Source organism: Oncorhynchus kisutch, linkage group LG7 (assembly GCF_002021735.2).
Source record: "Oncorhynchus kisutch isolate 150728-3 linkage group LG7, Okis_V2, whole genome shotgun sequence".
NCBI classification, from domain to species: Eukaryota; Metazoa; Chordata; class Actinopteri; order Salmoniformes; family Salmonidae; genus Oncorhynchus; species Oncorhynchus kisutch.
This window is the reverse complement of record NC_034180.2, coordinates 5,637,347-5,699,064: the sequence shown is the minus strand read 5'-3', so window position 1 is coordinate 5,699,064 and position 61,718 is coordinate 5,637,347. Positions and strand designations below refer to the sequence as shown.

The window sequence follows — 61,718 nt, the reverse complement described above, 5'->3', positions numbered from 1 at the left end:
TTACCCTTGTTGTCGAAAATATCAAGAACAAAGTCAATATTCCTCTCATGCCAGCTGGGGTAGAACAATGACTTATTCCTTACAGTTATGTCTGAATTATTCCACAAAATAGCTTTATGAGGGGAAAAATTGTGCAGGAAACATATTTTCCAGGCCATTAAAGCATGATGGTGAAACCTAGCCAATTTTGCAAGTAATCTTTCAGGAATATCATTACATTTCAGTAAAAATTGAAGACCTCCCAATGTATTACAGTTACAATAACACCTCTGACTCTCTGTGACGACACACAAAGCCACACAGCTAACTCCTTGTTTTGTCTGTGGTTTTAATAAGACACATGACTGCCACGTAGTGGCCGGGGAGGATATATTATGTCCCTCGCTTTACTGTTTTTTTGGTCGTATGCAGCAATTTCTTCAGTTTACAGTGGCAGAGAGCACACATTTCGCAGGTTATACATATGGTTCACGGAAGTCCACATTGGAAGACTATCTGTAGTTTGGTGCGCTCTACAGATGTTTGTTCAACAAGACAACCACGTGCACTTACACATTCACTAATATAGGCTGGGGGTTGGACCTCATTACAATTTCCAGCGTGGGAGATGTTCATGCTTGTGCTGTGTCCTACGTCCGCGTCTTTCTTTCCCCCCAACGCAGTTATTAAGCCAAAACCAACACTCCCGGTGTTCTACTACGCTCCCATTGACTAGCTGGCGTTGTCTCACTCATAGGCGATCAGCGCAGAGACAGTGACCTTCCAATGTATGGATGGAAAGTGTCATGTAACAATAAACTGCCTACCGTTATCATGTTTGGTAACATTTGCCCATGTATTAATTTTCAGAGTTTCAATGAGTTGTACAATTGTCTCCGAGAACTCTGCTGAACTCCCTCAATTGAAGGTCCGCCAACCTAGGCTACTTAACGTTACAAGCTTGGTATTTGAAGTTGCTATATTATCAGTAGTAGCCTATTATCAGGTAAAATAATATGCGTATTATTCTCAATTTCTCAAATATCTATTAGCTAATCATTCCGTTGAATGCACTCTGCTACAGCCATTGAATCTGTCTTTGAGCGTTTAAGGGACGTTAAAGGCTCACTTGGTCCACGACATTATGTTATTATATTGTCAATGTTGAAACACGGGGAAACGTTACTAATCAGTGGCTGATATTTCGCGCCAGGTGATATTGATTTCCAGACTTGGAAAGCGCTCAACGCCTTGTGGAACGCCCCTCGGAATAACAAGGCGTGGTTTTGGCTTGACTGTGTTGGGGGGAAAAGAAAGGCGCCCTACGCCTCATCTGTACAGTGTCAGCTTGGCAGCACAGAAGCAAAGATGAGCCAAGAAATGAAGAACGAGGCAACCCAACTGAATGGATAACTTTTATGTGTTCCCGTTGAAGTTCGCAGCGAATTGTCAGTTGTTTGGTCGCATGCGTTTTACAGTAGTACCAGCTAGCTAGGCTAAGTAGTAGTAGCCAGCTAGCTCCTTCAGATCTCTGATAGCAACACACACTTCAAGAAATACACATAGATCGCGTTTGTTGTTAGCAGCATATTCAGAAAGTCATTAGCAATGTAGCTAGCTAGTAAGATGGATGGATAATAGATAGATAGATATATAGCTAAGTTACAGTACAGTATATTGGAATAAGGTCACATACAAGCTAGGCACTTAGTTTATCGGTAGGTATACATTAAAGCTAACTTCATTGGGATCAAGGCATTTAGTGAGAGTTGTGGGAATACCTAAGAGGGAAAAGTGTGTGTGCGAGACTGGGGAGAGTTGGCAGCTTCAACTGTGTGTGTGTGTGTGGACACAAAGTCAGAAAAATGATTTTCTCACCTTAGAAACTGCTGTAGCTGTCCTCATTCTCAAGATAAAATATAATCTATCCTCTTCAGACATGACTTTCACTTAGTTTCCGTGCACTGTGTCTCAGTTTTATATTTAGCATCAGGTAATATCTTTCCTATTCCCCTTTAGTTCCCGATCCCATCTTGGTGAAAGACATGGGGGCGGGATGTGTAAGATGTAGAATTATGGATCCTGCATAAGCCATCACACACACACACACAGAGAGAGAGTTTCTCTTCAGCCGAAAATAGTACAATATGAATCCGTGGCCCTCAAAAAGGGATGATGTGTGTCCCACCTTTCATCCTTATTTGAGGGTGTGCCCATGGAATGGCAGCAGTGTTGGCACAGGGCATAAGCTAACGAGCAGGAGGGCAATGAGGACAAACACACACATCCCACACACACTGCTCCCAGTCCCAACCACACTGTCACTCTGTGTCAAATGTCAAACACGAGGAGCACTCTAGCTCAACCAGTAACATGCCCTCAACTGTCTCGCACACACCTGGAGGGGTTCCCGTCGCCCAGCAGAGTGCCAGGGGCCCAGAAAGGTTAAGGGGACCTGGGCCAACCCCTGTGGCCCCTGGCCCTCTTCACCACCCCTCTTAGCTGGCTGAGGGCCCACTTTGGCTGTTTTGATCCCCCAAAATGAGCCGGTGCCTCCCAGGGCCTTTCCACAAGCTCGATAAAAGTCTCTTTGCACCGGGATTTCACGCTGTTATGAAGGCTTGAGTTCCGGATGTGGTTGATTTGAAATCTGGATGGCATTTTGAGACTGGTTGCATCAGGTTTAGCCTTCATCACATATGTTTTTCAGTGTACGGCACACCGCTGTTCTGTCTATTTTTACTAGTTCAGCCTTCGAATGTATTCAACTCTCCACCCTGCTTACGCTTGTATCACCTTCATTGATGTGAAGAATGCTTTGGCTGAAGGCCTATACCGTTTCCATGTCAACTCTCAGCCTGTACTCTTGAGGCTGCCTTCAGAGTAACTGTTGCTTGCCATCGCGTTGACAGTTTGCTCATGTTCTTCAGTCCACCTCTGCTTTTGCATCCTCATCATTGCCGTGAAGAATGCTGAGGCTGACGGCTAGGCATATAAGCCGGGCCTATTCCATATCTACTCTGGACTGGTTGCAGCCATACATGTCCTATTAAATTCCTAATTCTATGGTAGCAACCATAGGGTGCATGTATGGAGTTGACAGTTTGGTCACGTACTTCTGACCTTTCCATCCCCACGCAACGTGCACGTTGGCAAACTTGGCATTCCCGAGGTGCCTTCCTGCCTTCCCTAATACCACTCACTATGTCGACCTTCCCTTTCTGACCGGCTTTCTGCACTTTCACTAAGCCAGGTAGCCTAATGCCTTCATTTAGATGTAGGCTCCTAGGTCCTATTTCGACGTGCTACTTTGAAGCGCGATGATAGCCTAATCCGTCCGCTCATTAAGCCAATAAGGAATGGGCATTTTTGGGAATTATAAATCCCAGAAGGGAGAACGCCCAGGAAGCATTATCCCATGGCATGTTATCTCTTCTCCCAGCAGCTGTACGGTTGAAAGTCCTGTTTAGGAAGGCCGGCCACCGTTCTGCAGAGAGGAGGACCTCTGATATGACAATCTGGTGCCTGGGAAAGCCAGTAGAGCCCAGGGGAGCGAGCAGACTCATCTGCATCTCATTTAAAGGACTAATGTCCTGGAGGGAAGTGTGGACTGTGAGACCAGAGCAACAGCTGGCATTGGAGTAGCATAGGAGAACCATAGAATTACAATGAATTGAACTTGAGCGGCATGGGATTGGGCACTGGAATGTCTGACTGTTCTAGTCATTGTAATTCTATGTCAGCATTTGAACATATGGCAGCAGGACGATTCCAGGGTTCTGAAAAACCGCGTGAACTCCACCAGGTGTCAGGTCTCAGGTGGGGCGGATTATTAAGGTTCTCGGCCGGTGCGGTGATGCTTTAATGAACGATGAGAAGGAAGACCCATCTGCACAAATTGACAACAGAAGACGTTTACGCTACCACAGCTTCCCCGGAGACCAATGCTTAATTAGATGTATCAAGGAAGAGTCAGATGCTCTCCTTAAAAAAGCTGGACCAGATTGAAAGTCTGCATTGGAAGGTGGAGGCCGACTCAACTGAAAATGTGTTTCGACAAATGTTTTATGATTCATTTCATGTATTATTCCTCTCATCTTGCTTATTAAACATTTTAACAAATCAAATCGCTACATCAACTGTAAATGATTTTACAACAGCCTCTCTAACGAGATTCTCTCGGGCCCAATTAAATACAAATGCCACATCATTTGATCAAGCCGCAATGAAAAGGCACACACAAGTAGTTTCTTTTGTCTTTTGAGAGACGACGGACCTTCTGCCCTATGATGTGGGCCCCTTAATGCGGCCGAACGCCTGGAAATGTCACTTTAAAGTTTTCCCCGTTTGACAGTCTTGCGCCGCATGCTGGCAACCATTAGCCAATTTGAAATGTAGGGACGAGATCTCCGTCTGAGCTGTGGAGGAGTTCAAAGTGTCAGACTCCGAACGTATCCCTCTTTCTCCCTCCATCTCTTTCTCTGATCCCTTCTTCATTTCTTTCGAGTCCAGTCGTGTCTGGGGGGGGTATAGGCGAAAGACGTCACCGATCTTGTCTTTGTAAAAAGGCAGATGTGGTGCGTTGCCGGACAGCAATGGGTCTCGATTGGCCCTATTGCCCTAGGTCGGCACTCTTTTCATTTCTTTGTCGTGTGCCAGCTAGGTAGGTAGGGTTTAATTGCCAGGTCGGAAACGCACGGCCAAGAGATCACACCCCAAACTATGGAGGAGCTCAAAGTATCCCTTCCTCTTCTGCTGTGTCTTTGGATCCACTTTAGAGAGTGCTTTGTAGACCGGCAGACATGGTATCTAGGCCTAGATCTATGGCACGATCCGCCCTAGGTTGGCAATGGGTAGTATTTAATTGCTGGGTACTGCTGCTTCAGTTTCCAAGGTGCTCCAGTCTGACCCAGTGGGACTTTATGCGACTGTACCCATAATAGCTCCCGGTTCCTGTGTCTGGATCCGTAATGGCGGGTGAGTGGCCTGGAGCACAGCAGTGAAGAGAGGATATAATGGTTTTCAAAACGCGAAGAAGGTACGCTGGGATAGTGAGGGCTCTAGACAGGGGTGGTGTAATTATAAGGAGTGGGCGTCTGTTCTCCGTGGGGTTAAGACCCAGGTTTGAAGCCCTTTGAATCGATGCGTGTGAAGTGTCGGTCTGAACTTGTCTGTGTGCGGTTAGCGTTCACGCCGGCACGCGTGTTCCTTTGTAAAGGACGGAGACCGAGACGACATGCTGCCCTCAAGTGAAGCACGCGACCGATGCCCGACTGCTCCTTTTTGACCAACGAGCATTTTGAAGATTTAATTTTTGTTTTACTCCATCCCTCCCCTACCATGTCACTTTCCTTCTATTGTCTTCTCTTATCCCGAAGACTCACCTGCTCTCCTTCCCTCATCCTCCCTCTTTTTGTCTTCTCCTTCTCCTCTTCTCTTCCTCACCTTTCTTTTGCCCATTTTCTGACCCCCATTTTATTTTGTCTCCTTGTTTTTGTCTCCCCTTCTCCCCCCCCCCCCGTTCTGACCTTTTCTCCATTTTCTTCCTTTCTCTCTATCCATCTCTTTCTCCTTTCTTCCCCTCCATTAGGACCCCGGCCTCTGATTCCGCTCAGACGAAAAAGCGCTCAGACTACCTGGAGTGGCCTGAATATTTCATGGCTGTAGCTTTCCTGTCAGCTCAGAGAAGCAAGGATCCCAGCTCACAGGTAAACTCACACACACAGCTCAGAGAAGCATTCAAGATCCTAGGTAACATCATCACCCCCTACACCACCTCTTCATTGATCCTGACCCCCCCCCCCCCCCAGCCCTCCAACCCGCTTTCTCTCCCTTTCCCCCCTCACCATGGCTATGTAAGGTTTCCATAGCCCCGCCTGTTATTAAATATTAATCCAGATGTCAGGCCCTTTGCCCATAATAAAGCCCCCCTGCCTTTCAGATCAGGCCCTGGCACGGACGCCACTCTTTGACACTGCCGGTCAAGATGGCGGCGGGTATTTGATTGAGTTCCCAGAGTTCCCCCAGCTGTGGGGCGAGCACCCGGTTTGGGCGGTGGTGCGTGTTTCAAGCGGTCGGGGGCCTTAGCCCTTGTCTGCCTTAGTCAGGGATTGGTTGTCTGGTGTAGGCCTGTAAGCGCCAAGTTGGATGTCTGTTTGGATTTGTTTCGACACCTATACCCCCTGTCTGCACTGTGCTGTCTAGTTTGATGATCGACCTAGAGCTTGTTTTGAAATGGATTTCTGACCCACAGAAGTGGATGGAGAGTGAGGGATATTGGAGAAATGGAGGGGGGGGGGGGGGGGGGGGGGGAATGGCTACAGGGCAGAGATGTTCAATACTTTATTAATGGTTCCTAAAGTATTTGGTCAAAAAGAGATGTCTTGTGGGAAATCTGGACTATGCAGGGTTTATTAGGGAATATTTGATACAGCTGTATGAAAGTGTATGTGCATTGTGCACGTTAGTGTGTGTGTGAGTACAAAAGTATCTCGCCCTAGCCACGCCCCCTGTCACTCGAGCGCATTTGTTGTTGCTCGATCACGAAACACTTGCGCTCAGTAATATAAATCCACAAGCATTCTCTGATTACACTATTAGTTTGATTCTTATATCTGCAAACAGCTAGTCTGTCTTTTCTTAGCAAGTTGCCACTAAATCGTGTTAACATCTAATGCTAATTGCTAGTTATAGCTAGCTAATAAATGTATTAAGTCAGTGCAAACATAGCTAGCTATACATCCTGATACCAGTGACGGTTTAGGCCTAAATCAGCATGTTGTTTGTGCAACATGCTTCTAAACCAAAGAGTATTAGGCAAAGCATGAGTATGTTAGCTACATGAAGTAGCGAAGAGAAAACAACATTTCATGTAGCCAAAGATATTAGTGTCCCGAAGGGAACACTGACCAACACTTTGGTTCCTACCCTATCACAATAACTCCTCCCTGGCATTTTCATTTGTTGTCATGTCAAACACTGTATGCCCACTATTATATTCTAACTCTAGAATTTAAAAAGTAATAATAATATTTCCATGATTCCAATAGTTCACCCAAGAGTTTTGATCAGCAATTGCAACATTTGGTTAAAAATCGCAATTGCAAATATTTGCCAATGTTGTGCAGCCATATGTGGCAGTGTGGATATGATCTCAAATTTCTCAAAATGCTGAACATTTCTGAGTTGAAGTTGAATTGAACAGTATAAAACAATAAGAATGTTGAGAGAGACCCATTGAAATCACTTAGAATGTATGTGTTGCCATCCTAGGGTCACGCACTACTCATAAATCAAATTTTGTATTTGTATAATTCAAAAACATAAAACACCGTCCAATAACGTCAAAATATGAATCACAGTTGAAGTCACTTGAAACCCTCAAAGAGTTGCAGTCTGTTTTGGAATGGGTGGCCAGTAATAAACCAGTCCTGAACATCTCTAAAACTAACAGCATTGTATTTGGTACAAATCATCCACTAAGTTCTAGACCTGAATCTGGTAATGAATGGTGTGGCTGTTTCATGTTCAAAACATATCGATTCAATGGTTGTAAAGATGAGGAGTGGTCTGTCTGTGATAAAGAGATGCTCTGCTTTTTTGACACCACACTCCACAAAGCAAGTCCTGACAAAACTAGAGCCTGCAATCTTAATTATTGTCCAGTCACGTGGTCGAGTGCTGCAAGGAAAGACCTAGTTAAGCTGCAGCTGGCCCAGAACAGGTCGGGAAGCCTTGCTCTTCATTGTAATCAGAGGGCTGATATAAATACTATGCATGCCCAGTCTTTTTTGGCTAAGAATTGAGGAGAGACTGACCGAATCACTTCTTCCTTTTTATAAGAAACATTGTTGAAAATCCCAAATAGTTTGCATAGTCAACTTACTCACAGCTCTGACACACACACACACACACACACACACACACACACACACACACACACACACACACACACACACACACACACACACACACACACACACACACACACACACACACACACACACACACACACACACACACACACACACACACCCCACCAGACATGCCACCAGGGGTCTTTTCACAGTCCAAATCCAGAACAAATTCAAGAAAGTGTACAGTATTATATAGAGGCATTATTGCATGGAACTCTGTTCCATCTCATATTGCTCAAATTAAGAGCAAACCTGGATTCAAAAACAGATAAAGCAACACCTCCCTGCACAACACCTCTCCCGTATTTGACCTAGATAGTTTGTGTCTGTATTGAGCTGCTGCTTTTGCAACCGCTAATGGGGATCCTAATGAACTACCGTCAAACATTAGAAAAATACCATGATATGCTGCCTCTGCTCCTCTGTGATAAGCTCAACCCCAGGGGAAGGAATGGGAACGGAGGGGGGAGAGACCAGTGGGGCACAGCAGGGGGTCTATGGATCCAATAATCCTCACTCCATCTCTCTCTATCCAGGTGCCCACTGACTCCACCCCTGCTGCTGGGAGTAAGTGCCTTCAGAAAGTATTCACACCCCTTGACTTGCTCCACATGTTCTGGTGTTAAAGCGTGAATTCAAACGGGATTTAATTAATGTTTCTCTCTCACCTATCTACACACTATCCCATAATAACAAAGTGAAAAATTCAATTTCTTTATATCACAAAATCCCTAGTCCTTGCCGATGACAAGCATACCCATAACATGATGCAGCCACCACCATGCTTGAAAATATGAAGTGGTACTCAGATATTGAATTTCCCCCAAAACATAACGCTTTGTATTCGGGACATAAATTATATTTATTTGCCACAATGTTGTGGATCCATCTTCAGTTTTCTCCGATCACAGCCATTAAACTCTGTTTTAAAATCCCCTTGGCTTTGTTGTGTGCGTGTGTGTGCGCGAGTGAGTGAACATGAGGTGCGTGTCTGCGACTGTCTAGAAAACCTCCCTGGTCTTTGTGGTTGAGTCTGTGTTTGAAATTCACTGATTTGACTGAGGAACCATACAGATAATTGTATGTGTGGGGTACAGCGATGAGGTAGTCATAACAAAAAATCACTTTAAACACTATTTCTGCACACAGTGAGTCCATGCAACTTATTGTGACTTGTTAAGCAAATGTTTACTCCTGAACTTATTTAGCCTTGCCATAGCAAAGGGGTTGAATACTAATTGACTCGAGACATTTCAGTTTTTCATTTATTAATTTGTAGACATGTCTAAGAACAATTCTACGTTGACGTTATGGAGTATTTTGTGTGTGTGTTTGTAGGCCAGTGACTGAGAATCAATTTTAAATTCTGCCTGTAACACAACTAAATCTGGAAAAAGTCAAGCGACCGAGAAAGGGAGGAAATTTCAACCACCAGCCTTCTCTAATGACCTCTCATTTCTAAACTAGTTCAGGATGTTGTCTTGTCTCCACCTCCAGGAGAGAGAGAGGTGGAGGCGATGGGGATTAGAGGAACGACAGAAAGAGACGTTTTTAAGCCAGCCAAGCCTTCCCTGATCAAAACCGTGCGAGGATGAAACAGAGGGTTTGGAGCTTTAGTTGTCTATCCTTCCTTTATTTTCTCCTCTTTTTTCCCTCTCGGAAGAAAGGGATATCTGGCTCCGTTTCATGTCTCTCAGCGACGGGTCCTCGCGAGGCCTCTGTGTTTACAGACCGCCACGGGGGGGCCGAAGGACAAAGCTTCCGCCTTTCGCTTTTGCCACAACCCCCCCCCCACCCCCCCCCGTTGATATCTGACCACCTTAGTTGACGCAGTCCACCCACAAGAAAGGATGGTAGCTTATCCCTCAGTGAGCTCTCTCTCTCTCTTGCTCTCTCTCTCAAAGCCACTTTCTTAGTCCCCTCCCCTTCTGTCGATGTGGTCGTGTGTACGCTACAGCCTCTGTTTTAAGGCTCGGCTCTCTCGCTAGTCTCTACCCTCGTCAGATGTACCCTTCAAATAGCCCCCCCGACATTAATTCAGCAATGCTCTCTAGACAGTCGCATGTGTGCACAAAGCCAAGTCGAGACTGAACTTAATTTGATCTCTGATCTGAACAGCAACACTACGTATCATCTTCGAGCTTCGTCTGACTTTGTCTTAGTCAGTCCTGTGACACAGAGAAGGACCCTCAATCATTTCGCTCTCTCTGACTCGCTCTCTAGTCTTTTTGTCTCTCTCTCTGTCTCTCTGGCTGACTTTGTCTTTCACACATTTCTCTGACACACTTCTATCATTCTAACATATGAGTGATGGGGCTGGCTGGAGGGTATGGGGGGGGTTGATGTATCGATGGATGGGGTGAGGCTAGGAGAGGGGGGCGAGCGGAGGAAGGTGGTGCGTGGGTCTTTTTAAAGTGATAAGGGGCCTGGCGGAGCGTTTCTAGCCCTGATCAAAGCACAGCGTCCTGGGGAGAGCCATGGCGGGGGGTGGGCTCTCTGGGTCGTTTGATGTGTTGGAGCTATGCCAGTTCATCTGGAGAAAACCAACTAACAGTACAGTGAAGGGCAACCCTCATTGGTTGGATGACCGATCGTTATTAGAGAAGAAGTGGTTGGAGAACTTCGATGTTTTTGTGAGTTAGATTAGAATCCCTCCTGATTGCCTGTTCCACTGTGTTAGTTACGGTGGACTAGAGGTTTTGTGCTTGCATGCGATTCCGGATAAAGTTGATGTCTTTCTCATCTCTCTCGCTCGCTCCGTCTCTAATTGGCCTAGCTCTCAGCTGGACATCCCTCTCTTCTCCCCTCTCTTCCCCAACTCTCTAAACCACTGAACATTGACCTCCTCACTTTTCATTCCAAAGTTGCTCTGCCTCTACTTGCATAAATGTTAAACTCTTAGGCCTACATGCTTGGCTAGATTGGGTAGGAAAATATTTTCTCACCCAAATACCTCATGTTTTGCTGTTTGGGAGTACCATTGGTCCCCCTCAAAAACAGTCACATCTTCTAGCCTAGATGCACACAGAGAAATAATATTGCCTGCCTGCCTGCCTGCCTGCCTGCCTGCCTGCCTGCCTGCCTGCCTGCCTGCCTGCCTGCCTGCCTGCCTGCCTGCCTGCCTGCCTGCCTGCCTGCCTGCCTGCCTGCCTGCCTGCCTGCCTGCCTGCCTGCCTGCCTGCCTGCCTGCCTGCCTGCCTGCCTGCCTGCCTGCCTGCCTGCCTGCCTGCCTGCCTGCCTGCCTGCCTGCCTGCCTGCCTGCCTGCCTGCCTGCCTGCCTGCCTGCCTGCCTGCCTGCCTGCCTGCCTGCCTGCCTGCCTGCCTGCCTGCCTGCCTGCCTGCCTGCCTGCCTGCCTGCCTGCCTGCCTGCCTGCCTGCCTGCCTGCCTGCCTGCCTGCCTGCCTGCCTGCCTGCCTGCGCCTGCCTGCCTGCCTGCCTGCCTGCCTGCCTGCCTGCCTGCCTGCCTGCCTGCCTGCCTGCCTGCCTGCCTGCCTGCCTGCCTGCCTGCCTGCCTGCCTGCCTGCCTGCCTGCCTGCCTGCCTGCCTGCCTGCCTGCCTGCCTGCCTGCCTGCCTGCCTGCCTGCCTGCCTGCCTGCCTGCCTGCCTGCCTGCCTGCCTGCCTGCCTGCCTGCCTGCCTGCCTGCCTGCCTGCCTGCCTGCCTGCCTGCCTGCCTGCCTGCCTGCCTGCCTGCCTGCCTGCCTGCCTGCCTGCCTGCCTGCCTGCCTGCCTGCCTGCCTGCCTGCCTGCCTGCCTGCCTGCCCTGCGCTGGCCTGCCTGCCTGCCTGCCTGCCTGGAGCCTGCCTGCCCTGCCTGCCTGCCTGCCTGCCTGCCTGCCTGCCTGCCTGCCTGGCCTCCTGCCTGTGCCTGCTGCCTGCCTGCCTGCCTGCTGCCTGCCTGCCGCTGCGCTGCTGCCTCTCTCTCCTCTCTCTCCTTCTCTCTCTCTCTCTCTCCCTCTCTCTCTCTCTCTCTCATCTCTCTCTCTCTCTCTCTCTCTCTCTTTCCCTCTCTCTCTCTCTCTCTCTCTAGACCCAGCCTCTGCTCTCTCTCCTCTCTGCTCTCTCTCTCTCTCCTCTTCTCTCTCTCTCTCTCTCTCTCTCTCTCTCTGTGCGCTAGGTTGGAGCATGTATTGTTAACCTTAACCAGGAGAATAAGATAGTGGGCATCGGTATCCTTATGGTAGGATCTCCCTAGCAACATCCCTATAGTACCACAGTCCACTATCAAGTATTCTTATGGTAGGATCTCCCTAGCAACATCGCCATGGTACCACAGTCCACTACCAAGTATCCTTATGGTAGGATCTCCCTAGCAACATCCCTATAGTACCACAGTCCACCATCAAGTATCCTTATGGTAGGATCTCCCTAGCAACATCGCCATGGTACCACAGTCCACTACCAAGTATCCTTATGGTAGGATCTCCCTAGCAACATCCCTATAGTACCACAGTCCACCATCAAGTATCCTTATGGTAGGATCTACCTAGGGACATCACTATAGTACCACAGTCCAACATCGCTATGGTACCACTACCTCCTATCCCTGCGGTAAGATTTACTTTAGTAATATCACCACAATGAGGAACCCTAGGTTAATGTGAAAACTCAACTACGTACACAGAGTGTACAAAACATTAGGAACACCTTCTTAATATTGAGTTGCACCCCCCTTTGCCGTCAGAACAGCCTCAATTTGTGGAGGCATGGACTCTACAAGGTGTTGAAAGCGTTCCACAGGGATGCTGGCCCATGTTGACTCCAATGCTTCCCGCAATTGTATCAAGTTGTGTGTGGAAAAATCCAACAGCGTTGCAGTTCTTGACACAAACCGGTGCGCCTGGTACCTACTACCATACCCCATTCAAAGGCACTTCAATCTTTTGTCTTGCCCATTCACCCTCTGAACGGCTCACATACACAATGTGTCAATTGTCTCGAGGCTTAAAAATCCTTCTTTAATCTGTCTCCTCCCCGTCATCTACACTGATTTGAAGTGGATTTAACAAGTGACATCAATAAGGGATCATAGCTTTCACCTGATCAGTCTGTCATGGAAAGAGCAGGTGTTCTTAATGTTTAGTATACTCAGTGTATGCTGGTTCCAGAACTTGATGTAAGCCAGAACTAGGTTGAAACAGCACGAGCTTTCCTTGAAATACTTGGAGCATTTGAAGGGAATACTAAAGCATTTGAAGGGAATACTAAAGCATTTGAAGGGAATACTAAAGCATTTGAAGGGAATACTAAAGCATTTGAAGGGAATACTAAAGCATTTGAAGGGAATACTAAAGCATTTGAAGGGAATACTAAAGCATTTGAAGGGAATACTAAAGCATTTGAAGGGAATACTAAAGCATTTGAAGGGAAATGAAGGGTTGAACCCAGGCCTGGGCAACATGCCGGCCACTTCAGCAGCTCGTGAACTGTGAACCCCAACTGACATGCTGCTAGGCCATAATCACACTAGCCACTTGAACAGCACTAGCCAGTCCAACATGTGACTTGTGTGCGGTGATCGACTCCTGCCTTCTCACCCCCCGATACCCCTCTCTCTCGCACTCGAGACAGACGCTAGGATCCATCTGTCTGGGCCTGCCGAGGCCGTCTTTTTTTTCTTCCTCACAGGACCACATGGTGTTCTTTTTCCCACTCATCTTCACTCTCGTTCTCTCTCTCTCTCACCTCACCTTGTAGTTGCCTCATTACAGTGCACAGCCTCTTTCAAACCAGACAAGCCCTTAACAATAAACAGTAGCAGGTCATCTGTTGTTACTTAAGGCAGTTTTTCTTTTACGGGCAAAACAAGCATCGCGCTCAGACAACAGCTGAGGCCAACAAGGAAGAGAGCGACTACTCGGTAGCACAGATGGGGTTTTAATGTAACACCGGAGATGGAGGCCGGTGCTCTTAACCCCAACGAGCAGGAAGGGAAAGGAGAGAGATGTTTTTTTGTGCAGTTGTCATGGAAACCAGGTAGTTTGAGGGTGAAATGAGAGCGGATGGCACACGCTGGAAAATAAATGTATTTCTTCAAAACGATAGACTAGCTGGATGCTCTCCTATCTGTTTCTTCTTCTGAGAGCGAGAGAGAGCGTTTACAGTGAAATGATTCAGTAGCTGTACCTCTGTTCTACAAGGACATCTTGATTGTTGTCTCAGCCCTTGGAAGTCTGAACTAGAAGAAGTGACACAGTTTCACCTGAAGAGGGCGCTGGAGACTACAACTTCCAGTTAGTCTCCTTGCCCTCTCAAAGCTCACAGAGTGAATATACACACACACACAAGCTAGAGGGAACTTGCTACTAGCGTTTTCTCTCCCAACTTCTGATTTTAATGACGATATTAGCTCTGACTCTGGCAACCATGACTGGCATATTTTCAACGTTTCTAGTTGTTGCTGTGAACCAAATGATCAGTGAATATTTTTTGTTGTTGTGTGTGTGTGTGTGTGTGTAAACCACATTCGTAGTGCAGCTGTGCCTCTCGTACCAGACGCTATTCTAATCAGGTCCTGATCTATTAAGTGCTCTGGTTGGTTTGAAATGTAGAAAAGTTTGAGTTGTAAGCCTTGAGAGCTCATAATAGGCAACAGGACCAGTGGGGCAGTTAGTTTGTGAAGTGAAACGATTACATCCCTTGTACATAAGGACTTACTAATCATATGCAATTATAACCTGTTAGAGATACCTAGGGTGGCCGGACGTCCCCGGTTTCCTGCTGACAGTCCCCGGTTTTGGTGGCCTGTCCCCTTAAAGTGTCCTCGTTGGACCTTTTGTCTAAGAACGTTTGATCGGCGATGCGTTGTAGCCATCTCATGAATAACCATGGCCAGAAAGTGTCTCCAACAGCATAGGCTACCAGACTTGGGTAGTTTTTGAAATACTAGATGGGTTAAGATGAAGAACTGGAGGGGTAATCCATTTTGTGTTTTACAATTCAATTATTTGAAAGAACTATAGCGAAAATGTATAGTTAATTATAGTTATTATTTTCGCGCGGTTAAACATAAATACAATTCCCACTTTTTAATTCCCTAAATCCGGTCACCTTACCTAGGGCTTTTCTTTCATAGTCATACTTTTTAATTTCCTTAATCCGGTCACCTTACCTAAGGCTTTTCTTTCAGAGTCATACTTTTTACTGCAATCGCATACAGTATTGAATTGAATTGTTTATATACAGTGTAGGCCACTTTGGGGAACTCTGGGGGGGGGGCTAGACTATTCTGAATGCTATGGGGACAAGGCCCACTGGGAGAGTTATGGAGGGGGAGCCAGGGTTGAGGGCACAGTTGGCAGACTGTGGGCAGCAGATGCCAGCGTGGGAGACTATCAATGGTTGCCATGGCGAGGGTGTGAAGAGGCAAAGCACTAAGAGCGTTTTGTCAATTTTTTTTGGGGGGGGCTGATCTTTTAAACTCTTCCTGACCCTACAAAGTGTGTGTCTCAGATAAATGACTTGCTACCTCTATAATATCACAATATGTTGCATTGTCCCACTTTGTTCAACTAGAGGGAATGTATGATCATACTATAATATACAGAGAAGGACAGTATATTCAACACGATCAATACTGCGTCCACCCTTTTCTAACAGCTCATTCAGAAAACCCTCATCCCTTTAAGCCCAGTAACTATTGTCTCTCTCTGTTCTGTAGATGAAGCATTCTTTAAGTACTGTTATTAAAGAGAATGAGAGGAAACCCAACCGCTCCCTTGGCAGTGACTCTCTCTCACAGACACACACACAGCAAAACTATCCAGGAATGATAGAAACTCGGTCGTCTGCCCGTAACTCTGTTCTGCTCCCGACCCGGTTTGTTCCTAATGCCTAATTCGTACCCATTCTTTTCCCTACCAACACACAGGAATAGCCATGTAATTGCTTGAGCCGATGTAGCAAAGTTAACAGCCCTCTATTTGTCTGCTGTGTCGGTCGGCTCTACAGCCTCTCTCCCACTGGCACACTCTAGCTTTCCTTTTTGCTCCCCCTCCCTCTCTCTAGTCTCCTAAGGGTTGTGGCATCTCTGGCTAGGGGCCAGGCACTCTCTCTCTGGTGTCCCCTGGCAGCGGAGACAGAATCTATGTTCCAAGTGACACCCTATTCCCTGCATATTGCACTACTTTTGACCAGGGCCGATGGGGAATTGGGTGCAATTTGAGAGGCAGACAGAATCTAGTGGAGCTTTAGAAGTCACATGACTCGACAAGCCTGTGGGAATCAGGAAAGAGGTGCGTCTTAAATCAGGGTGACTGGCTCATAGGCTGCAGTGCCACAATACTTTGTGCTGCAGTGGTTATATTAGCGCATTTTGTTGTTGTGTGAGTGTGTTGACTCTGGGAGAGAGTCCGAATACCCATAGTTGCTTCCTAAATAGTATGCAGGAAAAAAATGGACATTTTTGAAAATCGAGTATCATTTTATTGTCCGGATGTCATACTCATGTTGGCTTTGACAAAAGCTGATTAATTAGGTAAGGGGACGAGCTACCGAGAATCAGCGCGAAACAACACAATGGCGCGTTTTCAGTAGGCGAAAATGTGTTTTATATTATGTGAATTTTTGAAAATCGTGATGGTTTAAATGCCAGGATGTTCTACCCATCTCAGTTCTTTATCTAGTGGGATTAGATGCACACTTTCCCACAATGCATTGGAAGTGGTGGGCTGCGAGTGACAGGCCCTAGTTCTCTCCAAGTAGCCAAACAACACAACTAGGCTACTTCATTGGGAAGATGCCGAATAGCGAAGTTTCTGCGGCGGTGTTCAAATGTAGTCTAAGTAGATGTTGTTCTCCTTAAAATGATTGAGCATTGCATCGTAGGCTACATCTTTTGAAAACCTTTTTTTTAATAATTTTTTTTAAGTCGATTTCGGTTTTCTCATTTGAAAAGTGTTTCTTTTTCTCTTGGCCTTCTAAACCATCTTTGGATTTCTGACAATGTCGGCACCAGGGACAAGCCTTAGCAGTCATTCTGATCTCATTCCCAATGACCAGTGCTTTAGTTTACTATGTTGCTACCCAGCGGTTCTGAATTTGCCATACACCTGATTTGAACAGTTAAAGTGTTTGTGTGTCCTAGGCTATTTGATTTATGTTACACTATGTTAAACTTTGGTTTCACTAATAAATATGTTCAAGTGGAAAATATTTACCTACGGTATAGGTTGAATGTGATGCTCTGCTTATAACCAGCCTGAGTAGGCCTATAACTCCATACCTATTCCATTCAGAGTTTAGAGAAATTAATCGAATTGGAAGTGAGCTATTATCAGGCTGCTTAATGTGATGCATGTCTGTTGAATTTAGAAAAATCCACCCGCACTCGGCCCCGCCCCCGGCCCCGGCCCCTCCCCACCTACTCAACCAGTCAGGTTGCGACGGCCGCAGCATACTGCATACTTTTTTACTAAACAGTCCGTGCTAAATAGTATTCGACGATGAGTACATGCATTTTGCAGTTTAAGCATGTAGTATGCTAGTGTGGGTATTCAGACACTGTGTGTGTTTTTTTTACATGTCTTTATTTTTTTTAAGGTGCATGCAAATACAAGGCTCCATGTTGGTTGGCAGGTGGCCAATCTTGACCTCTGACCTCTCAAAGCTTCTCTAATTGGCTACAGTGGTCAGAGAGCACCGAACTGACCATCTGCCAGAACACACACACACACACACACACACACTGACTTTGCATGTGTACAGTTTCTCTTACCTAATAGCCCAAGGCCTACTACTACTGATATTACAATCGTAGCCTTATAGAAACTTCTACAGTCCTAACCCTTCAGTGCACTCCAGTCTATCCGCACTCCAGTCTATCCTCTCAATTCCAGACCCCTCCCTCTCTGGCTTCTCTTCCTACAGAAACTGTATACACTATGCCATTGGGTCACTGGCAGCCCAATATCCACATGTAATTGGCTACAGTTGTTCCAGAATATTCCATTCCAACATTCCCAGACAGACTGTAGGTTAGACACATCACTGTTTCATCACAGCATTTTTCTAATGGCCACGGGAACCAGGGAATGAATCTCCTGAGTTCAGGAGAGAGGGTTCTACAAAAAAAATATGGAAAGTCAAACTAACTGCCCAGTTATACATTTTTGAAGTAGTTCTTTTTGAAATCTTTGAATTTCACCGGTAATTGAAAGCAGTTTGAGTTGAGACCTGAAGCTTTGTGTGTGTGTGTGTGTGTGTGTGTGTGTGTGTGTGTGTGTGGAGATACCTGAAGCTTTAAGGATGTCTCCAGTTAATATGCAGAGGTTAGGGGGGGGTTGCTTAGTTTGGAGGACAGAGAGAGAGAGCGAACCGCTGAAAGTAAATGAGTTGGCGAACCTCCAGACAGACCTTTTTTACATTCAAAGGATGTAGGCCTATTTCTTCCTCCAGTCCACTTCAGAATAATTGAAAAGGTTTTTAGAGAAACACCCTAGTCTCTCCTGTCTAGTTTCTCCCTACCTCTCTCCAAGCTCTTTCATAAAGATACGTTTATGTTTTTTGCAGATGGGAGTATACTGGGCAACACATTGTGCATAGCTGTGACGCAGATATGCCGAAGTCTTCTCGTGCTGTTAGCAAAGCTAGGTGACGAATCACTTATTTCCCCTAATCTCTTTCTCTCCCACTCTTTCTGGCCAATGGGTCTCTCTCTCCTCTCCCCTCTTCCTCGCTCTTACGCTTTCTGCTCTGCATCCTCTTCTCGTTACAAAAATATAACGAGGTTCTTTCTATCTTCAAACACAATATTTCTTCTTCTCCTCATCCCATCCAGGGGTATCTTAAAAGCCCTCTTAGGGTTGCCACTATCCAGGTCCTTGTCTACATTTGCTGTCCAGGTCGTAGCATGATGCTAGACACAATGTGAAGGGTTTTTCACACAGCAATTTCTTTGTGAAACTGGGTAAAGGAAGAGAAAAAAAACCTCCAATCATCTTCAAAGGGAAATAATTGGCCATAATAAAGGCTGTAATATGCAATTACAAGGAACAGCAGTCTTCTTAGCCAAGACCTCTCCACACACATACACACACACACACACACACACACACACACACACACACACACACACACACACACACACACACACACACACACACACACACACACACACACACACACACACACACACACACACACACACACACACACACACACACACACACACACACACACAACATCGCTCTTGTTCAGAAAGTCTCGCTCATGGTTACTGGGGATAATTGCCCTCTACCTGGGAAGGCCATTCTGGTTTCAAGTAACTCTGCAGCTAATTGGGACCACAAAAGGCTTTTGTGAGGTCCACATTTTTAGTCAATTTTAGGAGCAGTTTTAAAGGGGAGGGGGGGGGGGGCTGTTGGATCACACTGCGGATCAGTGTTCATTTACGCTATTCACCAGTGACTGTAATGGTAACTACCACTGTTCTAATAGTAACTGAGACCAGTGACTGTAATGCTAACTACCACTGTTCTAATAGTAACTGAGACCAGTGACTGTAATGGTAACTACTACTGTTCTAATAGTAACTGAGACCAGTGACTGTAATGGTAACTACCACTGTTCTAATAGTAACTGAGACCAGTGACTGTAATGCTAACTACCACTGTTCTAATAGTAACTGAGACCAGTGACTGTAATGCTAACTACTACTGTTCTAATAGTAACTGAGACCAGTGACTGTAATGGTAACTACCACTGTTCTAATAGTAACTGAGACCAGTGACTGTAATGGTAACTACTACTGTTCTAATAGTAACTGAGACCAGTGACTGTAATGGTAACTACCACTGTTCTAATAGTAACTGAGACCAGTGACTGTAATGGTAACTACCACTGTTCTAATAGTAACTGAGACCAGTGACTGTAATGGTAACTACTACTGTTCTAATAGTAACTGAGACCAGTGACTGTAATGGTAACTACCACTGTTCTAATAGTAACTGAGACCAGTGACTGTACTGGTAACTACCACTGTTCTAATAGTAACTGAGACCAGTGACTGTAATGGTAACTACTACTGTTCTAATAGTAACTGAGACCAGTGACTGTAATGGTAACTACCACTGTTCTAATAGTAACTGAGACCAGTGACTGTAATGCTAACTACCACTGTTCTAATAGTAACTGAGACCAGTGACTGTAATGCTAACTACTACTGTTCTAATAGTAACTGAGACCAGTGACTGTAATGGTAACTACCACTGTTCTAATAGTAACTGAGACCAGTGACTGTAATGGTAACTACTACTGTTCTAATAGTAACTGAGACCAGTGACTGTAATGGTAACTACCACTGTTCTAATAGTAACTGAGACCAGTGACTGTAATGGTAACTACCACTGTTCTAATAGTAACTGAGACCAGTGACTGTAATGGTAACTACTACTGTTCTAATAGTAACTGAGACCAGTGACTGTAATGGTAACTACCACTGTTCTAATAGTAACTGAGACCAGTGACTGTAATGGTAACTACCACTGTTCTAATAGTAACTGAGACCAGTGACTGTAATGGTAACTACCACTGTTCTAATAGTAACTGAGACCAGTGACTGTAATGGTAACTACTACTGTTCTAATAGTAACTGAGACCAGTGACTGTACTGGTAACTACCACTGTTCTAATAGTAACTGAGACCAGTGACTGTAATGGTAACTACTACTGTTCTAATAGTAACTGAGACCAGTGACTGTAATGGTAACTACCACTGTTCTAATAGTAACTGAGACCAGTGACTGTAATGGTAACTACCACTGTTCTAATAGTAACTGAGACCAGTGACTGTAATGGTAACTACCACTGTTCTAATAGTAACTGAGACCAGTGACTGTAATGGTAACTACCACTGTTCTAATAGTAACTGAGACCAGTGACTGTAATGGTAACTACCACTGTTCTAATAGTAACTGAGACCAGTGACTAACATGAAACAGTGCTCAGGATAATATCTTATCTTGTTCCCCACCGAAGACATGCTGCCATGACAACTGTTTGTCACAAATTCTCCAAGTTAACCATCCCTCGGCTCTCTCTCTCTCTCATGAGTTCTGCCTGCTTGCTGTGAGCGCAGTGGACCAACGTGCATGTCGTGCCGTGCCGTGCTCTGATGTTGTGCCAAAGCAAATCTGCCGCAGTAGCGGGTGGCGGCATGGTTGGCTGGCTGGCATGGGGCTAGTGGGGGGGGTATGGTAATCACACTACAGTTTGGGGGTTGGCGGGTGTGCTCTGTAATCGGCCACCGTCGCTGATAGGGGGCAATTCATTTCCCGTAATTAACGTTAGGAAGGAGTCATTTTATGGCTGCCAGGGTGGAGGGGAGAGGAGGCATCTGTTCACTCTCAGTGCATCACTTTCCACTGGACAATGGGAATTAAGGTCTGCATTGAGTCTCAGTGGAATTGCTGAACTAGAATCAGTTTAGCCTTTTTCAGATCAATGAATGAGCTTATATGGACCGGGGGGACCTGATCCTAGACCAGTTAATTTTTTTATGTGGCTGTTGGAACTAGGAAACCTGTATCGTCTGCATATAAATGTCTCTTTTGATTCACTGCCACCCCTGGTGTGTTGACCAGATTTTCACTCTCTTCCTCCCCTTCTCTCTTCCTCCCCTTCTCTCTACCTCCCCCTCTCTCTTCCCCCCCCCTCTCTTCCTCCCCTTCTCTCCCTCTCTCTTCCTCTCCCTCTCTCTTCCTCCCCTTCTCTCTTCCTCCCCTTCTCTCTACCTCCCCCTCTCTCTACCTCCCCCTCTCTCTTCCTCCCCTTCTCTCCCTCTCTCTTCCTCCCCCTCTCTCTTCCTCCCCCTCTCTCTTCCTCCCCCTCTCTCTTCCTCCCCCTCTCTCCAGTGTGCCATGCGGAGCTGAATGCGATCATGAATAAGAACTCAGCGGACGTGAAGGGCTGTTCCATGTACGTGGCTCTGTTCCCCTGCAACGAGTGTGCCAAGCTCATCATCCAAGCAGGTGGGACCCCCCCCCCTCCCACATACACACACACATGCAGATGAGACCCCTCCCTCTCTCCTTCACCCATCCCTCTGTTCTGTCATTTTTGTTCTTCATTTCCAAACAGGTGAGGCTCCTCCCAACTGTTGCCCTCCCCTCACAACCCGCCTTTGCTTTTCTCCACCCTTCACTTCCTTTTTCCATCTCTCTCTTTGTGGTACCTTTTCTCTGCTCCTTTTCATCCTTTCAGGGTCACACACTCCTTCTCCCGCTCCGCACCTTTGGTGTTGTCGTGTTTCTTCTCTCCGCATTCCTTTTTTATTTTCTTCCTTTGTTCATGCTCTTCCCGTGTTGCACTTCTCCTCCTCTCTTTCTACACCTCTTCTCTCAGGAACACACACACACACACACTCCCCCCTCTCTCGTCCTTGACTCAGCTAGTCACAGCGAGACGCCTCTCCTCCTCTTCCACTAAACACATCACCTCTTTCCTATCTTTTCTCCCTCTCTACATCCCGGTTGACAACCACAAAGCATGTCAGTTTAGCTCACATTGTGTTTAGCCTAAGTGCCATACAGTGTTCCCTCTGTGCAGTATGAGTTATGCAGGTATTAGACTGGCGCTGATGGATGGGCAGACCACACAGCGACCCACTCCAACCACGCAGGTAGGGAGATATCTGCTTGCCTTCCCTTTTGACTTCGCTTCCTTCTGTACTGGCGTTTGTTTACCAAATGGCAGCAACATATATTTTTCTGTTCATACTAATTCAACTGTGGCGATTGCGCAACAGATTCTCAGCAGTGTTTTTTTTGGGTGCGTTTTGATCACCGTCGCACGTGCGTGTGCCGGTCTGTGTGCCGTGGTACGGTCTGTGTGCCGTGGTACGGTCTGTGTGCCGTGGTACGGGCTGTGTGCCGTGGTACGGTCTGTGTGTCAAGGTGATTCTGTTAGACAGAGTGCTCGGCGAGGGAGCAACGTCACACTGGGGATTGGGGACGACCCCCCCCCCCCCCCCTCCAACATGGAACAAGGTTTCAAGGGGGGTGGTGCAACCCGTACCCTTACCCCTCTTGTTGCTCCCCCCCACTTACGATAGGAAACATTATTATCCTCCGCCTTTTTCAAACATAGCAACACGAACGGCAAGCACAGCTTTTTTTCCCTCTTTCGATCCTTCTCCTTCACTCCCTCTCTACTGCTTTCTGCCCTCCCTCAAAAAACGTTCCTTCCCCCGTTATCTTCCCACAACCCCCTGCTGTTGCTCCTTAGGCAAGAGGCCCTCCTGGAGCTGCATACCGAAGTGAGACACACACAGGCACACACACACACACTCTCAACTCCTACACACACACACACACAGTGCTATATATACTGACATGTATGCAGGCATGCATACACACACTCATAGTTCCGACACACTCCTACACACACTATTTCACTCTGATCACAAATGGGTCTTGCCAGGCCCTCTTCTCTCCCCGGCACAGTGGGGTGTAAGCTCCATCTCCAGGCTCCTACTTCATTAAGGAGGGAGTTTATACACACACAGACACACACACACACACACTTTTTGTTCACCTGCACCTTCAAGAGGAGAGAAGGAAACTGAACAGCAACAAGCCAACCTAATTTGTGATGCAGTTTCAACCTGGCTTGTCAAACGCTTAGCAACAAGTGCCTTGTTTCACAAGTGATGATGATTTCACGTGTGATGACTGTTCACTCCGCCCCGCCACTAGAAAAATCTCTTTTTTTCCCCTCTGCTTCTGTCTTACTAATTCTCTTTCTCTCCCTTTCTCACTCTCTCATATCTATCCTTCTCACTGTCATAACAGCATGATGAGAATCAGAGGGTTTAACAATAGATGTGTTTGCTATTTACCGTGAAACGTGTCAGTGAATCCGATAGGCCTACGGAAGGCCGTTGGGCTCAATTCCACAGCGCTCCTTAGCGCTGCACCTGTTCGTCTGGTTTTAATCTCTCACTCTAGAAATGGGCTTATTTCCATTCAGCCTTGATTAAAACTTCTCCATGTGTGGGGTCAAAGAGTGCGTTTGAACCTCAACCTAGGGAATAGGTTAAAGTATGGTCTGAGCGAGTGGGCCGCGCTCTCGCTCTCTCTGTGTGTGTGTGTGTGTGTGTGTGTGTGTGTGTGTGTGTGTGTGCGCCGCTCTGTCCGGTCGTTTGTGTGTTTAATAAATGCGCCTCATGTACCGACGAACAGAACGGCTCAGCTCTCTAAGAACGGGAAGGGATCCTCTGAGTCCTTTAAAAAAAAAAGTTTAATTAAGTAATGCTTGCAAGGCCTTGAACGGTAGCCTCTCGGCCCCTCAACGTGTGTGTGGGCACGCCTTGAACGAAACCCTCTTGGCCTCTCAATACACAGGCTCTTCAGGTGAGAGATGGAGGGGGAAAAGAGGTCTACTCTTCTGGCTTTAGGGGGCACTGTGGTCTTCTCATTCTCACCGCTCCCCCTTCGTTTCCTCTCGGTCTCCAGCAGGCCACCCGTTCAATCAACGTTTGAACAAATCTCTCAGTTGGCTTTTATTTTTGGACTGGAGTTCAAATGAGCTGCGCTGCTTCTCAGTAACCGTGTGGAGCCACCCAGAACTCTCTCTCCCTCCAATCTCTTTTCACCTTTTTATCGTTCGCTTTTCTATTTCAATCATTCTGTTTTTCTCCCATTTTCACTGGCACACTTTTATTCACCCAATTACTTACTTTGACTCTCTCCTCCTTTCCTCCCCTTCCCCCTCTCTCTCCACCCCCCCGTTACCAGACGGTTAATAGTACGTAACTGTCTTGTTATTTACACTATAAATCCTCAAATCAGCCTCCTGTTATATTCTCAGCCGGTCTCAGTTCTAATGTGAAAAAGCTGCTGCTGTGGTCCGGCCTGACTCCCACGCTGGCAGTGCTGTGGTCCGGCCTGACTCCCACGCTGGCAGTGCTGTGGTCCGGCCTGACTCCCACGCTGGCAGTGTTCCGGCCTGACTCCCACGCTGGCAGTGCTGTGGTCTTGGCTGACTCCCACGCTGGCAGAGCTGTGGTCCGGCCTGACTCCCACGCTGGCAGCGCTGTGGTCCGGCCTGACTCCCACGCTGGCAGAGGTCCGGCCTGAGTCCCACGCTGGCAGTGCTGTGGTCCGGCCTGACTCCCACGCTAGCAGCGCTGTGGTCCGGCAAGACTCCCACGCTGGCAGAGCTGTGGTCCGGCCTGACTCCCACGCTGGCAGAGCTGTGGTCCGGCCTGACTCCCACGCTGGCAGAGCTGTGGTCCGGCCTGACTCCCACGCTGGCAGAGCTGTGGTCCGGCCTGACTCCCACGCTGGCAGAGCTGTGGTCCGGCCTGACTCCCACGCTGGCAGAGCTGTGGTCCGGCCTGACTCCCACGCTGGCAGAGCTGTGGTCCGGCCTGACTCCCACGCTGGCAGCGCTGTGGTCCGGCCAAACTATTTCTCCTCGGCTCAGTCATGCGTTGGTGCATTTAGCTTTAACGCCTCAGTATGTATTTTGAATTGAGGAGTCATTATCCATCTTAAGATCGTTGTACAGAAAATTAAGAATGTGTGTGTTGACGAGCGGGCTGCACTGTCCTAACACCTAGCAGGTTATCCGTCCTCTGAGTCTACGTAGCTAATTCACTGGTTGCCCCTCTTCACCCCTCTCCTCCCAGTGGCCTCGCTCCCATTGTATTCCCATGAGCTAATCTGGAGGCCTTTTGTTGCTTTCCTAATCCCATTGGAATGCTCCTCCATAGTGTGTCCCTCTCCTGTTTATCACTGACTCATTACAAGACCTGCAATTGTAAGTCACTTGGAAAAAAAATAAAAATAATCTAATAACATTTTATTTGCCAAATACAACTGTTCTGGACATAACTGTGAAATGCTTGCTTACAACTCCTCACAACAATGCAGAGTTTAAAAATTAAATGGTAACGAGGAATAAAATACACAAGAATGGAGCTATATACAGTTATATACAGTCAGAAGTTTACATGCACCTTAGCCAAATGCATTTAAACTCAGTTTTTCACAATTCCTGACATTCAATCCTAGTAAAAATTCCCTGTTTTAGGTCAGTTAGGATCACCACTTTATTTTAAGAATGTGAAATGTCAGAATAATAGTAGAGAAAATGATTTATTTCTTTCATCACATTCCCAGTGGGTCAGAAGTTTACATACACTCAATTAGTATTTGGTAGCATTGTCTTTAAATTGTTTAACTTGGGTCAAATGTTTCAGGTAGTCTTCCATAAGCTTCCCACAATAAGTTGGGTGAATTTTGGCCCATTCCTCCTGACAGAGCTGGTGTAACTGGGTCAGGTTTGTAGGCCTCCTTGCTCACACACGCTTTTTCAGTTCTGCCCAAAAGTGTTCTATAGGATTGAGGTCAGGGCTTTGTGATGGCCACTCCAATACCTTGACTGTGTTGTCCTTAAGCCATTTTGCCACAACTTTGGAAGTATGCTTGGGGTCATTGTCCATTTGGAGACTCATTTGCAACCAAGCTTTAACTTCCTTACTGATGTTGCTTCAATATATCCACATAATTTTCCTGACTCATGATGTCATCATTTTGTGAAGTGCACCAGTCTCTCCTGCAGCAAAGCACCCCCACAACATGATGCTGCCACCCCTGTGCTTCACGTTTGGGATGGTGTTCTTCAGCTTGCAAGCATTACCCTTTTTTCCTCCAAACATGAAGATGGTCTTTATGGACAAACAGTTCTATTTTTGTTTCATCAGACCAGATGACATTTCTCCAAAAAGTACAATCTTTGTCCCCATGTGCAGTTGCAAACCGTAGTCTGGCTTTTTTATTGCGGTTATGGAGCAGTGGCTTCTTCCTTGCTGACTCGTTTTACTGTGGATATAGATACTTTTCTACCTGTTTCCTCCAGCATCTTCATAGGGTCCTTTGCTGTTGTTCTGGGATTGATTTGCACTTTTCGCACCAAAGTAAGTTAATCTCTAGAAGACAGAACTCGTCTCCTTCCTGAGCAGTATGATGGCTGCGTGGTCCCATGGTGTTTATACTTGTGTACTATTGTTTGTACAGATGAATGTGGTACCTTCAGGTGTTTGGAAATTGCTCCCAAGGATGAACCAGACTTGTGGAGGTCAAATTTTTTGTCTGATTTCTTTGGGGGGGATTTTCCTATTATGTCAAGCAAAGAGGCACTGAGTTTGAAGGTAGGCCTTGAAATACATCCACAGGTACACCTCCAATTGGCTAATTGATATCATTTGAGTCAATCAGAAGCTTCTAAAGTAATTACATTTTCTGGAATTTTCCAAGCTGTTTAAAGGCACAGTCAACTTAATGTATGTGAACTTCTGACCCACTGGCATTGTGATAGATTATTTCACTATCTGTAAACAATTGTTGAAAAAATGACTTGTGTCATGCACAAAGTAGATGTCCTAACCGACTTGTCACAACTAGTTTGTTAACAAGAAATCTGTGGAGTGGTTGAAAAACGAGTTTTAATGACTCCAACCTAAGTGTATGTAAACTTCCGACTTCAACTGATTTGGCTGTTGATGACAGGTGTATAAAATCAAGAACACAGCCATGCAATCTCCACAGGCCATTGGCAGTAGAATGGCCTTACTGAAGAGCTCAGTGACTTTCAACGTGGCAAGTCAGTTTGTCAAATTTCTGCCCTGGTAGAGCTGCCCCGGTCAACTGTATGTGCTGTTATTGTGAAGTGGAAATGTCTAGGAGCAACAACAGCTCAGCCACAAAGTGGTAGGCCGCACAAGCTCACAGAACGGGACTGCTGAAGCTCGTAGCGCGTAAATATCGTCTATCCTCAGTTGCAACACTCACTACAGAGTTCCAAACTGCCTTTGGAAGCAACCTCAGCACAATAACTGTTTTGTCGAGAGCTTAATGAAATGGGTTTCCATGGCCGAGCAGCCGCACACAAGCCTAAGATCACCATGCGTTGGCTGGAGTGGTGTAAAGCTCGACGCTGTTGGAGCAATGGAAACTCGTTCTCTGGAGTGATGAATCTCGCTTCACCATCTGTCAGTCTGACGGACAAATCTGGGTTTGGGGGATGAAAGGAGAACGCTACCTGCCCAAATGCAGTGCCAACTGTAAAGTTTGGTGGAGGAGGAATAATGTTCTGGGGCTGTTTCATGGTTCAGGCTAGGCCCCTTAGTTCTAGTGAAGGCATATCTTATCGCTACAGCATGCATTCTGTGCTTCCAACTTTGGGGCAACATTTTGAGGAAGGCCCTCTCCTGTTTCAGGTCCATACAGAAATGGTTTGTCGAGATCGGTGTGGAAGATTTTGACTGGCCTGCACAGAGCCCTGACCTAAACCCCATCAACCACCTTTTGGGATGAATTGGAACGCTGACTGTGAGCCACACTTAATCGCCCAACATCAGTACCCGAACTCACTAATTCTCGTTCCTGAATGGAAACAAGTCCCTGCCTCAATGTTCCAACATCTAGTGGAAAGCCTTCCCAGAAGAGTGGAGGCTGTTATAGCAGCAAACTGGGACCAACACCATATTTATGGACACGATTTTGGAATTAAATGTTTGACGAGCAGGTGTCCACACATTTTTGGTCATGTAGTGTATACACATTAAGGCAGGGTGAAGTGGCTAGGCATCAGGATAATACAATAAAGAACAGTTTAAAGTCTCCGCCCACCAGAAATGCTTCTTCTGGGTGAGCAGTTTCTGTTTATGGCCCCATACAGTTTGACAGCTGTGATAATTACAAATTAGAACTCTCTTGGTAGGTTAAAGGGTCTGCAGCTTATAATGACCATATACCAGGTGAGCAAAAGCTAGAGATTTCCTCACACTTGAAGCAGCAGAACCAGTTACTTTTGAAAAGTTACGTTTCAGTAAGACGCATAATGTTGCAGCTTTTCAAGTCTCTCTGATAGGAGACTCTCGAACGGAGCTCATCCCCATGTTATTCTCAAGTGATTTGCCAGTCGAATGGAAGGGAGCGCCATTCGGTTTTCACTTCGCCTCAATTTCACCAGGACTCCACCTCGTCTCCCACGTCTATGCCTGCAGCGTTTTGGTAGCCCACGGAAACAAAGGAACAGGGTATGAACAGTGGAACAGCTGAGTCGGGAATCTAGGTTAGTAGCTGTCGATCTGATGTCCAGAAGTGCTTTGGCGGTCATGTGTGGCAATAATATGAACTTTCTGTACAAAAAAAGGTAAAGATAATCACGGTAGAAGTCACTATATAGTAAAGTTGGGTTGGAACTCGTAAGATGATGCCCGTCCTTCCACTTAGCCATAACGAGAGGCCGCTTTCTTCCTCACTTCGGATTTCCCTTGCCTTTTCTCTCTCTCCTCTTTCTCATTTGGTCTCTCTACTGCCACATATTAGCCCCCCCCCCCCTCTCCTCTTTCTCATTTGGTCTCTCTACTGCCACGTATTAGCCCCCCCCTCCCCTCTCCTCTTTCTCATTTGGTCTCTCTACTGCCACGTATTAGCCCCCCCCCCCCCCCCTCTCCTCTTTCTCATTTGGTCTCTCTACTGCCACGTATTAGCCCCCCCCCTCTCTCCTCTTTCTCATTTGGTCTCTCTACTGCCACGTATTAGCCCCCCCCCCCTCTCTCCTCTTTCTCATTTGGTCTCTCTACTGCCACGTATTAGCCCCCCCCCCTCTCTTCTCTTTCTCATTTGGTCTCTCTACTGCCACGTATTTGGTCTCTCTACTGCCACGTATTAGCCCCCCCCCCTCTCTCCTCTTTCTCATTTGGTCTCTCTTACTGCCACGTATTAGCCCCCCCCTCTCTCCTCTTTCTCATTTGGTCTCTCTACTGCCACGTATTAGCCCCCCCCCTCTCTCCTCTTTCTCATTTGGTCTCTCGACTGCCACGTATTAGCCCCCCTCTATCCTCTTTCTCATTTGGTCTCTCTACTGCCACGTATTAGCCCCCCCCCCCTCTCTTCTTTCTCATTTGGTCTCTCTACTGCCACGTATTAGCCCCCCCCCCCCCCTCTCTCCTCTTTCTCATTTGGTCTCTCGACTGCCACGTATTAGCCCCCCCCCCTCCTCCTCTTTTCTGTTACTTTCCCTGCCTGATATTCCTCTCTTTTCCTCGCTCTCTCCTTCACTCTTTTTTCTTTCCGTAGCTGGTCAAAAGGATGCGTAAAACATGGATTTATGGGAGCCTCCTCAGTCTATCGGGCTTGGACTGACTCCCCAGCGCCTGCCTGCCATCCTTCTCTGCCATGTTGTCACTTTGGGCTCACGCTGGCGAGGGGCCGAGCATGTCTGTCACAGGCACACGCTCTCAGGCATTCACCCGCACACACACACAAACTCTCTGTGTCTGTCACCAACTTCCACTGGAGTGGGCTAATTTGAAATGTTCCAAAGTTTTAGTCTGGTCCCAAATGGCTAGCTACCCTACCCTCCTCCCTCTCTTCTGAGTTACTTAAGCTGCCCTCTCGTCCACTTAAGTCACTGTTGTGGAACGTTCCAGAATGTTGCGTTTTTTCACAACTCAAACTGCCTCTGAGTTTTCCATCCCATTCATGACTGGTCACTACTATTCCGATGTTACTGGTTAGTTACATAACAACAATATCAAATAACATTTGATTTGTCACATGTGCCGAATAAGACGGGTCTAGACTTTACAAGCCCTTCCCAACAATGGGAGTTAAAAATAAGAGTGTTGAAAGCTGTCATCAAGGCAAAGGGTGGCTACTTTGAAGAATCTATAATATGAAATATATAGTATGATTTGTTTAACACTTTTTGGTTACTACATGATTCCATATGTGTTATTTCATAGTTTTGATGTCTTCACTATTCTACATGGTAGAAAATAGTAAAAAAGAAAAACCCTAGAATTAATATGTGTCCAAACTTTTGACTGGCACTGTGTGTGTATACCGTTCAAAAGTTTGGGGAACTTAGAAATGTCCTTGTCCATTAAAATAACATCAAATTAATCAGGAATACAGTGTAGACATTGTTGATGTTGCTGTCCTTCTAGGCAGAGTTCCTCCAGTGACTGTGTTCTTTTGCCCATCTTAATCTTTTCTTTTTATTGGCAAGTCTGAGCTATGGCTTTTTCTTTGCAACTTTGCCTCGAAGGCCAGCATCCCGGAGTCGCCTCTTCACTGTTGACGTTTAGACTGGTGTTTTGTAGGTACGATTTAATGAAGCTGCCAGTTGAGGACTTGTGAGAGGCGTCTGTTTCTCAAACTAGACACTCTGTCCTCTTGCTCAGTTGTGCACCGGGGCCTCCCACTCCTCTTTCTAGTCTGGTTAGAGCCCATTTGCGCTGTTCTGTGAAGGGAGTAGTACAGAGCGTTGTATGAGATCTTCAGTTTCTTGGCAATTTCTCGCATAGAATAGCGTTCATTTCTCAGAACAAGAATAGACTGATGCGTTTCAGAAGAAAGTACTTTGTTTCCAGCCATTTTGAGCCTGTAATCAAACCCACAAATGCTGATGCTCCAGATACTCAGCTAGTCTAAAGAAGGCCAGTTGTATTGCTTCTTTAATCAGGACAACAATTTTCAGCTGTGCTAACATGCTAAAGGGTTTTCTAATGATCAATTAGCCCTTTAAAATGCTACACTTGGATTAGCTAACACAACGTGCCATTGGAACACAGGAGTGATGTTTGCTGATAATGGGCCTCTGTACGCCGATGTAGATATTCCATAAAAAATCTGCCATTTCCAGCTACACTAGTCATTAACAATGTCTGAACTGTATTTCTGATCAATTTGATGTTATTTTAATGGACAAAAAATTTGCTTTTCTTTCAAAAACGTGTGTGTGTGTGTGAGAGAGATATATGTATATACACATACATGGACTGCACCAGATATCCCAGTTCTTGCTGTGAGATCTTACCCCACTCTTCCACCAAGGCACCTGCAAGTTCCCAGACATTTCTGGGGCGGGAATGGCCCTAGCCCTCACCCTCCGATCCAACAGGTCCCTGGCGAATTCAGTGGGATTGAAATCCGGGCTCTTCGCTGGCCATGGCAGAACACTGACATTCCTGTCTTGCATGAAATCACGCACAGAACGAGCAGTATGGCTAGTGGCATCATCATGCTGGAGGGTCATGTCAGGATGAGCCTGCAGGAAGGGTATTACATGAGGGAGGAGGATGTCTTCCATGTAATGCACAGTGTTGAGATAGCCTGCAATGAGAAACTCAGTCCAATGATGCTGTGACACACCGCCCCAATGATGCTGTGACACACCGCCCCAGACCATGACGGACCCTCCACCTCCAAATTGATCCCGCACCAGAGCACAGGCCTCGTTGTAATGCTCATTCCTTCGAAGATAAACGCGAATCCGACCATCACCCCTGGTGAGACAAAACCGTGACTCGTCAGTGAAGAGCACTTTTTGCCAGTCCTATCTGGTCCAGTGACAGTGAGTCCAGGCAACGTTGTTGCTGGTGATGTCTGGTGAGGACCTGCCTTGCAACAGGCCTACAAGCCTCTCAGCCTATTGCGGACAGTCTGAGCACTGATGGAGAGATTGTACATTCCTGGTGTAACTCGGACAGTTGTTGTTGCCATCCTGTACCTGTCCCGCAGGTGTGATGTTCGGATGTACCGATCCTGTCCAGGTGTTGTTACACGTGGTCTGCCACTGCGAGGACGATCAGTTGTTCGTCCTGTCTCCCTGTAGCTCTGTCTTAGGCGTCTCACAGTACGGACATTGCAATTTATTGCCCTGGCCACATTTGCAGTCCTCATGCCTCTTTGCAGCATGCCTAAGGCACGTTCACGCAGATGAGCGGGGACCCTGGGCATCTTTCTTTTTGTGTTTTTCAGAGTCAGTAGAAAGGCCTCTTTAGTGTCCTATGTTTTCAGAACTGTGACCTTAATTGCCTACCGTCTGTAAGCTGTCAGTGTCTTAACGACCGTTCTACAGGTGCATGTTTATTAAATGTTTATGGTTCATTGAACAAGCATGGGAAACAGTGTTTAAACCCTTTGCAATGAAGATCTGTGAAGTTTCGATTTTTACGAATTATCTTTGAAAGCCAGAGTCCTGAAAAAGCGACGTTTCTTTTTTTGCAGAGTTTACATACATACGTTTTTGAGCTGCAATTTATTTGTCTTTGTTAGTCTGCATAGAGTCGGTGCATAATGGGGTTCGATGCAGATACTCAGGGTAACCATTCAATTAACTATTTAGCATTCTTATGGCTTGGGGGTAGAAGCTGCCTCGGAGCCTGTTGGTCCGAGATTTGATGATCCGGTGACATTTGCCGGATGGTAGCAGAGTGAACAGTTTATTGTTTTAGTCTTTGGCAATTTCGGGCCTTCCTTTGACACCGCCTGGTCTAGAGATCCTGGATGGCTGGGAGCAAGGCCTCAGTGATGTACTGGGTAGTCCGCACCATGCTTTTGCGGTCGATTATCAGTTCAAATGTATTGTTTCTCAGTCTTCAATCTATAAAATGTATTTTCTTTATTGCTAGTCTGTCGTCTTGGCAACGGGTAGAGATGGATAAAGGGCTATTTCTGTTTTTACAGACATGATAAATGATACATTGTGCCGTGCAGGCCTTCTACAGTAGCATCGGTTTTCTAAAGGTCGTGGATGTGCATATCACCTTCAGTATACTTCACAAAAATATCTCCCAGACATAGAGAAAACAAATGTGCTTTATTTGAAAGATATTTTCCTTTTGCGTTTTATATTTAAACTATGGATCTGTTTTCCTCTGTTGCTTCACTATAGATCAGTGGAAAGAAGTTGTGGTGGGTGATTTTTCAATAGTACATTTGTTAAATTCCGCACCTCCTTTTCTAACATGACTACTACTGGCGCCTCAAGCTGTCAGACTCAGAACCCCGTCTAGGAACATCTGATCTCTGTTGTATTTCTTTTGTCCGTATTTGGACAGCGCACGGTGACAGGGAGACCGATAGTAGAAGCATAGGCAGAAGATGGCTGAGACTGGGCTGGCCACTGCTGCTTGACCAGATTCTGACGCTCACAACCTCATCTCTATGGTCGTAAAGCAAATCTCCCATTACACCCCCCCCCCCCCCCCCCCCCCCCCCCATCTTGGCTCTGAAGGATGTGTTTTAGAAGGACTAGATTAATTTCATCCCATTTGCTTTTTAAATGATGTGTATCGGCTACCGTACGCTAGACTAAAGCTCCTGTCCTTGGTGAGTTGTAAAGCTCCCCGTTTGGTGCAAAAGGTTATGTGAAACGGTGTCTGTCTCAAGCAGTGCGGATGTTGTCTTTTCTCTCTTGGGAGCAGCGTTTCCAAACAGAAACACACACCACTTCTCCATGCTGCAGCCTGTTAACTCCAGGCTGTTGGTTGGGCTGATCTTGGATCCTCTAGAGGCTTTTCCTTCTTATTAGAGCTGTGAGGCAGTGAAGCCCCACTTCATAAGCACTGCACCCCCAAACGACCATATCTCGGCCCACAGAACACACACACAGCCCGCGCCTTCCTTACACACATCAAAACAAAATTCCCAGTTGCCCAATTACATAGTAAGGACATCACACACACACACACACATTTCTCTGCCAAAATAAACCAGTGTAATTTCAAGCCATCTCCCTGATTTGCCCCTCTGTGCTACTTAAGAGTCATGGTGGTCTGACAGCATGAGCAACACCTACTGCTGGAGCACACAGACACCCTGTGGCCCTCACCATCACCACCACCAATCATTATTCCCCTTCCATCACACCCCAGCGGAGTCAGCCAAGCGCGAATGCCAAATCCTGCAGAGCCCTCACTAGGCAATATTGACAGTCCATTGTGTGTGCATTTTTATTCATGGTTTGTTTATTGGCTATACATTTGGAACACTGGCATTATCCCCGTTCAGACTGCTTTCATATGCAAACTCACACCCGGACATTACTTCAATAAGTAAGTTTGATTCAATGTTTTATTTATTGCGGTTATACATTTTTTGCGGGGGAAAGTTTTTTTCTTACATTGTTTAAAAAAAATGTGACCCCTTTTTCTCCCCAATTTTGTGGTATCCAATTGTTTTCAGTAGCTACTATCTTGTCTCATCGCTACAACTCCCGTACGGGCTCGGGAGAGACGACGGTCGAAAGCCATGCGTCCTCCGATACACAACCCAACCAAGCCGCACTGCTTCTTAACACAGCGCGCATCCAACCCGGAAGCCAGCCGCACCAATGTGTCGGAGGAAACACCGTGCACCTGGCAACCTTGCACCTGGCAACCTGCGCCCGGCCCGCCACAGGGGTCGCTGGTGCGCGATGAGACAAGGATATCCCTTACCGGCCAAGCCCTCCCTAACCCGGACAATCCTAGGCCAATTGTGCATCGCCTCACGGACCTCCCGGTCGCGGAGTTGCGAACCCAGGGTCTCTGGTGACACAGCTGGCGCTGCAGTACAGCGCCCTTAACCACTGCGCCACCCGGGAGGCCCTTCTTCCATTGTTTTCTTTGCGGTGTTCAAGTTCTTCCCAAGAATGTCATAGGTGGGTTTTTTGTTTTTAAGGACGTAGATTCACACTCATTGCATCTGTGCTTTTCAAAGCCAATACACCTAGGAATAATGATAATACCTTATATGCAAATCCAAATATCAGAGATATTATTTTCAGCGGGTGATTTACGAATAAAGGAACTCGCCCACGTACTGCCTCTGCACTCTGTGGCCTTCTACGGCTGCAAACAGTCCGACCACAAAGCTCTTTGTTACTTCCACTTGGGAGAAGCGACGCTTTGTGCGTTTGATCTATTTATCTGATCCATTGTTAGGCCAGGCAGCGCCGCTGCACACATTCAGATATGCTTTTGTTGTTTTTCGTACATATTTATCCGCTGCTAATGTTTCTTTTGAACAGTCGTCTGTGTCGTTGTGGTGAAGTAAGCTTTGCTCTTGTAGTCGTTCAGACCAGTGTTTCTTAATCTGCACTACACACCTGATTCCACTAGTAAAAGGTTTGTAGTGTTAGGGCATAACGACCTCTGCTCTACTGTGATTAGTTAGATTTCAGTAGCGCCACATGCTGGCCTTTCTCTCCTGTTAACATCAGCGATCAGAGTAGTAACTGTACAGCTACCGGTGTGATACGAAGTGAAGAGAATATGATGAGCATAACAGTCCAGTCCATACCAGGTGAGTGGATATTATCACCACTGTCTGTCTAGCCTTTCACTCCCTGTATAGATAGTGCCGCTAACAGTAACACCACCAGCCAGCCCTATAGTCCGTCGCTCTTTATCTACTGTGGTGAATAGAATTCACTCTGCGTGGTCTCCCCTCAGCGGATCACAGGATAAATACCGGTTCTCTCACAGTTTCCCGCAGATGAAACTGTCCGATAATACAGGGCAGGTGAGACTGGGAAGCCATGCTGGGTAACGCTGAGCCGGATTGAGCCAGCGGCTCCTAAAGCTCTGATGATGCGGGGAAGATATCAGGCGGGCCCAGCACAGAGCCATGGGGGACAACCAATCCTATCTCTGCAGTTTAGGGGGGTTTCAGTGGGGTGTTGGCAGATAAGGCGGGCACCCGCTGTATGTGACCTTTTTGCCAGAGTGATATTGTGTGTGTGTATATTGTGTTTGTGTAGGGAGCCGAGGACCTCCCAAGCATGATGGTATGGTAGATATACTAATCGAGCCAGGCCCTGTTGTATACCGCTTAGGCTCACATACACACACACACACACACACACACACACACACACACACACACACACACACCTCCATTAAGCGGGAAGGGGGTGCTTTTAAAGATGACAGCTGGGGTTGGTAGATTTCCTGCTTCGTCTTTAGTTCTCGGTATTGGACTCTGCCTGCTGTTGAGGGTTTATCGACCTCCCCCATACAGTACACACACTCAATTGCACCCCTCCTCCCTCTCCACTCCGCAGGGTTTACTGAGACCTCCCTCCCTCCCTTAGTCACCACTCACCATCATCCCGAGCCTGTCCGATAGATAATTGACTCTCTCTCTCTCCCTCTATTTTCCCCTCCATCCATCCCTCCCTCTTTCCCCTCGCTGTCTCTTACCTACAGGTATAAAGGACGTGATTTATTTGTCAGACAAGTACCACGACATCCCTGAAATGACTGCCTCCAGACGGCTGCTTAACTTGGCAGGGATCCAATACAAGTGAGTCTCCTGAGCCGCCGTGTGTGTGTGTGTGTGTGTGTGTGTGTGTGTGTGTGTGTGTATTGCTCCTGGATGGAGGGAAGAGGAGTGTGGATGACTTAATTGACATCTGCCAGCCAGAGAGGGCTGACAGTTCTGTGAGAAGAGGTTCCAAACAAACAGGGTTGGAGCTTAGATGGCGCTCCCCTCGGGGTTACACACGTGTGTTTTTGAACCTGTATACATGCGTGTCAGAGGGTTGGGGCATGGTGGTGGGTGGTGGTGGGGGGGGGGGTTAGTGCCTGGATATGAGGGTTGTTTCAGGGGTGTAAACCCTACCCACTAACGACCTGTCCTGGGACTACTGGGGGGGTCAGCAGTGCCAGACTGCACCAGACCCCATACAGCCTACAACTAACTACCTGCTGCCAATCTGCTCTCACAAACAACACCGGATTGGGGGGGGGGGGGGATGTGAGTGTGTGGAAGGAGGTGTGATGAAAGGAGCAGATAGATATTTTGATAAATGTCATGTCTCTACATATTCTATACTGAACAAAAATATAAACGCAACATGTATGGTGTTGGTCTCATGTTTCATGAGCTGAAATAAAAGATCCCAGAAATGTTCCACACTCACAAAAGCTTATTTCTCTCAAATGTTATGCACAGATGTGTTTACATCCCTGTTAGTGAGCATTTCTCTTTTGCCAAGATTATCCATCCACCTGACAGGTGTGGCATATCAAGACGCTTATTAACCAGCGTGATCATTACACAGATGCACCTTGTGCTGGGGACAATAAAAGGCCACTCTAAAATGTGCAGTTTTGTCACAGAACACAATGCCACAGATGTCTCAAGTTTTGAGGGAGTGTTCAATTGGCAATGCTGACTGCAAGAAAGTCCTCCAGAGCTGTTGCCAGAGAATAACATTTCTCCACCATAAGCCGTCTCTGTTTTTAGAGAATTTGGCAGTAAGTCCAACCGGCCTCACAACCGCAGACCACTTGTAACCACGCCAGCCCAGGACCTCCACATCCGACCAACCACCCAGACTGAGGGTTTGAAAAGCTGAAGAATTTCAGCTCAAACTGTCAGAAACTGTCTCAGGGAAGCTAATCTGGCGTGCTCATCATCCTCACCAGGGTCTTGACCTGTCCGCAGTGCTCACCTTCGATGGCCACTGGCACGCTGGAGAAGTGTGCTCTTCACCGATGAGTCCCGGTTTCAACTGTACCTGGCAGACAGCGTGTATGACGTTGTGTGAGCAAGTGGTTTTCTGAGGTCGACGTTGTGAACAGAGTGGCCCATGGTGGGGTTATGGTATGGGCAGGCATAAACTACAGAGAACAAACACAATTGCGTTTTATCAATGTCAATTTGAATGCACAGAGATACCGTGACGAGATCCTGAGGCCCATTGTCATGCCAGTCATCCATCACCATCACCTCATGTTTCACCATGATAATGCACGGCCCCATGTCGCAAGGATCTGTACACAATTCCTGGAAGCTGAAAATATCCCAGTTCTTCCATGGCCTGCCTACTCACACATCACCCATTGAGCCTGTTTGAGATGCTCTGGATCGATGTGTTGCAGTTACCGCCAATATCCAGGAACTTCGCACAGCATTGAAGAGGACTGGGACAACATTCCACAGGCCACAATCAACAGCCTGATCAACTCTATGGGAAGGAGATGTCACGCTGCATGAGGCAAATGGTGGTCACACCAGATACTGACTGGTTTTCTGATCCACGCCCCTACCTTTTTTTTAAGGTATCTGTGGCCAACAGATGCATATCTGTATTCCCAGTCATGTGAAATCCATAAATGGGGCCTAATGAACTAATTTATTGACGGTCCCCACAAGACAACTATCGTTTATCTTCAGTCATGGCTGCAGCATTTCTTAATGACCAAGCCGAAAAACTAGACCAAATCATGAAGTTCAGCTCCTCTTTAAGAATTATATCTTCATATTTTCACAATGCGATACGGCACATTGACAACTCACATTTGAAAAAGAGAATTCTATAGGCTTTCTTATTACCAAATGTAAGCCTGTAGCCGACAAAACAATACCTTTTACATTCAATGTTATTTAGATAATTAAATAGTTTAATTGAAATGTAAACAATTCACAGAATCAAATAGCATTCATTTATTTTGTAGGCTATTGGCTACTCAAACTTTTACCAGCTGCACAGGTTTAAACTTGATATGGCTGTGCGTGTGTGAACAAAAGCCCCTGAATTAATATAATCTACTGAATTATCATTAACAAATACCTGCTTGCACTTTTGCAGGCTGTGTATCCATCTACTGGGTTGCTGTCGTCCTTGTCCACAACTACTCCAAAACCTTTTCAAATCGGCGATTTCAATCGAGCAGCACCAGTTTCCACAATGGTGTATTTCACCATCGTGACCTTTTTGGTTTTATTTCTCCTGTTACGTTACCAATCTTCACGTGAGCTAGTAGTCAGGGGAAATAAACTTTGCAACATATTGTCACGTGGCAGAAGGAAACATAAGATCTGCACGTCGACAAATGTAGGAATGTTTCAGCACCACACATTCTACTATTGGACAGTTTCCTGCTCCACTCTCTGGTTATGTGGCTGGGAGCCTAGGCCCAGGCAATGTCTGCCTCACCGCTCACATAGCCTGATTGATTTTGCAACACAACAAGTTCCTGGGTTTGTATTTTTTTTATTAATCTTGATTGAAAAAAATTACAACCCGCAATATAATTGTTCTGATCCGCGTATTGAATGTTTTCATTCCACTCGCAAACCGATTTGTTTTTTTAATACTATTTCATTATTTTTATGCGGCTCAACCGCAGGGAATTGTGGGTATCCGACCCGTTGCAGGACTTTTAACAAACTGTATAGACCCCGAACAACACATGCATACTCTATAGATACACATATACACACTGGGAAAGATAAAGCATATTTTTCACCAACATGTCCTTATTTGCAGGTACATGAACAAGCAGAACGTTCTTTAATTGATTCCCATTGAAATGTCTCGCTACCACACATGTTTGGAAATCTCCCCCTGAGCCACATTACACACACAGGGTTACAGCTCAGGTATTTAAAAACTGGCTTAATACTTCATCCTCATCAGATCAAATAAGACTTTTACTGTTGGAGACAGGAAGCCAGAAAATACTATATATATAACATGTGTGTTTGCGTTCCAAATAGCACCCTGTTCCTTATATAGTGCCCTACTTTATGGCACTACCCATAGGGCTCTGGTCAAACGTAGTGCACTCTACAGGGAATTCGGTGCCATTTGGGATCTACCCTAACACTTCCACTGATTTAAAAAAATTATATATATATATATATGGAAAGCTTTGAAGATGTGTTCATATGGGGGTAGAGTTTACTTCCACTAGCTGGTTTTATTGAGGATGCGCACACACACACCTATTCAGGTTGTCCTCTAGCTCATAGTTTCCAAAACTCGATCCTGGTGCCCCCATCAAGCTTAGATTATTTTAAATCAGCTGTGTAGTGCTAGGGCAAAAAACAAAATGTGCACCCAGGGGGATCCCCAGAACCGAGTTTGGGAAACGAGGCCAAATCCCTGAGCTAGCTGATCATGTACTTCCTCCTACACATTTGCAATGAATATTTTATTCCTCTCCTTTCCTCCATCCCTCTTTCTTTATTTTCCGTCTGTATCCGTTGGCATTTTGGACCGAAAGCGTGTATTAAATTTGACTCTTAACTGGATCGCATACTCAATAGAAGATTCAAGGAACATTTTTGACCTTGAGGAAAATACACGAATGAATGAATCAGTGTTGACACAGTATAACCAGTTGAATTTACCTTTATTTGTAGATAAGAATTATTGCCTTTATTGAAGGCTGAAGCATTAATATTTTAACCCTGCTTAAAAAAAAACAACATTTCTAATGGTGAGCAAGTGCTTTTCCTTTTCAAGTAGGAGTACTTTTTTTTTCTTTGGTAGAACCTCGGCTCACATTGGTTGAGCACAATTTGTGTTTTGTAAAATTTACTGTAGTTTGTCAAATGTTATGTGGACTGAAATGTAGCCTTTGAAAATTCCTTTACCATCTCTCCTACGGGCTAACGCGCAATCTCTGGAAAATAAACTGGATGAGCTCCGTTCGAGACTATCCTACCAATGGGACATTAACCTCTTGGAACCACCCATCCCGGAACCCGGGATAATTGTCATCAACTACGCTAAATAGCATAGCGCAACGGTCAAATAATCTTACTAGAAAATATTCATATTCATGAAATCACAAGTGAAATATAGAGAAACACAGCTTAGCCTTTTGTTAATCACCCTGTCGTCTCAGATTTTGAAATTATACTTTACAGCGAAAACAATACAAGCGTTTGTGCAAGTTTATCGATATACTAACAAAACATTATGTACACCTAACTTGGTAAAGAAAATCAGAAAAGCAATCAAATTAATCGTATACCTTTGATGAGCTTCGGATGTTTTCACTCACGAGACTCCCAGTTAGACAGCAAATGTTCCTTTTGTTCCATAAAGATATTTTTATATTCAAATAGCTCCGTTAGTTTGATGCGTTATGCCTAGGAATCCACCGGAAATAGCGCAGACAAAAATTCAAAATTATATCCATAATATCGATAGAAACATGGCAAACGTTTTTTATAATCAATCCTCAAGGTGTTTTTCAACCGGGACAGTTGGCTTTTAAAAAAAAAATCACACTGAGAGCCAACAACTAACCACTTACACAATGTGGACGTTTACGCTCATTCTTCAAAATAAAGGGCTGAAACTATGTCTAAAGGCTGTAGACACCTTAGGGAAGCCACAGAAAAAGGAATCTGGTTGATATCCCTTTCAATGGGCAATAGGGATGCATAGAAAGACAGGGGTTTCAAAATAAGAGTCACTTCCTGATTGGATTTTTCTCAGGATTTCGCCTGCAATATCAGTTCTGTTATACTCACAGACACTATTTTTACAGTTTCGGAAACTTGAGTGTTTTCTATCCTAAGATGTCAATTATATGCATATTCTAGCATCTGGTCCTGAGAAATAGGCAGTTTACTCTGGGAATGTTATTTTTCCAAAAATAAAAATTGTGCCCCCTAGCTTCAAGAGGTTAACTGTAATATCTTATGTTTCACTGAGTCATGGCTGAACAAGGACATGTATAATATATAGTTGGCTGGGTTTTCCATGCATCAGCAAGACAGCAACCTCCGGTAACACCGTCTTCACTGACATTTCAAACCTCTCCCTGAACGAGTCTGTAATACCTACATGTTTCAAGCAGACCACCATAGTCCCTGTGCCCAAGAACGCCAAGGTAGCCTGCCTAAATGACTACCGCCCTGTAGCACTCACGTCTGTAGCCATGAAGTGCTTTGAAAGGCTAGTCATGGCTCACATGAACACCATCATCCCAGAAACCCTAGACCCACTACAATTTGCATACCGCCCCAACAGATCCACAGATGATGCAATCTCCATTGCACTCCAAACTGCCCTTTCCCACCTGGACAAAAGGAACACCTACGTGAGAATGCTGTTCGTTGACTACAGCTCAGCGTTCAACACCATAGTGCCTTCAAAGCTCATCACTAAACACCTCCCTCTGCAACTGGATCCTGGACTTCCTGACGGGCCGCCCCATGGTGGTAAGGGTAGGCAACAACACATCTGCCATGCTGACCCTCAACACGGGGGCCTCTCAGGGGTGCATGCTTAGTCTCCTCCTGTACTCCCTGTTCACCTTACGACTGCATGGCCACGCACGACTCCAACACTATCATTACGTTTGCCAACGACACAACAGTGGTATGCCTGATCACCGACAACGATGAGACAGCCTACAGGGAGGAGGTCAGAGACTTGGCAGTGTCGTGCCAGGACAACAACCTCTCCCTCAACGTGAGTAAGATGAGCTGATTGTGGACTACAGCAGAGCTAACTCTGGGTCTTCCTTACCTTTGGCGGTCCTCATGAGAGCCAGTTCCATAGTTCTTGAAATTTTCCTCATTGACTGACCTTCATGTCTTAAATTAATGATGCTCTTGTTTCTCTTTGCTTCTTTGAGCTGTTCTTGTCATAATATGGACTTGGTCTTCTAACAAAAAGGTTTATCTTCTGTATACCCCCCTACCTTGTCACAACACAACTGATTGGCTCAAACGTATTAAGGAAAGAAATTCCACAAATTCACTTATCAAGGTGCACCTGTTCATTGAAATGTATTCCAGGTGACTACCTCATGAAGCTGGTTGAGAGAATGCCAAGAGTGTGAAAAGCTGTCAAGGCCAAGGGTGAAAATTCTCAAATGAAATATATTTTGATTTAACACTTTTTTTGGGTGACATGATTCCATATGCGTTTCATAGTTTATGGCTTCACTACAGTGTAGAAAATAGTCAAAATGAAGAAACCCTTGAATGAGTAGGCGTGTCTGAACTTTTGACTGGTACTTTACATATTACCTTGACTAATCTGTACCCCAACACGTTGACACGGTACCGGTACCCCCTTTATATAGCCTCGTTATTTTGTAACTTTTTTCCCCCCGCAAGTATTTTCTTACTTAAAAACAAATGTGCGTTGGGCTTGTAAGTATGCATTTCACGGTAAGGTCTACACCTGTTGTATTCAGCATTTCACGGTAAGGTCTACACCTGTTGTATTCAGCATTTCACGGTAAGGTCTACACCTGTTGTATTCAGCATTTCACGGTAAGGTCTACACCTGTTGTATTCAGCATTTCACGGTAAGGTCTACACTTGTTGTATTCAGCATTTCACGGTAAGGTCTACACCTGTTGTATTCAGCATTTCACGGTAAGGTCTACACCTGTTGTATTCAGCATTTCACGGTAAGGTCTACACCTGTTGTATTCAGCATTTCACGGTAAGGTCTACACCTGTTGTATTCAGCATTTCACGGTAAGGTCTACACCTGTTGTATTCAGCATTTCACGGTAAGGTCTACACCTGTTGTATTCAGCATTTCACGGTAAGGTCTACACCTGTTGTATTCAGCATTTCACGGTAAGGTCTACACCTGTTGTATTCAGCATTTCACGGTAAGGTCTACACCTGTTGTATTCAGCATTTCACAGTAAGGTCTACACCTGTTGTATTCAGCATTTCACGGTAAGGTCTACACCTGTTGTATTCAGCATTTCACGGTAAGGTCTACACCTGTTGTATTTGGCGCATGCGACATAACATTTTGATTTGATTGAGTGAGAACATCATTGGCCTTGGGATTTAAAAGCAGTTGGTAAAGCAGCATTCATTCCGTGTGTCTGTGCAGGACGGTGGGTCTGTCTTCAGAATGAAAGGTATCCTGGAACGCTATTAGTGGTGGCATTTTACAAGGCAGCAAGGCTTTTAGTGTGTCGTGCAGTGGTGAACTGTGACACGCTACAGTGCCTCTTCTCTTCTGCTTGGGCACGTACGCCACGACAAGGTGTTAAGAAACTGCTTAATAAAAAGCCTCCAGAAAGGCTAGTGGCCTGCCATTTCACCGCGGTAATGGTAGCTGTTGTGCTACAAAACCTTTTACGTCCCAAGTGGTGCCCTAGGCACTGGTCAAAAGTAATGCACTATATAGGGTGCCATTTGGGATGTAGCCTGTGATGCGCTTGCTTACAGGCCTCTCTTTCCAGGGCCCCGGGACAGATCCAGGGGTCCTGCTAATAGACTTGATCTAACTATACAGCCTCAGGTCTGTACGGGGAGTCCAGGCATGGGGACTGAGAAAGAGGGACAGTGAGAGATAAGTAAAGAGACATAAAGAGAGCGATGAGGACAGGAGGAGTCTACTCTCTGCTGGTATTGGGGACCTCGGCAGGGGGTTGTGGCGATAAGGGGGCAAAATGCGTCACAGGTCCCTGTCATTACCTCCTCGGGGGGGGGGGCGCTCCACCCTACACCCCCTCTCCCCAGGCGAGCTTATGGGTAATTGGATCCCCCAGAGCTCCTTCCTGGGCGCAGGGGAAAAAGTACATCTGGAAGCTGAGTTTTTCTTTCTTTCATCAATTTTTGTTTTACCCGTCTCCCATCCCTTCATCTTTGTCTCTGCCGCCTCCCCCTGTCTCTGACTCAAAACAGTCCCTGTGCTGAACAAGTTCCGGAAAAGTTCATGGCTTCACAAAGAGTGACTTGCTTTTTCCTCCTCTTCTCAACACTCTCTCCCTCTGTGTGTGTCTGTTTGTTTCGCAGGCAGTTCAAGCCCAAGCGAAACAAGATTGTCATCGATTTTCATTCTATTAACTCTGGGATGTTCAGCGGAACAGGCTGAAACACACTCACCTTGAGAAAGAAAGAAGAGGGAAAGAAAGAGTGGATACTTTGAACTACTCCTCCCCTAACCTGCCACGACATCTCTACTGTAAATGTTCAATCTTATAGAAACATTTCATGGTAAAGATTTTGTTTTTAGTCTTTTTAGTCTTTTTTTAATTGACTTGTGAATTTACACGGGGTTACTTTCACTGTGTTGTCTTTTAGATTTAAAAAAATTCCACAGTCAGGATACTCTTCCAATCGTTACTGTTTTAGTCATAATAAAATGTTAGACAATGTCACAAATGGTGGGAGTACTGAAACACTACACACATTGTGTGCTGCACATGCAATGTCAACCTAATAAACTATGAGCAATGTTTTAAAATCATTCAAGTGTTTCTGTTTATGCAGAAAATATGGAAACTGCTATGGCTTTGTCTCTCATTGTTTTTAGTTCTTACTTTGAATAGAGGTGCAATCAGGTGGTAGAAGTACTCTACATTGACAAAAGCTCTAATTCCTCAAAAGACACACAATATTTTGGGTAATATCCAAGCATAGATCTGCTGGACATGAAGTGGTGCGTGTGTAATACTGTGAATATGCAGGTCAATTCAATATCCCACACTAAACTGTTGCGTTGCCAAAAAACAGGTTTGCCAATCGAGCTGGTGGTTGGACCCGGAGAGGAAAAAGTGAGAGAAATAGAATAGATATTTGGAGAAGGATAACTCCATATCAGATGCCTTTTTAGGTGTGCTACTCAAACAACCTCCATGTAGACATGTTTACAGAATACGAAATCATCCCCACTCACTCCTGACAAAAAGGCAGTGCGAGAGCGTTGTGAAGTGGCAATAAAAAAAGAACCGGACTTTTCCGTCTTTCCCCGGCCTTGAAACGAGTGTCTGTGATGGAGAGGAAGGTAGGATGAAAAGGTAATTGATTAGCCTGTGTCTGATCTAGAGGGTGTTGATATGGTGAGTCTCAGGAGAGGCCTGTGGGACACCACACTCAGACACCCCCCCCCCCCCCCCCCCGTTCTCTTCTGCCCTGACTTCTTTTCCTCTCCGCCCTTTCAGGCGACCCCCTCCATGCTCTTTAATAGGGGCCTCTGACGGAGGTACACCGAGAGAGACTGCTGTGAGTTCAAGAGCTTTGGAAAGGAGCAAGGCAGTGCATGCACATCTTACCCAGGTTCCCCTCTCTGCATCTCTACCTCCAGCTTGCCAGGGCCTCTGTTGGCCAATAAACCCTGAACGCAGCCACAACCTGTTTTGCTGGATGCCTCCACTTACAATCCTCTGTCTCAAGTCGACACCTCGGCTTCCCTGAATCCTCTGTCTCAAGTCTACACCTCGGCTTCCCTGAATCCTCTGTCTCAAGTCGACACCTCGGCTTCCCTGAGTCCTCTGTCTCAAGTCTACACCTCGGCTTCCCTGAGTCCTCTGCCTCTGTCTCAAGTCTACACCTCAGGCTTCCCTGAATCGCCTTGCTAGCATTACCTGAACTGCTTTCGTCCTGCATGCTCACATCTGATGTTGGCATGAGCATCTCAGATTTTCCAACCAGAGTGATTGCTGCAGTTATCGTATAAAAATGACACGCCGGCCAGCCAGGGTTGAGGAGCAGTCGTGGACTCACATTTATAGCTAGCTACATGTGGAGGTACAGGTGGACATGCCAACGAGCGATCACTGCCTGGTTCTATTTTTGTCTCGTACAGATTTTTTAAAATATATTTTGGGGGATGCATTTTAGGATACAAAAATATGCATTTTGAAATGTTTCAATGTGTGACATACATTTAAAATCTATTTGTAATACATTTGTATGGAAATATATTATTTATATTTCACATATACAAATGGAAATACAGTTGAAGTCGGAAGTTTACATACACCTTAGCCAAATACATTTAAACTCAGTTTTTCACAATTCCTGACATTTAATCCTAGTAAAAATTCCCTGTCTTAGGTCAATTAGGATCACCACTTTATTTTAAGAAAGTGAAATGTCAGAATAATAGGAGAGAGAATTATTATTTTTTTTCATCACATTCCCACTGGGTCAGAAGTTTACATACACTCAATTAGTATTTGGTAGCATTGCCTTAAACAATTTAAACTTGGGTCAAACGTTTTGGGTAACCTTCCACAAGCTTCCCACAATAAGTTGGGCGAATTTTGGCCCATTCCTCCTGACAGAGCTGGTGTAACTGAGTCAGGTTTGTAGGCCTCCTTGCTCACACACACTTTTTCTGTTCTGCCCATACATTTTCTATAGGATTGAGGTCAGGGCTTTGTGATGGCCACTCCAATACCTTGACTGTGTTGTCCTTAAGCCATTTTGCCACAACTTTGGAAGTATGCTTGGGGTCATTGTCCATTTGGAAGACCCATTTGCGACCAAGCTTTAACTTCCTGACTGATGTCTTGAGATGTTACTTCAATATATCCACATAATGTTCTTGCCTCATGATGCCATCTATTTTGTGAAGTGCACCAGTCCCTTCTGCAGCAAAGCACCCCCACAACATGATGCTGCCACCCCCGTGCTTCACGGTTGGGATGGTGTTCTTCGGCTTGCAAGCCTCCCCCTTTTTCCTCCAGACATAATGATGGTCATTATAGCCAAACAGTTCTATTTGTTTCATCCGACCAAAAAGTACGATCTTCGTCCCCATGTGTAGTTGCAAACTGTAGTCTGGCTTTTTTATGGCAGTTTTGGAGCAGTGGCTTCTTCCTTGCGGCCTTTCAGGTTATGTCGATATAGAACTTGTTTTACTGTGGATATAGATAATTTTGTACCTGTTTCCTTCAGCATCTTCACACGGTCCTTTGCTGTTGTTCTGGGATTGATTTGTACTTTTCGCACCAAAGTACGTTCATCTCTAGAAGACAGAAAGCGTCTCCTTCCTGAGCGGTATGACGGCTGCGTGGTCCCATGATGTTTATTCTTGCGTACTGTAATGAAACAGCAGGGAGCAAGTCTTGAACCCTCAACCTTCTAGCCCGGTGTCCAGCGCTCTATCGACTGTGCCGCAAAAGCATGCTCAAGCGGCAAAGTCGATATCCGTGCGTATAAACCCAGGGTCGTTACAGTACTGTTTGTACACTGAGTGTACAAAATATTAGGTACATTTGCTCTTTCCATGACTGACTGACCAGTTGAATCTAGGTGAAAGCTATGATGCGTTATTGATGTCACCTGTTAACCCCACTTCAAAAATAAGTGTAGATGCAGGAGAGGAGACATGTTAAAGAAGGATTTGGATTATGTACAGTGGGGCAAAAAAGTATTTAGTCAGCCACCAATTGTGCAAGTTCTCCCACTTAAAAAGATGAGAGGCCTGTAATTTTCATCATAGGTACACTTCAACTATGACAGAGAAAATGAGAGAGAAAAAATCCAGAATATCACATTGTAGGATTTTTTATGAATTTATTTGCAAATTATGGTGAAAAATAAGTATTTGGTCACCTACAAACAAGCAAGATTTCTGGCTCTCACAGACCTGTAACGTCTTCTTTAAGAGGCTCCTCTGTCCTCGTTACCTGTATTAATGGCACCTGTTTGAACTTGTTATCAGTATAAAAGACACCTGTCCACAACCTCAAACAGTCACACACCAAACTCCACTATGGCCAAGACCAAAGAGCTGTCAAAGGACACCAGAAACAAAATTGTAGACGTGCACCAGGCTGGGAAGACTGAATCTGCAATAGGTAAGCAGCTTGGTTTGAAGAAATCAACTGGGAGAAAATATTAGGAAATGGAAGACATACAAGACCACTGATAATCTCCCTCGATCTGGGCTCCACGCAAGATCTCACCCCATGGGGTCAAAATGATCACAAGAACGGTGAGCAAAAATCCCAGAACCACACATAGTACATGTCCAGGCCCGTCTGAAGTTTGCTAGAGAGCATTTGGATGATCCAGAAGAAGATTGGGAGAATGTCGTATGGTCAGATGAAACCAAAATATAACTTTTTGGTAAAAACTTGTCGTGTTTGGAGGACAAAGAATGCTGAGTTGCATCCAAAGAACACCATACCTACTGTGAAGCATGGGGGTGGAAACATCATGCTTTGGGGCTGTTTTTCTGCAAAGGGACCAGGACGACTGATCCGTGTAAAGGAAAGAATGAATGGGGCCATGTATCGTGAGATTTTGAGTGAAAACCTCCTTCCATCAGCATTGAAGATGAAACGTGGCTGGGTCTTTCAGCATGACAATGATCCCAAACACACTGCCCAGGCAACGAAGGAGTGGCTTCGTAAGAAGCATTTCAAGGTCCTGGAGTGGTCTAGCCAGTCTCCAGATCTCAACCCCATAGAAAATCTTTGGAGGGAGTTGAAAGTCCGTGTTGCCCAGCAACAGCCCCAAAACATCACTGCTCTAGAGGAGATCTGCATGGAGGAATGGGCCAAAATACCAGCAACGGTGTGTGAAAACCTTGTGAAGACCGTGTGTTTGACCTCTGTCATCTCCAACAAAGGGTATATAACAAAGTATTTAGAAACTTTTGTTATTGACCAAATACTTATTTTCCACCATAATTTGCGAATAAATTCATTAAAAAATCGAATATTCTTTGAGTGTTTTGTGGGTGATTGTTCCTGTCTCAGTGTTTTGTATTTCACCAGATAGGCTGTATAGGTTTTCACGTTCCGTTTGTTGTTTTGTATTGATCGTGTTTTGTCTACATTAAACATGTATCGAATTAACCACGCTGCATTTTGGTCCGACTCTCCTTCAACGGAAGAAAACCGTAGCAATCGGAAGTGTTCCAATTGGCCCAGCCACTGTGACAAGAAGGGTAGAGTTGTTATAGGAGGACGTGAATCAACAAGGATATCACTTTGAGTGCTTTTCACTGCAATTTGACGAATCCCAGGATATGACAGACACTGCACAGCTGATGGTGTTTGTTCGCATGGCTTTTAAGGTTTCAACTACTTACCATTAAAAGGGAGGATGAGAGGTGAGGACATTTCCAACGAGTTTAAACGTTAAACATGTGCATGATAACAGCATTCACATGATCACATGATCAACGCTGTCAATTAAGGCCAAGGTGGGGGTATGGGCCTCTCAGCTGAGGAATGGAAGGCCGGTGCACTTCCCGAAAATGTCGCAAAACATCGGAAACAAAGGTGTTTTTCTCCCGCAAGAATTCTGTGCCCACCTGGAGAAACTGGCATCTGAATTGAAGCAGGTGTTTTCAGGAGTTAAATGACAGGGGATGTTGTTGCATTTATCTCAAAGCCTTTCATCCCCATTGGGATTCAGGAGGTGGCTGCCAAATTCCAGCAAGTATTTGCTTTACCAATCGGAGTTGACATGGAGATAATTGAATTGCAAAATGACATCGAGTTGAAAGCAAGCTCAAGAGACAGTGATTTTGGGGTCTTGTAAACACTGAAAAGTTCCCCCTCATTTCATCCAGCGCACTTCTGGCGAAGTCCTACTTTGGATCGACATATCTCTGTGAGATGGCCCGTTCACAGTTGAAAATAATCAGGTCAAAGAACAGGTCTTGTCTAACTAATAGACATCTCACAAGACAGTTTGACGCAGAAAGGCTGATACTTTGAGCCAGACTACAGAGCACTTGCTGATAGTGTGAAATCACATTGAATGTGTGAGTGTGGGAGGGGATCTCATCCACAGCCAGAGTGAGTGAGTATTGCCAGTTTGAAATGTGTTGTAGGCTAAATTGTTTACAAGAGGATATGATCTGTGTTTGTTGTTTAAAAAGGTAAAGTGAAACAGTACTGTACATGATTGGCTTAGGCCTGTAATTGACTGATTTATTGAGGTAATGAATAGGGCTGTGATTTGTGTGAACATATTTTGGAACAATTGAATGATGTGACTGTTGTCATAATATTTTGAATGCTAGTTGCACTTACTTGAGTATTGTCATTTTGAAGTGTCTTGAAATATGATGTTTAAAAAGGGAAAGTGAAACAGTACTGTACATGATTGGCTTAGGACTGTAATTGACTGATTATTGAGGTTAAATATGAAAGGTGAATGAGTAATAGGCCTGTGGAAATATTGAAAAATGTAATATGACTTATAAAATGTTGAATGATAGTTGCACTGATTATACTATTTGTATAATTAAAGTAATACTTTGCTTGTGACTGACAGGTAACAAAAATAAAGAATGTCAAAGTGGAACTACATCGTGGCCTCGTTTTTTTCGTAATTTTTTTGCAAGTGGTAGATCTTGGTTTTATATTTGAACTTGGGATCAAATGATCTTAGGCTTGAAAAGGTTGGCGACCACTGATCTAAATGGTGTTTATCTAGCTGGGCTTCAGTGGAGCCCAGTGTGCACACTGCTGGCTTTATCCATTCTACCAGGCGTGACGTGGAGGATTTTAAGGTTATAGAACGTTCAGATACAGATGCGATTGTCTGTCAGTCCTTGTCAGCTCTATTCAGTCTACTTCTATCTGCCACTTTAAGAACGTTTCACATCACTCACTACACCCATGATGCCACCTCCATTCAACTACAGTATTGTCCCTTCACAAGACCAATTTAGCTTGGTTGCCCAGAGTGTCACTGAGGTCCACAGGGAAGTAGTGTCGGTAAATGGCTGGATTATGCCCCTTGAGACATTCCTGATATATCGTATGATCCGATACGATGAGAGCTATGACTGGTCAAAGGTCATATATTGAGTTGTCGTAAAGAATATGGACCCCCCCCCCAAAAAAAATCCTTGTTTAAATTATTTTAAAACTACTATTGATGGTCATTGATGGTTCGTTGTCGCAACGGTTTGTTCATGTAGAAGTCTATAACAGAAAGGCATATCAGCATCACAGAGACATTATTTTCCAATCTGTGTGCATGCCAGTCTGCAACGATGGAATCCGATGTGAAAGGAAAGATATGACATCATGCAGGGGCTTGTCAACAATGTGTGAAGTTGTCACCGTGGCGATAGGGACAGAAACAGGAAATGCAGTGTAGAATGAGCGTCATGCTTGTCATAGATGCTCTGGTATAAATGAGCTATACACAGATGCTTAGAGACTGATTGATGTGTAACAGAAGCCGTTGATGGAAAAACATGCAAGCACGCACACGCAATCAACAAAAGGTACCTTAACAGGCCTTTGATTGCATTCGCTGACTACAGATCACCACCGAAGCCTCTGATTGGAAAGAACAGATCATCCACAAATGGCTACAAGACGTGATACATCACGAAAAAAATTACAGCTGGGCCCGTTACGGAATGTGAAGTGGATTTCTGGGAAATAGCATATTACTGATCCCGATGCCCCATACCCCATCTGCTTTTCCCTAGTGGGAAACGAGCAAAATAGTTCACAGCTGGAAATGCTATCTTTGATTACGAACAGCGGAAATAAGGGATTTGGGTGGAGATCGACAGAAGACGGAGATTCATTTTTTATTTTTTATTAACTGAGCCGTCTTTTTTAATATTCACTCCACTGTATGTCAACACACGAGAGCACAAACGCGGATAGTTTGTGAGACGATTTGCGCACCTTGAAATTGATTTACAGTGTACACTACGGCAGATGAAGTGTACTGAACATGGCTAGAAACAAAATACATCTTCAGCTGAATGTGTCAAATATGTTTTAGTAGTTTCACGTTTAATTTCAAAGATAGTTTTAGTACAGCTTAATAATGAAAACGGACTATATTTAAACATCACATGTATTCTGTTTAGCCGATTTGAATATAGAACAAAGAGATGAGTTTCAACTTATGTTTAGTCATTGACTTTTTCCCACGGTCTTCTTATCTTAATTCCATTTCAAACAGGTAAAACCTCATCTAATCTCAAACTGCAATGTAAACCTTTTTCATCTGCCAAACATTCACACTCTCCTTATCTATTCACCCATCTATTATCTATTTACCCATCTATTTATGTATCTATTCATCTATTTACCCAACTATGATCTATTTACCCATCTATTATCTATTTACCCATCTATTTATGTATCTATTCATCTATTTACCCAACTATTATCTATTTACCCATCTATTTATGTATCTATTCATCGATTTACCCAACTATTATCTGTTTACCCATCTATATACCCATCTATTATCTGTTTACCCATCTATATACCCATCTATTATCTATATACCCATCTATTATCTATATACCCATCTATTATCTATTCACCCATCTATTATCTATTCACCCATCTATTATCTATATACCCATCTATTATCTATTTACCCAGCTATTATCTATTTACCCAGCTATTATCTATTTACCCAGCTATTATATATTTACCCAGCTATTATCTATTTACCCAGCTATTATCTCTTTACCCATTTATTATCTATTTACCCAGCTATTATCTCTTTACCCATTTATTATCTATTTACCCAGCTATTATCTCTTTACCCATTTATTATCTATTTACCCATTTATTATATTTTTACCCAGCTATGATCTATTTACCCAGCTATGATCTATTCACCCATCTATTATCTATTTACCCATCTATTTATGTATCTATTCATCTATTTACCCAACTATGATCTATTTACCCATCTATTATCTATTTACCCATCTATTTATGTATCTATTCATCTATTTACCCAACTATTATCTATTTACCCATCTATTTATGTATCTATTCATCTATTTACCCAACTATTATCTATTTACCCATCTATTTATGTATCTATTCATCTATTTACCCAACTATGATCTATTTACCCATCTATTATCTATTTACCCATCTATTTATGTATCTATTCATCTATTTACCCAACTATTATCTATTTACCCATCTATTTATGTATCTATTCATCTATTTACCCATCTAGTATCTGTTTACCCATCTATATACCCATCTATTATCTGTTTACCCATCTATTATCTATTCACCCATCTATTATCTATTTACCCATCTATTATCTATTCACCCATCTATTATCTATTTACCCATCTATTATCTGTTTACCCATCTATTATCTATTTACCCATCTATTATCTGTTTACCCATCTATTATCTATTCACCCATCTATTATCTATATACCCATCTATTATCTATTTACCCAGCTATTATCTATTTACCCAGCTATTATCTATTTACCCAGCTATTATATATTTACCCATTTATTATCTATTTACCCATTTATTATTTCTTTACCCATCTATTATCTGTTTACCCATCTATTATCTATTTACCCATCTATTATCTGTTTACCCATCTATTATCTATTCAACCATCTATTATCTATATACCCATCTATTATCTATTTACCCAGCTATTATATATTTACCCAGCTATTATCTATTTACCCAGCTATTATATATTTACCCATTTATTATCTATTTACCCATTTATTATCTCTTTACCCATTTATTATCTCTTTACCCATTTATTATCTCTTTACCCAGCTATTATCTCTTTACCCATCTATTCACCCTCTGGGGAAAGGGTTTTACATGGAACCCAATAGGGTCCTAATTGGAACCAAAAAGGGTTATCATCAAAAAGGGTTATCATACATCATTTTTTCAAAGAGTGTAGGGAAAGGAGAGGAAAAGATGATCCAGGGAATCTGTAGCAGACACATACGCACAAATGCAAAGACCCATCCACCGCCCTCCAAAACAACAACTCGCTCCAGCAGCGTCTCTCTACACTCCGACGGGCAATTTGTGACACATTCCATAGCGGTCTCCTCTGATGAAAGACAGGACAGGAGAGTGTGGCCAAATAATAATCATTACACACTTGTCTCTTCCCATTAAGTCAGTGTGTTAGATTAATAACCGCTGCGGAAATAACTCTACTGCTTCGCAGGTTGACATTTTTTGGGATGAATCATGTTCTGGAAGCAGCTCTGCCCTGAAGGAAAACGCATGTGATTGGTTGAAGTCAACCTGCTACTGCTTCTCTCTGACAGGGAGGGTCATGCCAGTCGCCTAGCTAGCTGACAAATCCTGGGTGGTTGTGGAAGTGGTATTTGAATGCACGCCAATCAGACAGAGAGACATGAAGGTCCTTCACGGTTCTGTAGATGTCAATCTGGCATCTTGGGGAGCAACACAGAGTGCTGAAACACGCTGGAAGACATCTTAGTTTGTGTTCATGGTCAGAGAACAGATGTATGCATGGTTGGTGTGAGTGGGATGTCAACGTCGCTGTTGTAGAATGCCGCCCCCCCCCCCGCGCGCATTACAAACCTATTCCCACCGGTAGTAGACAGCCGACTCCATCTAATACTCAGGAAATGAATAGAGATGAATGAGAGACATGATGAGATCCGTCCTTCTGTGGGGTCCTAATGATATCTCACAGGCTAAATCTATCAAACACTTTGCTCTCTCTACCTGAGCAGATGTGTAATTGACTATTCACAGAGCTGTCCTGTCACGGTGCCTGTGTAAAAATTGGGTCTCAACGCTCCCAAATGGGAATAATATTGTTTCCCCATCAATATTCCTGGGATAACATCTTATCTCAAGAAAACAAATGTTGTGGAGAGGTTCAAGGACCTCTTCCACGCACAATGCACGCACACACACACAGGAAGAAAGAGTTGCCTTCCTTTAATAGTCCGTGTTCAATTTAACAAGTGTTCATTTCCTTCTCGCTGCATCAACATGTCATTCATTATTGGTAATCGAGTAGAGAGGAAGAGAGTGTTGTTTCAGCTAATAGGAAAGGAAATTAGATAGAGTTACGGAAAAAGAGAGAGCGAAAGAAAGCGAGAGGAAGGGAAATCAGTAAAAAGAAACAGAGAGACGGAGAGAGAGAGAAGAGCTATCTATGTATCCCTTCTGTGTTAACAGGTTGTAGGAATCAGGATGTGTCACAGTGGGCCAGCAGAGCCCCAAGGTCTGGGCTTTTGGATTTCCTGCTGTGCTAAACGCACGCACACACACACCGTTCTGGGTTGTCCGGGGAGCTTCTCTAATTGCTGTGGGAGCTGGTCAGAAACAGTGATGTGTGTGTGTATGTGTGTCATTTCGCTAATGAAAGACTGAGCTGGCCATGGGCTAAATTAGTAACTCCTAAATACACTCTCATACATACACATCTGCTAAAGAGTGCACACAAACACTCACACACTCCTGACTCTTTCTGACGACTCTCTGTGTGTGTGTGTGTGTGTGTGTGTGAGAGATTTATTATGTCCTCCCTTAACCTCTCCTGCACTACAGAAGCTCAAACTCCTTCAAAAGGTCAAAAGTAGTGCACTATATAGGGAATAGGTTACCATTTGGGACGCACACAGGGCACAGTTAATAGTTACACCATGCACCAGTAAAGGGGGAAATAAAGCCCAATTCTTCACATTATGTTTGGTCCATCTCCCAAATGCGTAATAGCCTATGCATACACAGTGGGTTCCAGTACAACGTCAAGCTAAATAGCGTTTCTATTTTCTTTGGGAGGGAGCAATGCTCGCTGACTTCTTTTCCAATGTTATTCAATGGGGATGGAATCTTGAGGGTTCTCGTGATACAGTTTATGCACAACGTAGTTCATAGTGGTGAAATAAGTTTTCCCCGGTGCCATTCACACCGAGAATGCACGCACCCATGCACGCCGCGCGCATCTACGCACGCACGCACAAAGGTAATTTACGGCGGCAGAATCTCCCACTTATTGCATCGCGCTCGTCGCCAATCATTAACGTCCTCCTGGCCCGCCTGGCTGTCTTGCTGTTAGGCAGGGTGTGCGTTTTGTTGTATTTGTTCCTTCAATTCATATGGAGGATCTGTTCCGACAAGGGGAAAGCTATAGCTCTGAAGTGGAATGGCTTGTGTCCAAGTCTTTGTTATCTCACACATTTCTGTTTTCATTTAGAAGATGAAAAGAGAGTCAACTGCATTTTATCTGGCTTTTTCTAAACACCCCTCAGGGGGAAACAGCACAGGAATTCCCACTGTGGCTATACAGTCTGGAGGTGTTGGGTGAAATCCTGTTAAAATACATTTTGACGACAGCCAGGCGGGCTGTCGTCGGCTCATAATAATGCCCTGAATGGAGGGAATGGAATAGTATCAAACACATGCTTTTCATGTGTTTGATACCATTCCATTACACGCCATTCCAGCCATTATTATGAGCCGTCCTCCCCTCAGCAGCCTCCAATGGGGCCTACTGTATAATACTTATAAAAACCTGTCAGTCTCACGCATCTTGTCTGTCAGTCTGTCCACAGTGTATAAGACAGAGAGGGGTGATGACACCTGACAACCAAGGAATCAAACATAGATGTACAGACAGACTCTGCGTCCCAAATACCACCTCAATCACTTTATAGTGCATGACTTTTGACCAGTGTCCATAAGGCTCTGGTCAAAAGTAATGCACTATATAGGGAATAGGGTACCATTTGGGTACCATTTGGGACGCACACAGGGCACAGTTAATAGTTACACCATGCACCAGTAAAGGGGGAAATAAAGCCCAATTCTTCACATTATGTTTGGTCCATCTCCCAAATGAGTAATAGCCTATGCATACACAGTGGGTTCCAGTACAACGTCAAGCTAAATAGCGTTTCTATTTTCTTTGGGAGGGAGCAATGCTCGCTGACTTCTTTTCCAATGTTATTCAATGGGGATGGAATCTTGAGGGTTCTGGTGATACAGTTTATACACAGCGAAGTTTGCGATGAGAGAAGCTTTTCACAATGCCATTTACAGCGAGAATGAACACACACGCGCCACAATCTCCCACTTATCGCATCGTGACAGTCGCCAATTATTGCCCGAGCCGCCCTTCGTCAACTTCCTCCTCGCCCACCTGGCTGTCGTCTTGTTGTTAGGCAGGGTGGGCGTTTGTTGTTATATTCGTTCCTTCCTGGTCAATTCCTACAGAGGAGCTGTTAAAAGAGGAAGAGAGCTAGTCTTTGAGTTTTGGAGCTCTGAATTGGAATGGCTTGTTTCCCAAACCTTTGTTGTTTCACTCATTTCTGCTTTCATTTAGAAGATGAAAAGAGCGCCAGCTGCAATTTTATCGGACTTTCTCAAAACACGCCTCAGGGGAGGAGACCCGGGGACGCCACACACATTCCCACTGTGGCAAAACTGTAGTACACTACACCGTCACCGTTTATCTGGTGGTGTTGGGTGAAATCCTGTTCAATTCAAAGTGTTCCCCCCATGTAGAATCCTGACATATGCCTGACTGAAGGCCAACTGTAGAAGACTTTTCAAAAACCTGTCAGTCTCACTGCCTTTTCTGTCACTCAGTCCACAGAGTCCACAGTGTATAAGACGCCTTGGTGTCACCACGTCCTAACCCCGGAGTGACCTTCAGAGGGTTACAGTTAAGGGTCACCTTGAAATGTCCTTAAAGAGATCGTCCCTCAGGATAGCTTGACAACTGACCCGGCCAGAAAACGTCATGCAGATTGAATATTGCCATGGGCTTAGAAGCAAGTACATGAGTTTCTTTATTACTGCAGGATGGAGACACACGAGAAGGAAGCTGGTAAATTAGGTGCTAAGTAAGATGGAAAACACACGTGCTCGCTCTAAGCCGACATCAGGAAATGAGAGGGTTCAAAAGCTTGGCCCAGGAGGACTGCTGGTAATCTTTTGGCAGACTCAGGATGCTATCCTGCTAATGTGCGGTGTGTGTGTCCATGTGTTTGTGTGTGTGTGTGTCTCGCTTGGAACACTCAGGATGCTATCCTGCTAATGTGCGTACCCTGGCTCATTGGGACTCTGCTTATCTTTCTGCTGTGACATTTGGATTAAAGAACCAAGCAGCGCTTGGCCTTCTCAAAGATGAATTTAAGTCAATAGTACCGCACTTAATAGTTGATCATTTTTGTAGACAACTCCTTGATATACATATTTCATTTTATGTAGTGTCTTTTGAAGATGTCATCAACTTTTGGGAGGGGTTATTTGGAGACAGTTCACGTACGTTTAACCTAATAGAAGGGGAAAAAAACATTATTTTTTCAGCTGCTTCTCTCATTAGTGTGAATTCAGAAACTAAAATGAAAATAACGTCTTAATCACTACTGTCAGGTCCAGATGGTGAAATTGCTTGAATTTATAAACTTTAAAATCGCTTTTGGATAAAGTGCTTCTTGATGACCATATCATTATCATCATTAGGCAGGTACACCTCTCCAAACCATTATCATTACTAAACCTCTGAAAAACACAAGGTATATTGGTCTGGTAAACCAAGTAGTTCTGTATGTGCCAGTTTCCTTGACACAGAATAAGCCTAAATGTAGGTCTAAATAGCTATTTCAATTAAGATTTCCCATTGAGCATATTTTTTTGTCCAGGACTAGCCAAAATCTGTGTCTGGGAAACTGGCCCCGATCCACTGGTTGAATCAATGTTGTTTTAACATCATTTTGCAACATATTGTGATGTGGAATCTACGTGGAAAATACGTTGGATTGTGAAAGAATTCATCAACATAATTATTTTTTTTTTTTAGGGGGAAATTTCAAACACAGGATCATGGTAACCAGATTTCAATAGAGATAAACCTTTAAAACAATGTCAGATCGTCAAGACTATAGGCTTTGCAAGACCTCCGACTGGAGAATTGATCCATGTACAGCTAGCTACCATTTGATCTCCCATCCAGGATTTTAACCAATCCCAGCCCTGCTTAGCTATATATACTGACTATAACCAATGTGCTATCGTCAGAATGATTGTTGAGCGATCTCCACTTAAAAATGAAATATATCCACTGTTGCTATCGAAGTCATTCTCAAGGGTAGGTTAACCAGAGCAAATTAAATGTGACCATACTTTATCACTTAGCTCAGTATAGCATCCACTGCTATTGTTTCAATTCTACAAGGAATTCAGCTAAAAATAGATAATGGGCCTAAGGTTACAAGCTCTGGTCGATTTCAAATGTAATGATATTTAGGGATGTTGAATTGTGTTTGGCTGTCAACACAACCAAATAGCAACATTTAAAGGAGATGAATATTCAGCTTGGATAGTTCCATCTGTGCCACTGACTTAGTCTGGCTTAAATTCCAGTTGGTCTACAAATTAATAATTGATAGGTTGGATTCACGTCTCCATTTTAACCAAAAATCTAAGTTAATGAATATAATTAAATCAAACTTTATCCAAAGTGCATTTGATTTAATTTATTCCTATTCTTTAACTTAGATTTTTGGTTGAGATGGAGACGTGAATCAAACATCAATTATCAGCTGTCCGGGTGGCTGGTCCCAGACAATCCCGCAGGTAAAGGAGTCGGATGTGGAGGTCCTGGGCTGGTGTGGTTACATGTGGTCTGTGGTTGTGAGGCCGGTTGAACGTACTGCCAAATTCTCTAAAAGACGTTGGAGGTAGCTTATGGTTGGAGGTAGCTTATCACATCAAATGTAGGCCTATTAATAAGGTGGTAACAAATCAAATTCAAATCAAATTTATTTATATAGCCCTTCTTACATCAGCTGATATCTCAAAGTGCTGTACAGAAACCCAGCCTAAAACACCAAACAGCAAGCAATGCAGATGTAGAAGCACGGTGGCTAAAAAACTCCTTAGAAAGGCCAAAACCTAGGAAGAAACCTAGAGAGGAACCAGGCTATGAGGGGTGGCCAGTCCTCTTCTGGCTGTGCCGGGTGGAGATTATAACAGAACATCACCAAGATGTTCAAATGTTCATAAATGACCAGCATGGTCAAATAATAATAATCACAGTAGTTGTTGAGGGTGCAGCAAGTCAGCACCTCAGGAGTAAATGTCAGTTGGCATTTCATAGCTGAAAATTAAGAGTATCTCTACCACTCCTGCTGTCTCTAGAGAGTTGAAAACAGCAGGTCTGGGACAGGTAGCACGTCCAGTGAACAGGTCAGGGTTCCATAGCCACAATTGCTGTAATAAGCTGTGCCATGTACTTTAACTGCAATCTCAACTACAATCCAGGTCATTTTTTTCTGTTATCACAGTGATAAATGGACAAAATACCTGACGTTGTATTCGCATTTGTAACTTTGCTGTGTTTTTAGATGGTTGAAAACATGGTGATAACACAATGGAAATTCAACTAACTTTTGGCTGTCTTTTTGAGTGGATGAATATCGGTTGTAATCTCATTGATCAACGTCTCAACCAAATACTACCCAAGTATCCACGTCGAAATGACGTGGCGTGCCCAGTGGGTAATGTTTTATTGGATTGGGATAGTTAGGCCTAGATCTGCGGGGTTTGACTGACGTTGGTTTGAACACAATGTAGACATAAGGCATTGTCTCCGTCACGAGAACTAGCAGGGACGACAAAACAAAACACTAAAACAACATTCCTAACAGTCTCCCTAGCTTTCAGACTGTGTTGCTTGGCATCCTTTTATAGTGTCTGTGACTGACTGATTAAAAAAACAGGGTCTGCACTCATAAAATGTCTCTAGAAGAGTAACGATCTAGGATCAGGTCCTCTCCTGTCCA

General features: G+C 44.8%; 1 pseudogene; it reads left to right on the top strand.

The window, feature by feature from the left end:
• The first annotated feature begins 1,347 nt into the window (after positions 1-1,347).
• Positions 1,348-45,659, top strand: LOC109900465 (deoxycytidylate deaminase-like; annotated as a pseudogene).
• Positions 45,660-61,718: the final 16,059 nt, after the last annotated feature.